The sequence below is a fragment of the Arachis ipaensis genome, chromosome B6 (assembly GCF_059453495.1).
Source record: "Arachis ipaensis isolate K30076 ecotype BB chromosome B6, ASM5945349v1, whole genome shotgun sequence".
NCBI lineage: Eukaryota > Viridiplantae > Streptophyta > Magnoliopsida > Fabales > Fabaceae > Arachis > Arachis ipaensis.
This window is the reverse complement of record NC_142441.1, coordinates 117,249,493-117,321,581: the sequence shown is the minus strand read 5'-3', so window position 1 is coordinate 117,321,581 and position 72,089 is coordinate 117,249,493. Positions and strand designations below refer to the sequence as shown.

At 37.3% G+C, this 72,089-nt stretch overlaps 5 protein-coding genes across 8 annotated transcripts in view; 1 reads left to right on the top strand and 4 right to left on the bottom strand.

Annotated features, from left to right (window-relative positions):
* The window catches only part of LOC107604745 (uncharacterized), a 13,014-nt gene extending 9,683 nt beyond the window's left edge, over positions 1-3,331 (bottom strand). Inside the window, exons 1-2 of one of the 2 annotated variants that reach the window (XM_016306410.3) lie at positions 3,070-3,331; positions 1,565-1,663 (exon numbers count right to left, since the gene is read on the bottom strand). In XM_016306410.3, coding sequence (XP_016161896.1) covers positions 1,565-1,663; positions 3,070-3,253 — 283 coding nt within the window. In that variant the 5' untranslated portion in view covers positions 3,254-3,331. The remainder of the gene's footprint in view (positions 1-1,564; positions 1,664-3,069) is intronic. The other variant, XM_021104643.2, reaches the window with a different exon arrangement.
* A 40,062-nt stretch (positions 3,332-43,393) lies between these two features.
* Positions 43,394-45,941, bottom strand: LOC148562434 (uncharacterized). The gene is made up of 4 exons (XM_088490888.1): positions 45,918-45,941; positions 45,632-45,682; positions 43,710-45,464; positions 43,394-43,624 (listed from the first exon to the last, which is right to left on the bottom strand). The coding sequence occupies exons 1-4, from the start codon at positions 45,939-45,941 to the stop codon at positions 43,394-43,396; spliced, it is 2,061 nt and encodes a 686-aa protein (XP_088347014.1).
* An 865-nt stretch (positions 45,942-46,806) lies between these two features.
* LOC107604744 (uncharacterized) lies at positions 46,807-51,554 on the top strand. Of its 3 annotated transcripts, XM_088491774.1 has the most exons (7): positions 46,807-46,862; positions 47,344-47,577; positions 48,225-48,395; positions 48,826-49,062; positions 49,883-49,972; positions 50,271-50,387; positions 51,295-51,554. In XM_088491774.1, exons 2-7 carry the CDS (start codon positions 47,398-47,400, stop codon positions 51,337-51,339), a joined length of 840 nt encoding a protein of 279 aa, XP_088347900.1. In that variant the 5' UTR covers positions 46,807-46,862; positions 47,344-47,397; the 3' UTR covers positions 51,340-51,554. The 3 variants fall into 3 exon arrangements, with proteins under 3 accessions (XP_088347900.1, XP_088347899.1, XP_020960303.1); XM_088491773.1 differs by lacking the exon at positions 51,295-51,554 and having other exon boundaries at positions 50,271-50,775; XM_021104644.2 differs by lacking the exons at positions 46,807-46,862; positions 51,295-51,554 and having other exon boundaries at positions 47,349-47,577; positions 50,271-50,775.
* A 10,825-nt stretch (positions 51,555-62,379) lies between these two features.
* LOC107647164 (cardiomyopathy-associated protein) lies at positions 62,380-68,391 on the bottom strand. The gene is made up of 4 exons (XM_021105574.2): positions 68,048-68,391; positions 67,862-67,917; positions 64,813-67,737; positions 62,380-63,689 (listed from the first exon to the last, which is right to left on the bottom strand). Exons 3-4 carry the CDS (start codon positions 67,696-67,698, stop codon positions 62,763-62,765), a joined length of 3,813 nt encoding a protein of 1,270 aa, XP_020961233.2. The 5' UTR covers positions 67,699-67,737; positions 67,862-67,917; positions 68,048-68,391; the 3' UTR covers positions 62,380-62,762.
* Positions 68,392-71,983: 3,592 nt separating this feature from the next.
* Positions 71,984-72,089, bottom strand: part of LOC110263789 (uncharacterized) — a 2,628-nt gene continuing 2,522 nt past the window's right edge. The window contains exon 1 of the mRNA XM_021105575.2: positions 71,984-72,089. This exon is cut by the window's right edge and continues 2,522 nt beyond it. Coding sequence (XP_020961234.2) covers positions 71,984-72,089 — 106 coding nt within the window.

The following is a 72,089-nucleotide window of genomic DNA, read 5'->3' as shown; positions in this document are numbered from 1 at the left end:
CTGTCCACCATATTGATTGTAAAGGAAGAGCAAAGAACACCTTTGGAAATACTTTCCTCCAAAAAACTGTGAAACTATTATAACATCCTAACTTCTTTATTCCTGCCAAAAGGTCCAAAATCTTCTTGAAATATATCATTAGAAAAAGTTTCAAGGAAAAAAGGACACACCCAGTTTTACCTTCTAACATGCTATTAGATTTACATAAGAATTTAACCACCCTATATTAGAAAATAAATGAGCCTGTATACTTATGTTGGAACCAACAACAACAATAAAGCCTTATCCCACTAGGTGGGGATACTTAAGTTGGAAAGATCTTTGAGCCTGATGGTGACTTCTGCAACCTGAAAAATGCATGAATAACTTTCAGATATATTTCATTCAATCTCCTTTCTAGCCTTGTACTTCTAAGCTACTCCTACTTTGGCTAGACACTTTCTTACTTTACAGGGTTACACACAAGAAAGAGGTAACATAAGTTTAAATAATATTCACCTGTTTTACGTCAAGCTAAACCAATTGTACCAACATATATAATCATTTCCAGAGAATTATCATTAGTGGTCCAAGTCTTATTTATTTCACTTTACACTTAGGGACAGTTTAGACAAACAACTTAATTAAGCTCTTTTGGAAAAGGAGCTTAAAACATACAGACTTATATTAAAAGTAACTTATAAATAAATTATTTTGTGTTTGGTTTTTCAGTCATAAAAGTGCTTATTTTAAAAGGAAAGTGATAAAAAAAAACTTTTTATTATAGAAAAAGTCATTTTTTTTAACTTTTCCATAAGCACTTTAAATGACTTTTTAGAAAGTCACAAGTTAGTTTTGAAAATTGTACCAGGTATTAATGTTGTAACTTTTCATAAGTTATAAAAAGTTACTTATGAACCTATCCAAACTAGCCCTTAGTCATGAACTGAACAGCTTCAGCTGCTACAATGTCCCTTCACTTATTGACATATACAAGATACCTATACAATTGCATACTATAGGTGCAACAGTCACTTTTATCTTCCAATCATAGACCACAAAACACACACACATTACAACCCCAAATACCAGCTTCAGGATAACAAATTCAATCTTACGGGAAAAATTTCTGCAGCTGCTTCTATAAAGAAGAAGCAAATAAAGCCAACCTTCTGCTTTTGATCTAAATCCATAACATAACAAGATCTATCATATGTACCAGTTACTTCAACAAGGTGGCAAAGAAACTACAGTGTCTGGCTAATAACCTGCAAAACTATAACTTGCATAACAAGAAATGAGACCACTAAGTAAGTAGCCCATGTCAACTCATGCACTAAACTAAACAAACATAGACACAGATCACATTTCTTTAGATTCATTTATCTAAACCTAAGGAAACCATACTGCAGAGTTACAGACATTGAATTCCATGTAATGAACACTTGTTGCCAAAAATGAGATATAGGTGCTACAAGCAACTTGATAGCACAAAAATAACCGAAATGGAAAATAGCATTACAATAAGGAAAAAGGTGGGAGGGGGAGGGGGAGTGGGGCAGAATAATTGATTGATGAAGGATACTTTCAATGCTTTGCTGCGAATTGTTGAGTTTCAACAACTTCTCTGCTAATATCTGTCCATCAAAATCGTCGGTGCTCATTTTGACAAGTTTCACATGCCCTGGAGTTTTTACATGCAGTGCACAGTATGCATCAATCAAAAAGGATGCAAATCAATCATGAAGAAACTCAATCAACTTCTTACTTCTATATATATAAAAAAGAGAAAAAGGACAATAAGTATCGCTATAAGTATGGGAATGCAGCAAAGCCTGCTATTCGCTAGTATAATATAATTCAAATAACAACTGCTTTCCCCAAATCTAGTACGAGAATAACTGTTTTCCATCAGTTCCTTAAGAAAAGATCTATAGATTATAGTATAAGAGATATATAGCCCACAGAAATGTTTAACTAAGGAGTTGAGAGTGTTTAGAGTTGCCATGATCATTTCTTTAGCATCTCTCCCATTCTGATCTAAATCCCATACATGTTCCTAGTAACCATGTGACATAGTTCATAAGAAAGTTGACTTGACCAAATGTCCCTACATCAAACACTTATTAGACAAAGCATTTCTTGCATTGCACAGATGGTCTCTTATTTTATGTCCCACCTATAACTGAAGAAAATGCCTCGTAAAAGTCATAGCTTACCTAACATCAGTGCAAAAATATATACTGGAAACAAAGGGGGCATCTGAACAAGCACACTACAAGAAGATTAATACATCAACCTCCCGTTTAAAGAAACTAATAGGAAAAAAGAAATTAGTGTATCTAACCATTTGGAGCACGCTTCAGAAAATGAACTATTAAACTGACAAAATATAAATAGAAAAAGAAAAAAAAAAAGACACTCTTAAACTCTCTCACAAATAAGATTGTGCCATCAGCCAACTACAAGATTCTCCAAACTTCCTCCAACATTATTTCATCAGAACTAATAAGTCAAAAAGCATCCCTTTACAAAACCCTATAATAAACCACTACTACAAACTACCCTACGGAACAGTAGAAAACAAAATAATCACCACGACCAAAAGCAAATAAAGCAACTTTGAACTATTAATTTGAGGGAAACAAAACTATGTCCTATATTCTCATTTGCGTTTTGATACTATAAGACAATAAAATTACCACTAGCTAATCATACATACATACATACATACATACATACATACATACATACATACAGCATTACGAACACTGTGCAACTAGAAATTCCAGACTGCTCAGAATTTGAAAGCGAAATGAACTCGTTCTAAGTCACCGTTTTATAAAAAGTTCAATATTCGAAATCTAAATATTAAAAAAATGAAAAAACAATATTATAAAAATAAAAAAATGGAAATCGTTGGGGGCAAAAAAAGAAAATAAAAGAAAACCAGGAGATTTAGTTGGGGAAGAAGCAGGGTATGATATTATCCAAATCTCGTTCGGTTTCGAGGAGAAAACCTAACATTTCTTTTCGTTTTTGCAAGGGAAAACAGTGAAGTGGCGGAAGCAAGGACGGGTTAATACTTACAAGGTGAGGAATGGGAGAAGCAGAAAGACCGCCGTAAATCGCCGCCGCCGCTGCCGCTGCGGAGAGAGGAGTTTCCGTCGTTTTGTGTTGATGCTGTGTTGAAGTGGTTTTGCTGTTGGCAGAAAATAGTGAGGGTGAGGATGAGAAAGAAAAAATTATCTGAGTTCAGTGTCGGGCTCCTCATTTACTATAGAATTTTCTCTTTTTTCCTCAAAATTTTATGAATTAAACTATTTTCTGTGAAAAAACACTTTGAAGTAATAATAAAAAGAATATCTAAATCTGTAATATAAATAGTCACCCAAAAAAAAAATCTGTAACATAAATTAATTATTTACAAGTTATTGATCAATTAAAAACGCAAAACAAAAACTTTCTCAGGTTTAAAACGCCGAAATTTTTCTTAATCACTAGGGGAAAAATTCACCTTAAACACTATTTCCTAAATAAAAAATATTGCACTCTTTATTAATTAAATAAATTATAATTTTTTATTTATTATATTTTATATTGATTTAAATTTTTATATCAATTAAATGAGAAAATTTAAAATTTTCTATTAATAATAAATTTATTATATATCTTAATACTCTATTTGATTTGTTTGTATATCATACCAAAATATAAATACGATAGAATGTGTCTTTTATTTAGTTTGTGAGATACAAAAAATAAAAAACACACTTACACACAGATATATACAATATACATGTATTTTATGTCTCAATAAAATGATGGAAATCTTAATCATTTTTTTGGACTATTTTATCTTTATTAAAATTTTTAAATTTCAGACTTTTTCTTCTACTTTTGACAAATCTTAACAAGTTAGAAAACTTTTTATAGAACTCCATTATTCTTCTTCTATTCTTGAAAACTCCACTAGAAATTTGAAATTATTCTATTCCTCTCTTTTTTTTTTAGAAAATTGATTTAATAGCTGATGGTTTTTATGGCGATGGTCTTTTTGGAAGTCTTGTGTTTATATCTTGTGGGACCTGTGATCGTTCATTCGTTTGTATTGACTTGCTTTTCTCATTTTTAGTAAATTCTCATTTGAGATTTTCTCTATTATTATATCAAGTTCTCAACTTTTGTCTTTTTTTACTCTGTTACCATAAATTTTAACATTTTATTTTTAAAAACCTATGGTGTGTAAATAGAGAAACAACTAATATCGTTAGGCTGTGAATTAAATAAGGGAATAGAGATATTGTGAATGCTGAATTTTATTTTGGGGATTAAAGTAGAATGATGAGCAAATTAGGTTAACTTTATTTATACTATAGAAGTTAACCCATGTAACTCGTGGCGAGTGGGAGAGTTGGTCATCTCTTTGTGGAATTATAGAGAAATAGAGAGGCACCTCCGAAGTACTTCGACGATAATTCAACACAGGCGCTTTTCGATCGATGGGCAATGCTCTGTGAACACCTTTTGATTAACTGAACCTGCAAACATACTCGCAACAATTAAGACGAAGACGAAGAAGAAGACAACAAAAAAGACCACAGAATGGCAAAGAAGGAGGAGGCCAACTAGGAAGAAAGGAGATTTTTAGGGGATAGCGGTGAAGGGAGAAACCCTCAAGTTAATTTAGAATTTTGGTCCATTTTTTCCCTTAAAATTATTGAATTTTCAATTTAAATTATGAGGGTAAAATGGTCATTTTTAATTATGTAGTGTCTTATTTTTTATAACCAAACATAATATTAGATACTACACTAATGTCATGTCTATTAATTCCAAATATCATACTCAAACAACAATATTTTATGTCTATGTTTCAAGTGTCTATGTCTCAATATCTATGTCTTAGTACATATACAAACTAAACAAAGCCTAAGGGCACATATTAGCTATATCCTTATAATAATACACACACCATCCTCCTTCCTATTTTTGTTATAAATGTGTCGGACATAATTACACACTTCACATTGAGTCACCAAATTAAATAAACAAAAACGTCCACTTATAAATGAAAACAGCGAATTTCTTATGATTAATATTAAGATATTAACGTAATGAACTTTTATCATACTAAAATTATTTCTCACAGTAGAAAAAGAAAATTCATAAAGCTCGTAGTTGTAAATTAAACCTGAGCAATAATACATAAATAAAAATATTGAAAACACTTGAAAAAATTAATTCATTGTAAAAAAAAAAACACACACACACACATTTAAACATTAGCATCATATATTATGAAAATTTTTTTCTACAAAACATTCAAAGTAAAAATAGCTTACAAATATTTTTTAAATCTAAAATCATGGTGAATGGTGGTGTAGAATTCTCTGTACTAAAGAATGAACCCAATTAACACTACAAGAGGACACGGGATATGGAGGCCCTTTTTTCATGATTTGCGACGATTTTAAACCGCCATCAAATCAAACATTGGCGGCTTAGAGAACTGCCCTGGTTATTGGCGCGGGAATAAGGTTTTGCAATAGTTTTCATCAACTGTTGGTATAACCGCCGTTGAATCAGTATTTTGCGGCAACTAATTAAAAAACCACCGCAAAATACGAGTGTCATAGTTTAGCGCATGTTTACCGGCGGTTACAGACCTCCGCTATTTAACATGGTTTTTTCAAGTTTATGGCTATTTTGCGGCAGTTTTAAAACCGCCGCAATATCGAACTGTGGGTTTCAAGTATGTTTACTGGTGGTCACAAGCCGCCGCAATCTTGGACAGATTTTTCAAAATTTAAGACCATTTTCGGTAGTTTAAAACCGCCGTTAAATTTAGAAAAAAATTTTAAAAAATATTATAGATTTTTTTTTTGCTTTTTGGATTTTTTTAATATTTTAAGTCTTAATATTTTTAACCCTAGAATCTAAACTTGTGGCAAAAACAAAAAAATTATCTGCAAAACAAAATAATATATTTATAAAAATATCAATAAAATAAATCTCTTGCAAAGAGTTGCATAGTCAAATTCAAAAAAATGTTTGCTTCAAACCAAAATAATTCCAATCCTAATATACTATTTTTCACTATATCATTCTGCAAAACCATCCCTGTAGTGGTGTCTCGTGGCAACTCATCACCCTGCCGTTGAAAGAGATATCTCAAAACACTCTCCATCGCTTGCCTCTTTTTCTTCTCTGTTGTTGCTTCATCCTCCATCGCCTTTCTTTTCAACTTCTCAGCTTCCATCTCTACATGTAGTTCAAGCAATTTTCTCTAGGTCTCATCTACTTAGACTCCGTTGCCCGACAGATGCGAATTTGGACTGAAGAGTTGACTAGGAGTCGGTCTGAAACCCACACCATGCACTATACCGGGTTTCTCTTTTTCGAGAACTTGAACAATGGAATCATTTTGAGACAACACTCTAGAAGACTCATCTTGTTGCTTAATCTCCTCAAGTCTTTTCTACAGACATAAATCAGCAAATACAATAATTTTGTTGATTGGTCTATCTCATGTCAAGAACACGCCAAACAGAATAATTAACTGCATGACTTTCATCATAGTAAAATAACATTCAACCATTACAAGTCTATAAGTATATTAATGAGTCAACAACTTATACTCTCATACAAATAAAGGGATCTATTTTAAAAAATAATGGGTAAAACACAATAAATTAAACAATTAACCTATATGGGATCATAATTTTATTGATCAATTATAATAAGTAGTACTTACACCAATTGCTCTTGCTTCATCATTGATATAGGAGACGTTTTTTTTCCACTGTGATCCATAACTCTCCTTTACCGACTCTACTCCCTTGCTGTTTCGACTGTAACAACAAAGTTTATGCCATTACCATACTCCACACAATTAAGAAGAATGTATACATAGAGATAATCCAAAGAGTGAATAAAAAAGTACAGTACCACTTCTTCCCTCCGCCTTGCCAAGCTTTTTGAATCGCCAATGTGGGGTATATAGTTGTTTTGATCGATTCATCTCGTTTTTCCTACACTTCTCCTATTGGTCCATTAGAGATATAGGGCAATTAGAAACTGATTTAAAAAGACTCAATACAAGATAAATAGTATTGTTGTGTTACAAATGATATACTAGATTACCTGCGTCTCAGGTTTACTGCCATAGTCAAGGAACCATCTCTAATGCTCTTGATCAATTCCCGGCGGGCAGTCTTAATATTTTGTTTAGTCGTTGATGTTAGGTTGTAATAATCATCATAGAACCTCAGTCTTGTATCCTTCCAGAACTTTCCCATACTTTTCAAAATATTTTCTTGATAGTTCCTTCACTATCTTCATCAAAGTGGAAAATTTGATATATAGATAATACAATTTGCTAATAATTGTCAAAGGAAGTAGATTTAATTCAACATGGATATAAACTTTTACCTTTACACATTCATTATAAGCCTTGTCTTTTGTGGTAATCTTATGCCAACTTTTCTCACGATAGAAAATTTTCCATAGTTAGTTCCTAGCATACCAAGAACGCCACTCAACAGTTCAGCTTCGTCTCCAACTGGTTGCATTTGTTGTTGACCTTGAGCATGATCATTTTACCATTAGGCCGTTCTATAGCCTCCCTCACACTTAATTTTGCCAACTTGATTGTGCCATCGGAATCTATAAAGAATATAATAACTTTATATATGTATCCGTTGTGGACAACATGCAAGAAAATTAATATATAACATAGAGTCTAAATCACGTTGAACAAGAAAAATTATGTATATGTTACCGATGATCTTAACCGTCCAAGATTATGTAGTCTTGCGTCCTTTATGACTTTGAGCTCTAGAAGCAACAAAGAAGTCGTCAACTTCTTGATCAAGAGAATCTTCCTCATTTGCATTAGTGTCCAAGTTTTCGTGGCTTGGCTCTGAGTTTCGGCCACCATTTGTACTCGTCTGTGGAGCAGGCCTTGGTTCACTGCGGGGTAGACGGAACGGAAGTAAAGTTGCGGGGACACCATCACCAAAGTCACAGGCTGTAACACCCTACAACACAAAGTCTTATACTTAAGCCATAAAGCTGAGGTGGAAAGGTATTACGACCTCTAAAAGTAAATAATATATATATGTAATAATAGTTGAAAGAAATTTTAACTAGAAGCCTGTGAAGAAGAGTTAACCAAAGCATTAAACAGAAAGTCGCATCACTCGCGTAAACGATAACTGGTGCACGAATTGTAAATCACACTTTTCACAACTCGTACCACTAACCAGCAAGTGCACTGGGTTGTCCAAGTAATACCTTACGTGAGTAAGGGTCGATCCAACGGAGATTGTCGGCTTGAAGCAAACTATGGTTATTTTGTAATTCTTAGTCAGGAAATTAATAATAAAAATGACTGGGTTTATGAAAAGCAATTAACATAAAATAAATAATACTTGTTATGCAGTAATGGAGAACAGATTGAGGATTTAGAGATGCTCGGTCTTCCGAATCTCTGCTTTCCTACTGTCTTCTTCTTCACGCACGCAAGGCTCCTTCCATGGCAAGCTGTATGTTGGAGGATCACCGTTGTCAATGGCTACCATCCGTCCTCTCAGTGAAAATGGTCCAAATGCGCTGTCACCACACGGCTAATCATCTGTCGGTTCTCACTCATGTTGGAATAGGATCCATTGATCCTTTTGCGTCTGTCACTACGCCCAGCACTCGTGAGTTTGAAGCTCGTCACAGTCATCCCATCCCAGATCCTACTCGGAATACCACAGACAAGGTTTAGACTTTCCGGATCTCAGGAATGGCCGCCAATAATTTTAGCCTATACCACGAAGACTTTGATCTCACGGATTCGAATGCTCTGTTGTCAGGAGATGCAATCAAACACGTGAACCAGGAATCAAAGAGATACACACTCAATCTACGGTAGAACGAAAGTGGTTGTCAGGCACGCGTTCATAGGTTGAGAATGGTGATAAGTGTCACGGATCATCACATTCATCATGGTTAAGTACAAGCGAGTATCTTAGAATAGAAACAAGTATGATTAAATAGAAAGCAGAAGTAATTGCATTAATCCATCGAGACACAGCAGAGCTCCTCACCCCCAACCATGGAGTTTAGAGACTCATGCCGTAGAGGATACAAAATTCAGATGTGAAATGTCATGAGGTACATAGTAAGTCTCTAAAAGCAGTTTTTATACTAAATTGGTGACCTAGGTTTACAAAAAATGAGTAAACTAAGATAGATAGTGCAGAAATCCACTTCCGGGGTCCACTTGGTGTGTGCTTGGGTTGAGCATTGAGCTTTACACGTGTAGATGCTTCTCTTCAAGTTAAACGCCAGGTTGCAACTTGTTTGTGGCGTTTAACTCTGGTTTGTAACCTGTTTCTGGCATTTAACTTCATAATAGGGCAGGAAGTTGGCGTTTAAACGCTAGTTTGGGTCGTCAAAACTCGGGCAAAGTATAGACTATTAAATATTGCTGGAAAGCCCTAGATGTCTACTTTCCAACGCAATTGAGAGCGTGCTAATTGGGTTTCTGTAGCTCCAGAAAATCCATTTCGAGTGCAGGGAGGTCAGAATCCAACAGCATTTGCAGTCCTTTTTCAGCCTCTGAATCAGATTTTTGCTCAGGTCCCTCAATTTCAGCCAGAAAATACCTGAAATCACAGAAAAATACACAAACTCATAGTAAAGTCCAGAAATGTGATTTTTATTTAAAAACTAATAAAAATATAATAAAAATTAACTAAAACACTAAAAACTACCTAAAAACAATGCCAAAAAGCGTATAAATTATCCGCTCATCACAACACCAGACTTAAATTATTGCTTGTCCCCAAGCAACTGAAAATAGGATAAAAAGAAGAGAATATACTATAAATTCCAAAATATCAATGAAACTTAGCTCCAATTAGATGAGCGAGACTAGTAGCTTTTTGCCTCTGAACCGTTTTGGCATCTCACTTTATCCTTTGAAGTTCAGAATGATTGGTATCTATAGGAACCCAGAATTTAGATAGTGTTATTGATTCTCCTAGTTCAGTATGTTGATTCTTGAACACAGCTACTTTATGAGTCTTGGCCATGGCCCTAAGGTAGCGTTTGTTTTGAGGTACTGAGACAGAGACTGAGAGACTGAGACTCAGTATCGTGTTTGTTAGTTCAGAGACTGGTACTAAAATTTCTGTCTCTGTCTCTAAAATTTCAGTATTTCAGTACCTCCAAAAAGTAGGGACACAGGGGACTGAAACTTTTAGAGATAGAGACTGAAATTTTAGTAACATTTTATACCTAAAATACTTTCATTTCAATTAATTATTTCCAATTTTACCCTTTGTGCAAATTAAATTAGAGTTTCATTCTTGTTTCAATTCCTGTCTCCCATTTTGCACCAAACAGAATACTGAGATTTATTTCAATTCCTGTATCTTAGTCTCTGTCTCTTAGTCTCAGTCTTTCCGTCTCTGTCTCTCCACCAAACGCTACCTAAGCACTTTGTTTTCCAGTATTACCACCGGATACATAAATGCCACAGACACATAACTGGGTGAACCTTTTCAGATTGTGACTTAGCTTTACTAAAGTCCCCAATTAGAGGTGTCCAGAGTTCTTAAGCACACTCTTTTTTTGCTTTGGACCACGACTTTAACCGCTCAGTCTCAAGCTTTTAACTTGACACCTTCACGCCATAAGCACATGGTTAGGGACAGCTTGGTTTAGCCGCTTAGGCCAGGATTTTATTCCTTTTGGGCTCTCCTATCCACTGATGCTTAAAGCCTTGGATCCTTTTTACCCTTGCCTTTTGGTTTAAAGGGTTACTGGCTTTTTGCTCTTGCCTTTTAGTTTAAAGAGCTTCTGCTTTTTCTGCTTGCTTTTTTTTTTCTTTCTCTCTTTTTTTTTTTTGCCATTTTTTTTCACAAGCTTTTGTTCTTCACTGCTTTTTCTTGCTTCAAGAATCAATTTTATGATTTTTCAAATTATTAATAACATTTCTCCTTTTCATCATTCTTTCAAGAGCCAACAAATTTAACATTCAAAAACAACAAATTCAAAAATATGCACTGTTCAAGCATTCATTCAGAAAACAAAAAGTATTGTCACCATATCAATATAATTAAACTAATTTCAAGGATGAATTCAAAATCATGTATTTCTTGTTCTTTTGTTTTTAGAACATTTTTCATTTAAGAGAGGTGATGGATTCATAGTACACTCATAGCTTTAAGGCATAGTTACTAGACACTAATGATCATGTAGTAAAGACACAAACATAAATAAAAATAAAGCATAGAGAATGAAAACAGAAAAAATAAATAGACAAGGAGATTAAGAAACGGGTCCACCTTAGTGAGGGTGGCGTCTTCTTCCTCTTGAAAAACCAATGGTGCTCTTGAGCTCCTCTATGTCTCTTCCTTGCCTTTGTTACTCCTCCTTCATAGATCTTTGATCTTCTCTAATTTCATGGAGAATGATGGAGTGCTCTTGGTGCTCCACCCTTAGTTGTCCCATGTTGGAACTTAATTCTCCTAGGGAGGTGTTAATTTTCTCCCAATAGTTTTGTGGAGGAAAGTGCATCCCTTGAGGCATCTCAGGGATTTCATGATGAGGAATTTCCTCATGCTCTTGTTGAGGTCCATGAGTGGGCTCTCTTGTTTGCTCCATCCTTTTCTTAGTGATGAGCTTGTGAGATGAATCTCTCCATCTCCCATGACTCGGAGATGGAAGCAATTGTCTTTCCTTTCCTCTTTCTAGAGGTTTCTCCAGCCTTAGGTGCCATTAGTGGTTATGGAGAATAAAAAGCTTTAGCTTTTCCCACACCAAACTTAAAAGGTTTGCTCGTCCTCGAGTAAAAGAAGAAAGAAGAGAGGAGACGAAGAAGAAAATGGAGGAGATGGAGAGGTGTGAGTGTGTCGGCCAAGGGGGGAAAGAAATGTGTATTAGGGGTTGGGTTTGGGAGGGAAGAGTGTAAAGAGGTGATGGGGAAGAGAGATGGAGGTGATTGGTGAAGGGTGTTTGGGGAAGGGTGTTATTGGAAAGTGTGAAGAAGAGAGAGAGTGAGTTGAGGTAGGTGGGGATTCTGTGGGGTCTACAGATCCTGAGGAGTCAAGGACTTATCATCCCTGCTCCATTTAGGCATGTAAACGCCCTTAGAGTGCAATCCTGGCGTTTAACGCCAGACTGCTGCTTGTTTCTGGCGTTAAACGCTAGCTTTTCTCCCTTTCTTGGCGTTAAATGCCAACTTGATGCTCTATTCTGGCGTTAAACGCCAGTCTGATACTTCTTACTGGCGTTTAAACGCCAGTAAGCTCTTCCTCCAGGGTGAGATATTTTTTATTTTGCTTTGATTTTTGTGACTCCAAATGATCATCATCCTAAAGAAAACATAAAATAAAAATGGAAAACAGAAAATTAACATAGATAAGTAAAAATTGGGTTGCCTCCTAATAAGTGCTTCTTTATTGTCTTTAGCTGGACCTTACTGAACTTTTAATCTAGTCTCAGCCTTGAGCATTCTTGCTCAACATTGCCTTCAAGATAATTCTTGACTCTCTGTCCATTAACAATGAACTTCTTATTAGAATCAATGTCTTGAAACTCCACATAGCCATATGGTGACACACTTGTAATCACATATGGTCCCCTCCACCAGGATTTTAGTTTTCCGGGGAATAATTTGAGCCTAGAATTAAACAGTAGAACCTTTTGTCCTGGTTCAAAGACTCTGGATGACAGTTTCTTATCATGCCACCTTTATGCTTTCTCTTTGTAAATCTTAGCATTTTCGAAAGCATTGAGTCTGAATTCCTCTAGCTCATTCAGTTGGAGCAATCTTTTCTCTCCAGCTAATTTGGCATCAAAGTTTAGGAATATGGTTGCTCAGTAGGCCTTATGCTCCAGTTCCATGGGTAGATGACAGGCCTTACCATACACAAGCTGGTATGGAGAGGTCCCTATAGGAGTCTTGAATGCTGTTCTGTATGCCCACAGAGCATCATCCAAGCTTCTTGCCCAATCCCTTCTACGGATACTTACAGTCCGTTCCAGGATTCTTTTTAGTTCTCTATTAGAGACTTCAGCCTGCCCATTTGTCTGTGGATGATATGGAGTTGCTACTTTGTGGCTAGTTCCATATCGGACCATAGCAGAGTAAAGCTGTTTATTGCAGAAGTGAGTGCCCCCATCACTAATTAGTGCTCTAGGGACACCAAATTTGCTGAAGATATGTTTCTGGAGGAACTTCAGCAATGTCTTAGTATCATTAGTGGGTGTTGTAATGGCCTTTACCCATTTGGATACATAGTCAACTGCCACCAGAATATAAGTGTTTGAGTATGATGGTGGGAAAGGCCCCATGAAGTCAATACCCCATACGTCAAACAACTCAATCTCTAAAATTCCTTGGGCATAACCATGAGGTAGATTACCAGATCTCTGGCAACTATCACAGTTACGCACAAACTCTCGAGAGTCTTTATAGAAAGTAGGCCAGTAGAAGCCACATTGGAGGACTTTTGTGGCTGTTCGCTCACCTCCGAAATGTCCTCCATATTGTGATCCATGACAATGTCATAGGATCTTTTGTGCTTCTTCTCTAGGCACATACCTACAGATTATTCTGTCTGCACATCTCTTAAAGAGATATGGTTCATCCCACAAGTAGTACTTTGCATCAGTAATTAATTTTTTTTGTTTGTTGCCTGCTGTACTCCTTGGGTATGAATCTTGCATCTTTATAGTTTGCAATGTCTGTAAACCATGGTGTTTCCTGAATGGCAAACAATTGCTCATCCGGAAAGGTTTCAGAGATCTCAATAGAGGAAAAGGATGCCCCTTCTACTGGTTCTATCCGGGATAGATGATCAGCCACTTGGTTCTCTGCCCCTTTTCTGTTTCTTATTTCTATATCAAACTCTTGCAGAAGCAACACCCATCTTATGAGCCTGGGTTTTGAATCCTGCTTTGTGAGTAGATATTTAAGAGTAGCATGGTTAGTGTACACAATCACTTTTGATCCTACTAAGTATGATCTAAACTTGTCAATGGCATAAACCACTGCAAGCAATTCTTTTTCTGTGGTTGTGTAATTTTTCTGGGCATCATTTAAAACACGGCTAGCATAATAAATGACATGCAGAAGCTTGTTATGCCTCTGTCCCAATACTGCACCAATGGCATGGTCAATGGCATCACACATTAGTTCAAATAGTAATGTCCAATCTGGTGCAGAAATAACTGGTGCTGTGACCAGCTTAGCTTTTAGGGTTTCAAACGCCTGCAGACACTCTGTGTCAAACACAAATGGCGTGTCAGCAGCTAGCATATTACTCAGAGGTTTTGCAATTTTTGAAAAATCTTTTATAAACCTCCTATAGAATCCTGCATGCCACAGAAAGCTTCTGATTGCCTTAACATTGGCAGGCGGTGGTAATTTTTCAATTACTTTAACTTTAGCTTGATCCACTTCTATTCCCTTGTTTGAAATTTTATGCCCAAGGACAATCCCTTCAGTCACCATAAAGTGACATTTTTCCCAGTTTAAAACTATGTTGGTCTCTTGGCATCTTTTCAGAACAAGTGCTAAATGGTCAAGGCAGGAGTTGAATGAGTCTCCAAATACTGAAAATTCATCCATGAAGACTTCCAAAAATTTCTCTACCATATCAGAGAAGATAGAGAGCATGCACCTCTGAAAGGTTGCAGGTACATTGCACAGACCAAAAGGCATCCTTCTGTAGGCAAACACTCCAGAAGGACATGTGAATGCTGTTTTCTCTTGGTCTTGAGGATCTACTGCAATTTGGTTGTAACCTGAATAGCCATCCAAAAAGTAGTAGTATTCATGACCTGCTAGTCTTTCTAGCATCTGGTCTATGAATGGTAAAGGAAAGTGATCCTTCCTGGTGGCTGTATTGAGCCTTCTGTAATCAATACACATACGCCACCTTGTAACTATTCTTGTAGGAACCAGTTCATTTTTTTCATTATGAACCACTGTCATGCCTCCCTTTTTGGGGACAACTTGGACAGGGCTCACCCAAGGGCTATCAGAAATAGGATAAATAATCCCAGCCTCCAGTAACTTGGTGACCTCTTTCTGCACCACCTCCTTCATGGCTGGGTTTAGCCGCCTCTGTGGTTGAACCACTGGCTTAGCATCGTCCTCCAATAAGATCTTGTGCATGCATCTTGCTGGGCTGATGCTCTTAAGATCACTTATGGACCACCTAAGAGCTGCCTATGTGTGTCCTTAGCACTTGAAGTAGTGCTTTATCTTCCCGTGGATTTAAAGTAGAGCTTATGATCACCAGAAAAGTGTCACCTTCTCCCAGAAATGCATATTTCAGGGATGGTGATAGTGGTTTGAGCTCGGATTTAGGAGGTTTCTCCTCTTCCTGAGGAATTTTCAGAGGCTCTTTTATTTCCTCTGATTCATCCAAATCAGGTTGAACATCTTTAAAGATGTCTTCTAGCTCTGATTCGAGACTCTCAGCCATGTTGATCTCCTCTACCAGGGAGTCAATAATATCAACATGCATGCAGTTTTTTTGTGTCTGGATGCTTCATTTCCTCAACAGCATTCAGCCTGAACTCATCCTCATTGACTCTTAAGGTCACTTCCCCTTTTTGGACATCAATGAGGGTCCGTCCAGTTGCTAGGAAGGGTCTTCCTAGAATGAGAGTTGCACTCTTGTGCTCCTCTATCTCCAGCACTACAAAGTCAGTGGAAAAGGCAAATGGCCCAACCTTGACAATCATGTCCTCAATTATGCCTGATGGATATTTAATGGAGCCATCAGCAAGTTGAAGACATATCTGGGTTGGTTTGACCTCTTCAGTCAAGCCAAGCTTTCTGATAGTGGATGCAGGGATTAGATTGATACTTGTCCCAAGGTCACATAAAGCTGTCTTGGTACAAGTACCCTCTAATGTGCATGGTATCATAAAGCTTCTGGGATCCTTAAGCTTTTCTGGTAAGCTTGTTAAGATGACTGCACTGCATTCTTCAGTGAGAAAAACTTTTTCTGTTTCTCTCTAATCCTTCTTATGACTTAAGATCTCTTTCATGAACTTAGCATAAGAGGGTATTTGCTCAAGTGCCTCTGCAAATGGAATCTTTATTTCAAGAGTCCTGAGATAGTCTGCAAAGCGGGCAAATTGTTTATCCTGTTCCGCTTGGCGGAGTTTCTGAGGATAAGGTATTTTGGCTTTATATTCTTCATCCTTAGTTGCTGCAGGTTTATTTCCTACAGAGGCAGGTTGAGAAGCCTTCTTGAGGGAGTTATTATCAGCACTTGCAGGTGTCTGATCCCTCATTGCCGTTTGAACGCCAGAACTGGACATGGATTGGGCGTTTAACGCCAGATTCCTACTTTTTTCTGGCGTTTGAATGCCAGAATTGGACATGGATTAGACATTTAACACCAGTTTTCACCCTTTTCTGGCGTTTGAACGCCAGACTTGTTCCTCTCTAGGCTCTTACTGTCCTCAAAGGGATTTTGGGTAGCAGGTTGCTCATCCTCTGTCAGCTGTTCTTTTCTTGGCTTTCTACTGCTTTGAGTTGAGGTATTTAACGTTTTCCCACTTCTTAATTGAACTGCTTGGCACTCCTCTGTTATTTGTTTTGATAATTGCTATTTTGTCTGATTCAATTGTGATTCCATATCCTTGTTAGCAATTTTAGTTTCTTGTAGCATCTCCTTAAATTTTGCTAACTACCTTGTTATAGAAGATAGCTACTGATTGAGTTCAGCAACTTGTTCCTGAGGACTAAAGTCAGTTGATACTGCCTTAGCTTCTTCTTTCATGGAGGACTCATTACTTATGTACAGATGCTGATTTATAGCAACTATATCGATAAGCTCTTGAGCCTCTTCAACAGTCTTTCTCATGTGTATAGATCCACCAGCTGAGTGGTCCAGAGATACCTGAGCTTTTTCTATAAGCCCGTAGTAGAAGATGTCTAACTGCACCCACTCTGAAAACATTTCAGAGGGGCACTTCCTTAGCATCCCTCTGTACGTCTCTCAGGCGTTATAAAAGGATTCATCATCCTCTTGTTTAAAGCCTTGGATGTCCAGCCTTAGCTGTGTCATCCTTTTTGGAGGGAAATATTGATTCAGGAATTTGTCTGATAACTGTTTTCATGTTCTTATGCTTGCTGTAGGTTGGTTATTTAACCACCTCTTAGCTTGATCTTTTACAGCAAATGAAAAAAGTAATAATCTGTAGACATCCTGATCTACTTTCTTGTCACGTACTGTGTCAGCAATTTGCAAGAACTGTGCCAGAAACTCTGTAGGTTCTTCCTGTGGAAGACCGGAATACTGGCAATTTTGCTGCACCATGACAATGAGCTGAGGATTTAGCTCAAAATTGCTTGCTCTGATGGGAGGTATACAGATGCTACTCCCATATGCAGCAGTAATGGGGTTAGCATATGACCCCAGAGTCCTTCTGGACTGTTCATTTCCACTTAGATCCATGATGGAGAAAGGAAGATGATGTGAATTGCAAGTAAAATATATTTTTATTTTTATTTTATTTAATTAAAAATAACCGAATAAAAAATGAAATAAAATAAAGTAAAATAATTAGAATATAAAATATAGATTTCGAAAATTAAAAGAAAAGGAATATAAAAAGAAATTTGAATGTTGAATTAACTAATAATAGTTGAAAGAAATTTTAACTAGAAGCCTGTGAAGAAGAGTTAAGCAAAGCATTAAACAGAAAGTCGCATCACTCGCATAAACGATAACTGGTGCACGAATTGTAAATCACACTTTTCACAACTCGTACAACTAACCAGCAAGTGCACTGGGTCGTCCAAGTAATACCTTACGTGAGTAAGGGTCGATCCCACGGAGATTGTCGACTTGAAGCAAGCTATGGTTATTTTGTAATTCTTAGTCAGGAAATTAATAATAAGAATGGCTGGGTTTATGAAAAGCAATTAACATAAAATAAATAATACTTGTTATGTAATAATGGAGAACAGATTGAGGATTTAGAGATGCTCTGTATTCTGAATCTCTGCTTTTCTACTGTCTTCTTCTTCACGCACGCAAGGCTCCTTCCATGGCAAGCTGTATGTTGGAGGATCACCGTTGTCAATGACTACCATCCGTCCTCTCAGTGAAAATGGTCAAAATGCGCTGTCACCGCACGGCTAATCATCTGTCGGTTCTCATTCATGTTGGAATATGATCCATTGATCCTTTTGCGTCTGTCACTACGCCTAGCACTCGTGAGTTTGAAGCTCGTCACAGTCATCCCATCCCAGATCCTACTCGGAATACCACAGACAAGGTTTAGACTTTCCGGATCTCAGGAATAGCCGCCAATAATTCTAGCCTATACCACGAAGACTCTAATCTCACGGATTTGAATGCTCTGTTGTCAGGAGATGCAATCAAACACGTGAATCAGGAATCAAAGAGATACACACTCAATCTAAGGTAGAACGGAAGTGGTTGTCAGGCACGCGTTCATAGGTTGAGAATGGTGATAAGTGTCACGGATCATCACATTCATCATGGTTAAGTACGAGCGAGTATCTTAGAATAGAAACAAGCGTGATTGAATAGAAAACAGAAGTAATTGCGTTAATCCATCGAGACACAGCAGAGCTCCTCACCCCCAACCATGGAGTTTAGAGACTCATACCGTAGAGGATACAAAATTCAGATGTGAAATGTCATGAGGTACATAGTAAGTCTCTAAAAGTAGTTTTTATACTAAACTGGTGACCTAGGTTTACAGAAAATGAGTAAACTAAGATAGATAGTGCAGAAATCCACTTCCGGGGCCCACTTGGTGTGTGCTTGGGCTGAGCATTGAGCTTTACACGTGTAGAGACTTCTCTTGGAGTTAAACGCCAGGTTGCAGCTTGTTTATGGCGTTTAACTCTGGTTTGTAACCTGTTTCTGGCGTTTAACTTCAGAATAGGGCGGGAAGTTGGCGTTTAAACGCTAGTTTGCGTCATCAAAACTCGAGCAAAGTATGGACTATTATATATTGTTGGAAATCCCTAGATGTCTACTTTCCAACGCAATTGAGAGCGCGCCAATTAGGTTTCTGTAGCTCCAAAAAATCCATTTTGAGTGCAGGGAGGTCAGAATCCAACAGCATCTGCAGTCCTTTTTCAGCCTCTGAATCAGATTTTTGCTCAGGTCCCTCAATTTCAGCCAGAAAATACCTGAAATCACAGAAAAACACACAAACTCATAGTAAAGTCCGGAAATGTGATTTCTATTTAAAAACTAATAAAAATATAATAAAAATTAACTAAAACATACTAAAAACTACCTAAAAACAATGCCAAAAAGCGTATAAATTATCCGCTCATCAATAACTATGAGAGAAGAATTCCAAAGATACATATAGCAAGGCTTCCGACTCGGCTCGTGAAGCTTGAACCGGACAAAGCATATACACATATACACAATTAAACCCAAAAGGGAACCAAAATAGAAAACTAACAACCTGTTTCTCCGAGTTAACCTCTAAGAGGGACAAATATAAAATACAAGGTGGAGATCTTATATACATACATAACTATAAACAAAGATATGACCCTGAGTCCCAAGAGTTCTTCGCTTCATCGGCGTCTCCAGAATACAGAGTGGTGCTTCTCAATCTATATCTGAAAAACCACAAATATTGTATGGAATGAGAATCGGGGGTTCTCAATATGGTTAAGGTGCCCACATATATAATAAATAAGGCCCGAAAAAGCCAGAGGTAATCCTAGAACGCCGACACTCAGATTATAATTCTTAAGAAACTAAAACAGAACCCATAAGCAGGGGTAGATATCTAAGGTTCTTAAAGTTTTAACTCAATCCTAACTTAATCTCTCAAATTACCATCCACTTTCTGTCTCATTCGATTCTAACCCTTATCACTAACCCAACCAGTCACGGTCTATGGCCCAAATCAAATCAAATCAACATTATTACTCGTCCACCACCAAGGTACTCAAACAGAAAGGCAATCACAAACACAAGCAAATACAAGGCAAACACATTTAAATAATAGTTACAGCAAGTATCAGAGTTATCAGTTAAACAGAATCTATCAGATAGGCAAACCAAAACATCTATGCACACCCAAACAAAGCAAACAAATGCAACATGATGCATGCCTGTCCTACTGGTCGTGAGCTCATGTGTCGGTTAAATCGCCAGAACCTGACACATCTGGTTGCTAATCCAGACATTTGTCTCTAGGTTGTGCATCTCCAAGAGGATCATAAACGAAGGAGAGTGCCTTTCCACATCGAAAGAGTGTGCCTTTCAACCTTCTCTTGGAGGATATACGAAGGAGAGTGCCTTTCCACATCAAAGGAGTGTGCCTTTCCACCTTGCAACCAGAGAAGAATATGGAGGGAAACAATACGAAGGAGAGTGCTTTTCCACTTTTTCCACACCCTCATCACGACAAGAGAGGGAACTTTTGTCCTCAACTTGCCATCCGAATACATTTTTAAGTTAACAAGCAAGTGGGATCGCACCCAAATCTTGCCCTCTCGACCATTCTGGACACACACATCTCGACCATTCTGGCCGTACACAATCATCCCCACACTCTTCCATATCCAATCTTCTCCCAATTTTAAATAGTTTTATTTATAACATTTTGAATTCATACTTAGTACAATCATTCAACCTTTTAAACTATTCAATTCTCAATTCCTGAACTTATTCAAGATTCTCAAATTAGTATACTTCAAGTCAATACCCATCAATAATTATACAACAACATTTTTACATATACCAACTCCTACTCTTTCAACCAATTCATGCCCATACCTAACCAATTCTCATTTACTCCATGACCCGTCAATACACAAATTCATGAATTTCAATCCCAAGAATTCATAATTAACATTATCTCATACTCAAATTTTAAAGTATCATCATTAAATCACCAATCATCAACTCATTTCAGGACAACTCAATATTTTCATTAAGGTTACTAACTCATAAGATACATACATGCTTCAACCTATCTTATGGTCATCTAACCTAAGTTTTCACAAGACATTATATATTACATACGAGAAACCAAAATCATACCTTAGCCGATTCCTCATAATGTCTGGAACGCCTTAACTAGTACCGTCCCACAAATTCCAAGGTTCCAAAAATACATCCCAAACAGAAAATTCAGCTACCTCAGTTCAACATCCAGCTTTCGATACCACCAATTCCATTAACAAGCCTCAATTAACATCACAACTTAATCTAATACCAATGACCATTACTAAATCAATATAACTCTCACTTGACTTCAGATCTCACAAGGATTAGAGTTATCCTCACCTTACCAACAAAGAATTGGGTCAAAACCCGGTAATACCCACGAGTTAATTCGAACCTAAACACCAAATTCAAGCAAAATCCAACATGATTATACATTGAATTCAAAATTAAGGAGGAAAGAATCTGAAACTGGAAAGTGAGTTTCTTACCAAATTGTTGGATGGATTTTGTAGAGGATTCCAAGACGAACGCGTGGTTGCTGATGGCTTGTCAATCGGAGCTCTAAATTGAAAGTTATGAAGGATTGAATTTTTGAAGCAAAAAGGGATTTAGGGTTTGAAGCAAAGCTTCTCTTCCCAGCAGCGTGAAATTGAAAATGGGAAGGGGAAGAAGCTGAAAGCTTGCATTTATATGGGAGTTGGGTATGTGGGTTTGGGCCTTGGGCCTACGAGCCCAATTTGTCCGGTTGGGCCCGTTCGGCCCAATCTTGGGCCAAATCCTTTAAAATTGATGTCAAAATTCTTATTTTAATTAGTTCTATCTCATTAAATCATAAAATTTAATTTTCTAATTTATTTTATTAGTAATTAATTTATTAACTAATTATTTACTAATTACTCGGGGTTTACATTCCACCCCCTAACAGAAATTTTCGTCCTCAAAGATTCACTCTCAAATCATATACGCTCACTCAAATTATAGTGCTTAGAGAACTAATACGAAAACCATAACTTAAGATGGTTCTTCTAAGGATTCCTAACCTAACCAAAACTTAAACTTATCTAAAATCCTTAACTTCTCCACCTTTCCTCCATAACCATTCCTAATTTATTCGCTCCATCCCTTCAGTAGAAGCTTGCACAACAGCAGTCAGAGCGTCAATCGTATTTCCACACTCGTGCCTATGAAACGCCATTTGGGTCTTGTCCACACCGAACGATTGATATTAAGGTGATCAGTCTTAATATCTAAAATCTAGTGCTTCAGATCTCCAAAGGTAATGCTCATGAACATTTATGCTATATATGTGAAGCAGACATCCTAAATAGCATAAGCACACAGCCAGAGTATGCTCAGAAGCATAATCAGTCCATTCCGCAGGCTCTACGGGAACGAACTGCTCTGATACCATAATGTAACACCCTACCATACAAAGTCTTATGCTTAAACCATAAAGCTGAGGTAGCAAGGTATTACGACCTCTAAAAGTAAAAATATATATGTAATAATAGTTGAAAGAAATTTTAACTAGAAACCTGTGAAGAAGAGTTAAGCAAAGCATTAAACAGAAAGTCGCATCACTCGCGTAAACGATAACTATGAGAGAGGAATTCCAAAGATACATATAGCAAGGCTTCCGACTCGGCTCGCGAAGCTTGAACCGGCCAAAGCATATATACATATACATAATTAAACCCAAAAGGGAACCAAAATAGAAAACTGACAACCTGTTTCTCCGAGTCAACCTCTAAGAGGGACAAATATAAAATACAAGGTGGAGATCTTATATACATACATAACTATAAACAAAGATATGACCCCGAGTCCCAAGAGTTCTTCGCTTCATCGGCGTCTCCAGAATACAGAGTGGTGCTTCTCAACCTGCATCTGAAAAACCACAAATATTGTATAGAATGAGAACCGAGGTTCTCAGTATGGTTAAGGTGCCCACATATATAATAAATAAGGCCCCGGAAAAGCCAGAGGCAATCATAGAATGCTGACACTCAGATTATTATTCTCAAGAAACTAAAATAGAACCCATAAGCAGGGGTAGATATCTAAGGTTCTTAAAGTTCTAACTCAATCTTAACTTAATCCCACAAATTACAATCCACTTACTATCTCATTCGATTCTAACCGTTGCCACTAACCCAACCAGTCACAGCCTATGGCCGAAATCAAATCAAATCAACATTATCACCCGTCCACCACCAAGGTACTCAAACAGAAAGACAATCACAAACACAAGCAAATACAAGGCAAACACATTTAAAGAACAATTACAACAAGTATCACAGTTATCAGTTAAACAAAATTTATCAGATAGGTAAACCAAAACAATTATGCACACCCAAACAAAGCAAACAAATGCAACATGATGCATGCTTGTCCTACTGGCTGTGAGCTCACATGTCAGTAAAACCACCAGAACCCGACACATTTGGTAGCTAACCCAGACATTTGTCTCTAGATTGCGCATCTCCAAGAGGATCATAAATGAAGGAGAGTACCTTTCCACATCGAAGGAGTGTGCTTTTCCACCTTCTCCTGGAGGATATACTAAGGAGAGTGCCTTTCCACAGCGAAAGAGTGTGCCTTTCCACCTTGCAACCAGAGAAGAATGTAGGGGGAAACAATACGAAGGAGAGTGCCTTTCCACTTTTCCCACACCCTCATCACGACAAGAGAGGGAACTTCTGTTCTCAACTTGCCATCCGATACATTTTCAAGTTAACAAGCAAGCGGGATCGCACCCAAATCTTGTCTTCTCGACCATTCCGGCCACACACACACCTTGACCATTCCGGCCACACACAGTCATCCCCACACTCTTCCATATCCAATCTTCTCTCAATTTTAAATAGTTTTATTTATAACATTTTGAATTCATACTTAATACAATCATTCAACCTTTTAAACTATTCAATTCTCAATTCCTTAACTTATTCAAGATTCTCAAATTAGTATACTTCAAGTCAATACCCATCAATAATTATACAACAACATTTTTACATATACCAACTCCTACTCATTCAACCAATTCATGCTCATACCTGACCAATTCTCATTTACTCCATGACCCGTCAATACGCAAATTCATGAATTTCAACCCCAAGAATTCATAATTAGCATAATCTCATACTCAAACTTTAAAGTATCATCATTAAATCACCAATCATCAACTCATTTCAAGACAACTCAATATTTTCATTAAGGTTACTAACTCATAACATACATACATACTTCAACCTATCTTATGGTCATCTAACCTAAGTTTTCACAAGATATTATATATTTCATACGAGAAACCAAAATCATTCCTCGGCCGATTTTTCATAATGTCTGGAACGCCTCAACTAGCACCGTTCCACAAATTCTAAAGTTCCAAAATTACATCCCAAACAAAAAATTCAGCTACCTCAGCTCAACATCCAGCTTTCTGATACTTCCAATTCCATCAACAAGCCTCAATTAACATCACAACTCAATCTAATACCAATGAACATTAATAAATCAATATAACTCTCACTTGAATTCAGATCTCACAAGGGTTAGAGTTATCCTCACCTTACCAATGGAGAATTGGGTCAAAATTCGGTAATACCTGCGAGTTAATTCGAACCTAAACACCAAATTCAAACAAAATCCAATATAATTACACATTGAATTCGAAATTAGGGAGGAAAGAATCTGAAACTGGAAAGTGAATTTCTTACCAAATTGTTGAATAGATTTTGTAGAAGATTCTGAGACGAACGCGTGGCTGCTGACGGCTCGTCAATCAGAGCTCTAAATTGAAAGTTATGAAGGATTGGATTTTTGAAGTAAAAAGGGATTTAGGGTTTGAAGCAAAGCTTCTCTTCCCAGCAGCATGAAATTGAAAATGGGATGGGGAAGAAGTTGAAATCTTGCATTTATATGGGAGTTGGGTATGTGGGTTTGGGCCTTGGGCCCAATACGGGTCGGGTTTGTCCGGTTGGACCGTTTGGCCCAATCTTGGGCCAAATCCTTTAAATTGGTGTCAAAATTCTTATTTTAATTAGTTCTATCTCACTAAATCATAAAATTTAATTTTTTAATTTATTTGATTTATAATTAATTTTTTAACTAATTATTCACTAATTACTCGGGGTTTACACAGGCGCTCCCGTTTGAGGTTGCTGACATGCTAGTCCTAATTTTGATTTTTTTTTTTCGTGTAACAACCTGTCCTAGCCATCTTAAATTTCTAATACTAGGATGCAGAAAAAAACATCACATTCTTTCCAACAACACATGATGCTGATAAGTTATGTTTATACAAATTAACCAAAAAAATACAATTATACAATGCAAAGAGTTAACCAACACAACACATAGTTATAACCATGTATACTTTTTATGTTATTTTAAAGGAAACTAAACTTAAACCAAGAGGAAAAAGAAACATATCAACCAAAGTAAGCATATGACCATGTATAAATTGATTCATGATTAGACTATTTTTTGAAATCTTGCAGAGTCCATTTTGGTAGTTAGTTTTTCGTTGTCATACATTTTTTTTATAGTGGGCAGTGGGCACCTCAAATTTTTCTCCCACTATCCTTAATCTACTCCACAATTCATTTGGGTTTGAATCCTAATTAAGATTATTTAAAAAAAATGAAAGAAAGACAAGTAATCACAAATTGGTCAAATACTCAAATAAAATATTAGATAGGCGAGGTTGCTTCCAGATACAAAGGAGATGATTAATTGGAGTAGTATTTCGTCAAAATTATTTGTGTGTTGGTGAAGTCGTAGGAGTAAGATTTCATAAAAAATGGGACATAATTAATTGGAAAGTTCGGAATAGAATTGGTTATCATAATAGGAATTTTGTTTACAGGGTCATTTATTGCTCTAGTTGGCACTTAAATATTTGTAATTTAGATAGTAAGTCATATGAAATTATGAAGATGGAGCGTTCAAAGTTTTCTAAATACTAGTTAAATAAGCAAAATTCCAACCTAATCAAACATATTGCTATCTAATACAACAACGCTCAAAATTCAGGGTCATTCTTAGCTCACCATTTTGGATTGTCCTTCATATAATCTATAGTTAAGAATACATAGACTCTGTGTATAACACCCTAATATTCAAATCTTTATGATCGAGTCATAAGTCAATGATAATAAGGTGGTACAATTCTCAAGGTGGATTCTTAATACATAAATATAAATATAATTGAAAGGAGTATTAAATCGAGAAGCCTGAAAAAAGTGAAAATAAAATTGCAAAGTCATAACACTCACGTATCGATAATTAGAAGACAAATCGTGAATCAGAAATGGCATAAAGATAAAGCCATAAAGATGAGTAAGAATAAGACAAAGTATAGATATATAACATAAGTAAATAGCCACTAGTCGCGGTCCGCGAAGATTAGGCCAGCTAGGGTACAGAATTTAAAACTAGTTTGACAACAGTATTTCCTATCTCTATCAAGATACATCACTGCCTCTATAGGCAAGTTGCATAATTAAGCATTTATGTACATTATATTGAAGGTTTTTCAAAATAAGCAAGAGAGATTCTAAAACTACAAAACATAATCAAATAAACTTCACCGCCTTCCAGACGAATCCAGCTCACTGCTAAGCACCAGGACCTGCATCTGAAAAATAGAGAATATATACAAACTGAGAACTCCCGACCCATGGGTTTCCAGTACGGTAAAAGTGTCAAATAAATACAATGCACTATAATATAAATTCACTAAGCATCTTAAAATTGTCACTTCGACATCTCCATCCTAAGTTCTCACTAATCCATAACTTGGCAACTATCATAGGGGATTCTACATTCTTACCCAATATCCTTCATACTTTCACTACCTTCCAACCGAATAATCTAAGACCCAAACCATCTCTCAAGTAATTCAACTTTATACAAACACAAATAATACAGACAAGTAAGGCAAGTAAGACAATTAACAAATAATCATGAAACATGTACAGTTAGGCAAACCCAACAATTAAGCAAACCCAAATAATTCAAATAGATGCATATGATGTATGTCTATCCTACTGGCCGAGAGCTCACGTGTCGGTTACTTTGCCAGAACCCGACACAACCGGTAGCTAACTCGGATATTCTCTCTCTAATATGCCTCCACACTCTTGGGATATAATACCCGTCATACTCTCGGGATATAGTTCCCGCCACATTCATGGGACAGATGAGACTCATCAGCCATTAGGACAGGCATGCATCATATGCATTATATGTGATTTGTCTGGATTGCCTAATTGACTGCATCATTACTTGCTAATTGCCTAATTGTCTTATTTGCTTCCTACTTGTGCATCTCTTTGCTTGATATAATTGTGCTTGCATATTGAATCACTGTTGGCGGTTGGAAGGTTTGTAGGATTTGGAAAGGGGATATCTAGTTAGTCTGAAGATCCTTAAGTTAGTCGCCTGTTTTCATTTCTTATGGTTTAGTACATTTATACGCTTTGATTATAATTTGGAAGTTGTAAGATTGCCTTCGGCTTTCCCAAGACATTACATGTTAGATATTTAGGCACTGTTACCATGCTGAGAACCTTCGGTTCTCACCCATGTGGATTTTGTGGTTTTCAAATGCAGGACGTGAGGCTCCTTGCTGAAGCATGCTGGAGACTCCCTTTTGGCGGAGATCCTTAGCTTTTAGGATTTTATTTTGATCATTGTATACTTGTTTAGATACTTATATTCTCCACTGTTCATATATATTTTGTATTAACTCCTCTTAGATGGTATTTTGGAGAAGCAGGCTTTATATATTGTCTTTTGGGTTGTCATTTGGTAATTCCCTTATATATTATATATATATATATGTTCGGACCGGTTATCTTCGCAGGCTGAGTCTTGAGTCTTGATATATGTATTTTGGCACTCTTTTGTATATCTCTTAGCGTCATCTTACTCTCTATCTGTTCGTTTACGTTATCGATCGGAGTGTTGCGCTTTTCAATTTAAACGGTTTTGATTTACCCCTTTTTCTTCAAAGGCTCCTAGTTATAAATATTTTTACACTACTATACGTACTAAATTTTACTTTTATATGTCGTAATACCTCGCCATCGCTGTTTTATGACTTAAGCATAAGACTCTGTGTGGTAGGTGTTACATATGTCCTTCTCTCTCCACCTCTGTCTCTGCGACCTACTCCTTTAAGGTTCCATTTTATTTTTATTTTTATTTTTATTTTAATTTATTTTCTTTTCTATGAAAATTTTATGTGAATTTGAGTGTTCTTCGTGTGCCAGAGTATGCCTTCTGAGAACTGTGCAAATGTGCAATTTCCATTGGCAATGTATTTATTTATGAGTTTAATAGTTTTACTTGAATATTGTTTTAATTTCAAAATAATTTTATAATAAATCAGTAAAAAGTTTTATAATGAATTAGGAGTCTTTGATTATGCTTGAATGATTGAATTTGATTGTTGTAATTTGGTTGGTAGAAACTATTTTAATTTCTAATTGAATAAAGTTCTTACTTTTTCTTATTTGAAGTTTAACCTCTGTTGTAAGGGCAATGATTCTGAAGAGCCAAAATTCAATACATGGTGTTTTGTGCGAGAGAATTCACATTGTATTAGGAGTAGAAGCAATAAACAACATAAGAGATAGTAGCTTATAACAAACTACTACCTTGCCTCAAAATATATGAGAATTGCTTAACTATGTTATTACTCTATACATTGCTTCTCAAACATAATCTTAGATATATCTTTTGCTAATTAAAATTGATTTTTGCTTTAGCTTTGAAACTCTGATCTTAAAAGTTGGTGCTAAGAGTGGTTTAGTTAGGATATTAACTACTTAAGGGAGTGGAGTTGAGTAACATTAATCTTTTTCTTTTTCTATATTACAGAATGAAGATCAAGCACAAAGTGCTTGGTTTATTGTACAGAAAAAGAATTGCAACTAAAAATACTAAGCTTAAATTGGTTAACCTTACTATAGAAGAATTAATGAACCAGTTGATTTGCAATTACTATCCCATTATCATTTTTTTTCCAACACAATTGTTTCAGATTTTCAACTTCATATACTTTAGAAGTTTTTAAGTCCCCAATGCTTAATTAAGCTATTACCTTTTCTAATTTATTGTGTTTTTCTATCTCTTTATCCACTTGATTTTGGTTTTATCCAGTTTAGGGTGTATATGCTATTTGTTGACAATCTCAAATACAACATTGACATTCTGTGACAACGGACGTGTTTAAAGGCTCCATGAATATTTTGAAGAATCATGAAAGTTATGGTAAAGTATTTTTTTTACTCCTGGGTTTTACTATTTTGGGTCTTGGGACATCAAAGCTTACTCAGATTTATGTTGTATAATTAGGATTCAACGTCACCAATGAGGCATGTGTGTGAATTTGGGAATTACAAGGGTTGGATCAGGCACTTATCACCAGAAATGGCATGCAGTCAATGCAATTTTAGCAAACAACATATGGAATGGTTGGCACATTAAAATGTGGCATCCTATGAACATGGAGGACACGGAAAAATGATTGATTTGTAAACAATTGTATAGATATACATTAATGCTAGTTTAGGATATTATGATTTTTCGCATATGTTGTTGTAAAGAACTGTGTAGATATACATAAGGTTGTACAATGAGAATCTCTTTTATTAATTACCTGCCCCGATACTTTAGTTAAAAACTTGAAAATGAACCTATATTTTGTTTTGATTTGTTTGTCTTTTGTGTTCCAAGAAATTTTGTAAAATATAATATTCTTCTATGACTAAATATTGGATCTCCTTTTAATATCTGTAAGCATAGTTTATTTAGTGGATCAAGTTGAAAGTAATTTTTACCTACGAAAATAACTTTGATTTGTTTGGTCTTCTGGATCATAATGCTTAAGCTATGACATTTTGCTTCAAAGTAGCAATCATCTTGTGTTTCTAATACGACGAATTTAGTTTAAGATGCAGTTAACGTAAAAACATGAATAACAAGAAAGCATATTTGTTTAAGTTAATGGATGAAACAATAGCTCTGTTTGGATTATTCAAGTCATGGAGTGCCATAAAAGCATTTGGAAAACATTTAAACAAAAAAACCAACACGAATAACACTCTATTTATCTATTTTCCCTCAAATAACCTCAATTTTTGACTTCAATTCCTTTAACAATCATCAAAACTCATTTTGGGAGTTCTTTACTGCTTTCATTCTTATTCTAATTGAATACAAATTTGAAAAAAAATTACAAACACAGCAATGGTTCTAATGCACCATGCATTAGCTTAAGAGCATATATAACAATCTTTGGCATTTACATTGACATTTAATAGGCTACATTCTGGCAATTTCCTCCCTACCATATTGTAGCATGTAGTCTTTCTTTATTTCCTCCAGAATTGCATCGTTAGTGCTGTAAGAAAATAGAACAAATAGAAAAAGAAGTCCATTACTACATTTCCAAAACTAGAATTCTGATTGAGTATGTATATAAAAGTAAGCCAATCATAATACCCTAAGATCAAATGATAGCAGATACATTTGGAAAGGTTACATGATCAAATGATCTTAATGGCGGATATTTATAGAAAATTAAAGTCCAAAACTAGCATCAGTAATTAAAACAGGTTCAATTGCCATTGTATTATTTGCATCTAATATAAAAAAAGTCAAAAACTAAGATTATAATAAAGAAACACATCTCGGTCTAAAGAAAATAACCAAAACCAACCGGAGTAAAAAAAGCACAAAAAAATTGCTCTTATATGTATGTATGCAAATTGTAAAAGTAAAAAGGGTAGCATCTCCGGCAAAGACCTAATAATGCTTATTATCTTTTTTAAAAAAGAAGTAGATTATACTTTGTAGCATACTGATGAAGGGAAAATTGTGTGTGTGGTTTAGAATTTCACAAATGAATTCTCGTTGTAAAGTATAGTTCTAAACCAACAAACAATTCCTTCAATCAAACATTTGGTTGTCACAAGTAACAAACCCCTATAAAAATATCCAAAGTATTCAAACCTCAGGTCATTCTCCCTAGGAATTGCAATAAAGTGTTCTTGTTATTGGCTATGAAGTATGTTTTGGGGTTTTTGAGATAAGAAACAAGAAATGTAAATGGCAAAAGAAATGAACTAACAACTATGAAAGCTCTTGGCAAGGTATGAGAACTAGAAGTCCTATCCTAGTTATCCTTATCAATTGTGATGAGAATTGTCCATTGCTCCCACTTAGTTAACCTCTAACTATGAAGGAAAGTCAAGTGGATGAATTAACTTGATTCCACAAGTCCTAGCCAAATCATGATGAAAGACTAGCTTTAGTGGCATTCAAGTCAATTAGCAACTTCTAATTATCAATCAACAAAAGAATTAGATAACTCAAGAGTCACTAATTACTCTACCTAGACCAAGAGGAACAAAATCTAACTCATAACTAAAAGAAGCATTTCATCAAACACATAAAAGGCAATAGAGGTAAACAACATGAATTGTAAGAATTAAAGAGAGATCTAACAACAATGGCAAGATATCAATAATAGAAAACCAAATCAAACATGAAAAGACATGGAATTCATAAATTACATTGAAAGGTAAATGAAAATCTACATAAGAATTCATAAAGCAAAAGGAAAATTGATCCAAGAGAAGAAGTAGATATAGATCTAAAAGAAGAAACTAACCTAAACCTAATCCTAATTCTAGAGAGAAGGCAGAGCTTCTCTCTCTAGAGTTCTACCTCTAACTAAAACTAACTAAAACTATCTAATGGTGTCTAATCTGTGATCCCCTTTGACTTCTGCATGTAAATAGGCTTAGAAAGTGAGTTGGATTTGGGCCTGGGAAGCCCAGAAATCACCCCCAGCGTTTCGCCTTTAAGTGAGTCACGTGCGAGCATCGACACGTACGCATGGGTCACGCGTACGCGTCGCTTGGCAATTTCCTATCCACGCGTACACGTCATGTACGCGTACGCGTCACCATGCAACTTCACTTTCCACGCGTGCACGTCTGCTGCGCGTACGCGTCGATCTCAGCATCCCAAATCCTTGTTTCTTCATGAGTTCTCCACTTGCATGCTTTTCCTCTCCACCCCTTTGATCCATTCCTAGCCTTTACAATCTAAATTCACTAACAAACATATCAAGGCATCTAGTGGAATAAAAGGTGAATCAAAATTAGCAATTAAGGGTCTAAAAAGCATGTTTTCACACTTAAGCACAAATTAGGAGACAATCATGAAACCATGCTATTTCCTTGGATAAATGTCAGAAAAGATGATAAAATCCCCTAAATTAAGCACAAGATAAACCCAAGAATGAGGTTTATCAACCTCCCCACACTTAAACCATAACATGTCCTCATGCTAATTCAAGAAGGAAAGAAAGGGTATCAACATTTATTCAATGTAAATAACTATATACATCCTATCTAAATGCAACTATCTATATGAATGCAACTACTTGGTCAAAATAAATCAATTTCCAAGAAAACCAATATAAGCATAAGGGCTAAGGGTATTAACAACCAAGCCAAACCACAATTGAATTGAGTTATTAAAGATTATACAACTTGCAAGAAAAGATGATCATAGGTGAAAACATGTAATTGAGCATCAAACCCTCACTAGATGTGTATCCGCTCTAGTCGCTCAAGTGTATAGGGTTGATTACTCAATTCTCCCCTAATCATGCTTTCCAAGATTTTTTTTTCATCTAACAATCAACATTTATTCAATGCATGCATACAAATATCATGAGGTCTTTTCTTAGGTTGTAATGGGGCTAGGGTCAAGGTAAGGATGCATATGGTCAAGTGAGCTTGAGATTTGAATCTTTGATTAACTTAAACTTTCCACCTAACCTATATAACAACCTATACAATTAAAAGCTAACCTAACTACCCATTTTTTTTCACTTTTTCACACACTCATGCATTCTCTTTTTTATTACAACTCATATGCATTGATTTTTATTGAGCTTCACTTTGGGAAATTTTGTCCCCTTTTTATTGCTTTGCTTTTTCTTTCTTCTTATTTTTCTATTTTTTTCCTTTTTCTTATATATTTTTTTCTTTTTATTTTCTCATTTTATTTTTTTTCTTTTTTTTTGCAATAACGTATATAGCAAAGTATCAATGCATATGGCTTTACATTTAATTAACACATGAGTATGTACCCAATTCTCAATATTTTCAACAAAAATACAACACACACCTTTTCCCAACCAATGTCCCAAGTTTTTCCACACTTGAATGATACACACTCTTACTAGCCTAAGCTAATCAAAGATCCAAATAAGGACATTTATTGTTTTTCGCTTTAAGGCTTGTAATGTGCTAAAATTATGAACAAGTGGGTTAATCATAGGCTCAAAGTTAGCTAACAATGGAAGATAAAGGTAAGGCTATTTGGGTAAGTGAGCTATTTGAAATGATGGCCTCAATCATATAAATGCATGAATACACAAAATAATGGACATAAAGAATCAAACAAATCAAAGATTACAATCATAGGAAGAGAATAATGCACACAAGAAGGAAGATAGGTGGTTATATAATGTAACCACACCATTAGGCTCAAAACTCACAAGGTTGTGTGTTCTTAGCTCAAAACATGTTCCACAATATATATAATTCAAGCAAGTGCAATGAAATTTTTTCTTAAATCAATTGGGATGTTAATGCCCTATAGATAATTTTCTCAAAAAATTTCATTATTTTGACTAAGCTTATTACATATATACATGCAAAGATAAGAAAATGCAACAAAAATCCTAAAAGACCTAAAAATAAAATGCAAAAGTGTTGGGATTAGAAACTTGTCACCCAAAAGCGCCGACTGGTCGGACGACCTCCCCACACTTAAAAATTTGCACCGTCCTCGGTGCATTCAAAGATGGGCAAGGGGGTACGGTGACTCTCCAAATTGCCACTTTCAGCTGGTGGATCAACCGGTTGCTGCGTGTTCTTTCTTCCGCTTCTATTTTTGCTTATAGTGACTCATCCTGAAAGTAGGAGGCAGGATAGTAAGAAAAGTAAGTGCAAAAGCAAAGAAGCACACATTGTTGGAATGAGGTAATAATCACTAGAATTGAGTGAGTGGATTAGTGTGATATTAAGGAAAGTAGGTGTGTGAATTCTAAATTAGGTGCCTTTTAGAACACACACTAGCATAAGAGGCTAAGTCACAAGAGAAACATGCACGTCACTCATCCTAATGTGCTTGAAATGCTCTAAACTTGTAGGTTAAGACACTCAGACAAGTAATAAAAAAGCATGGAAGCATTCAAGCCAAAAACATATGGATGCATATGTTCAAGAGGCACAATGCATTAAGGTAAATGCACAATATCCATCAAGAAATTGCCTAATCAAAGAACGGATTCAAATCACATGATGGTCAATCATGCAATTCAAAAGATTTAAAAAGCTTGAAGGCAATGTCATATATACTTGGTGTTCACAAAAGTTAAGCATGAAAGATTCAAAACCAAGTGACAAACTATAACCTCAACAAGAGAGCCCAACAATGACAATTAACAACAATGATGTTAAACTAACATCTTACCAGTAATCAGCATCAATTAACAGTAAACAAGATTAATAATCCAACACTTAGCAAAGAAAAAGGAGAAAATGAAATGAAAATTAAACTAACTAACTAACTAACTACAAGAAATGGTGTTAGATGGTGTTTAGTAGTGTTGGACGATGAATGAAGGGTGGAAAGGAAGGAGGAGAGGAAAGAAGAAGGAAAGAAATTGAGTGAAGATGAGAAAAGAAGATGGAAGAAGGAGGGCGATCCACGCGTACGCGTTAGGTGACGCGTGCGCGTGGGATAGTGAAATGGGGCTCGACGCATATGCGTGCATCACGCGTACGTGTGGATGGCAAACCAGAGAGGCGACGCGTACGCGTGGGTTGATTTTGTGCCTCAGGCACAATGTTCGCGCGATGCAGGCGCAACTCTTAGGTTTTTGGCTGGGAGGTGAAAATTTACAATCCACGCGTACGCGTGGGTGACGCGTGCGCGTGGATGGTTGAAAATGCTTGGGGCACGCGTAAGCATGGGTTGGTGCTCTGTTTTTCAAAATTTTCCAAGTTCTTGCACCAAACCAAGCATTCCAAACCTCCAAACAGCTACCAACACACCATAAAACTTTATTTAACCTACTAAAATACCAAATAAACTGAACAAACCAAACAAAACATGAAATTATACTAATTTTACCAATATTTACAAAAGAAAAAAAGGAAAAATTTTACCATGGTGGGGTGTCTCCCACCTAGCACTTTTGTTTATTGTCCTTAAGTTGGACTTATGGATGGGGATCTTGCTATGGTGGCTTATGCTTGAATTCATCCTTGAATCCCCACCAATGCTTGCATTTCCAATGTCCACCGGGATCCCAAATTAGGTGCATGAAGCCTTCAAGTGCGCTCGAGCAAGTAACACGACCCCAAGAGTGTTGATTGTCGATTTGAATTACGGGGTCCCAACCCTTGTTCTTGCACCCATCTTCTTGTTGACTACCATCGTTAGATCCGGGTGACAAGGCTTGTGAATTCTTATTTAGGCACCCAAACATCTCTCTAGACCCATACAATTTATCATTCCTCCAACCATGGGGCCTAAGCCTTGAGTGTTCAACCCTAATGACCCTCGATTTACAGTGCCAACCACTAACCATCCCCCTTTTGCTCTTAAAGCCACAAATATTTCTAAGTTGACCATCCGTCGTAAGCAAACCATATTCAAGTGGAATAATGAAGGTTAGAGATAAGAGGTTTACCCACTTGAATGAGAAAATGGATGGTGATGGCTTAGGGAGAGGTGTCTCCAATATCCTTACAAGCTCTACTCCCTTGTGGTCTTCCTTGTCAACCTCCACCTCTTCATAAACTTCTTCAGTTTCAATCCTTTGTTCAACAATTTCATCTAACTCTTCTCCATCACTCAAATCATAAACGGGAGGTTGAGAGAGATCTACCTCCACATCGCTTTCTATCTCATCGGGAGAAGGTTCTTCCAACTCAAAGGATTCACCACCAAGGAGGTTTGATGCATGATCTTCATCTCCAAGGAAACTCAATCCTTGCTTCATTCCTTCCAATTCTTCATTCAAGAATTGTTTTAGAGGTTGTGCACTCTCCTCCTCAACATCAAATTCAATCTTCTTGGAGGAATTCTCTATGATTTTAGCTTCCCATGGAAGTTCTGGATCTCCTAGGTCTTTAACCACTTCTTCCTTTTCTTCAATGATCATAGGCTCCTCCAATTATTCCAAAATAAAGCAACACCCCTCATTCTCCACCGGAGTTTCCAATCTCTCCTTCATGCCATGCTCGTCAATCGATTCTCCACATGTGACCATGGGAGTGCTTTGAGTCTTCAAGCATTGGGAGGCTAATCGGCTTACTACCTCGATCAAGGTAGCCACAAATTCTAGTGTCTCCCTTTGCATCTTTCTTTGCCCTTGAAGTAATAAAGTGAGAGAATCATCCATTGAGGCTTGGGGTGGATAGGAGGGTTCATCATTTTGGAGAAAAGGTTCATGGTAGGAAGGTGGTTCATTATGATAAGGATGTGGTGGTGTATATTGAGGTGGTTCTTGGGAGTATTGATATTAGAATGGTGGTTCCATGTATGGATCATATGGTTTAAAAGTTGGTTGGTATGGTGGATATGGGTCAAGGTCATATGGAGGTGTTTGGTGAAAAGAGGCTTGTGAGTGTGGTAGATGGCTATGTTGAGGATATGGCTCATAGGCATATGGTGGCAGTTCTTGATAGTCACAAGGAGATTCACCATAGCCATTGGATTGATATGCATCATGAAATGGATCTTGTTCATAGTCCAACGGTGGGGGTTGTTGCCAAGAGGATTGATCATATACATAAGGTTCCTCCCACCTTTGGTTGTCCCATCCTTGATACACATATTCATTGTAGCTTCCATTTCCTACAACATAGTTAGAACCAAACTCATAGTCAAAGTGAGAATTTATAATGAAAAGAGAAAATAGAAACAAAAGCTAATAAGAAAGAATGAAACAAAGTCCTAAAGCTAGCAAAAACTAACAAGCAATCCAAAAATCAAGCTACTCACAATATTCACATATACACAGTAACCAATAACACAACACCATTGCAACTCCCCAGCAACGGCGCCATTTTGATGAAGGAAAAATTGTGTGTGGTTTAGAATTTCACAAATGAATTCTCGTTGTAAAGTATAGTTCTAAACCAACAAACAATTCCTTCAATCAAACATTTGGTTGTCACAAGTAACAAACCCCTATAAAAATATCCGAAGTATTCAAACCTCGGGTCGTTCTCCCTAGGAATTATAATAAAGTGTTCTTGTTATTGGCTATGAAGTATGTTTTGGGGTTTTTGAGATAAGAAACAAGAAATGTAAATGGCAAAAGAAATGAACTAACAACTATGAAAGCTCTTGGCAATGCATGAGAACTAGAAGTCCTATCCTAATTATCCTTATCAATTATGATGAGAATTGTCCATTGCTCCCACTTAGTTAACCTCTAACTATGAAGGAAAGTCAAGTGGATGAATTAACTTGAGTCCACAAGTCCTAGCCAAATCATGATGAAAGACTAGCTTTAGTGGCATTCAAGTCAATTAGCAACTTCTAATTATCAATCAACAAAAGAATTAGATAACTCAAGATTCACTAATTACTCTACCTAGACTAAGAGGAACAAAATCTAACTCATAACTAAAAGAAGCATTTCATCAAACACATAAAAGGCAATAGAGGTAAACAACATGAATTGCAAGAATTAAAGAGAGATCTAACTACAATGGCAAGAGATCAATAATAGAAAACCAAATCAAACATGAAAAGACATGGAATTCATAAATTGCATTGAAAGGTAAATGAAAATCTACATAAGAATTCATAAAGCAAAAGGAAAATTGATGCAAGAGAAGAAGTAGATATAGATCTAAAAGAAGAAACTAACCTAAACCTAATCCTAATTCTAAAGAGAAGGCAGAGCTTCTCTCTCTAGAATTCTACCTCTAACTAAAACTAACTAAAACTTTCTAATGGTGTCTAATCTGTGATCCCCTTTTACTTCTGCATGTAAATAGGCTCAGAAAGTGAGTTGGATCTGGGCCTGGGAAGCCCAGAAATCACCCCCAACGTTTTGCCTTTAAGTGAGTCACATGCGAGCATCGACACATACGCATGGGTCAAGCGTACGCGTCGCTTGGCAATGTCCTATCCACGCGTACACGTCATGTACGTGTACGCGTCAGCAACTTTACTTTCCACGCGTGCGCGTCTGCTGCGCGTACGCGTCGATCTCAGCATCCCAAATCCTTGTTTTTTCATGAGTTCTTCACTTGCATGCTTTTCCTCTCCACCCCTTTGATCCATTCCTAGCCTTTCCAATCTGAATTCACTAACAAACATATCAAGGCATCTAGTAGAATCAAAGGTGAATCAAAATTAGCAATTAAGGGCCTAAAAAGCATGTTTTTACACTTAAGCACAAATTAGGAGACAATCATGAAACCATGCTATTTCCTTGGATAAATGTCAGAAAATGTGATAAAATCTCCTAAATTAAGTACAAGATAAACCCTAAAAATGGGGTTTATCACATACTCAATAAGTAGACCTTTGGAGCCAAGATTCCAAAAATTACATGAATAAAAGGTACTTGATCATGCAATAGCAAAAACGTGAATTCATAATAAAAAAATTACATGAAGTTGAAAAGATACATCTTGACTATTATTGTATCAATTTTATCTAACTTACCAATTATTGGCTTGCTATAAATCAATCTTCAGCTTCATTGCTACCATGCGAAGCATCCTCATCATATGCTAAAATATAAGTAAAACAGTATCATTACCAACTATTAAGCAATTAGAACATTATCATAACTCATTGACATATATACTTACAATCTCGTCAAGATCAATGTTCACATGATAAAGCATGTCATCTTCAAAAAATGTCAAATTCAGGGCCTTCTAACTAACATTGATCAATGTCCCGATGAATATGACAAGTTGTTCAATTGTTCCATGCCACATTCACCATGGGATGATTAATGCCACATCCAAAAGTTGGCCAGCATTAACAGTTGCCAGCATTACTTGGAAAAAGAATCACCATCATAAAAGTACTATTTTTCACTTACTAATAAAAGTACTATTTTTCACTTACTATTTTTCGATGTTCAAACTCATTGTATAATAATACATCACACGAATTTTCACACACACATCCATGCCTTCTTACCTTATGCAATGCAACAATAAAAATAATAATTACCCTATATCCCATTCCTAACGAGGGTTTGTTATATGGATGAAATAGTGACATTACATCCTATCATAAACTATGTCTGAATTTTGAAGAAAATTGCTTAATATTTCTTTTAACTTTGAACATACTTTAATTACCAACAACCAGATTAGAAAGGAAGAGACCCATCTTAAAAATTATGAAACACAAATCAAAATTCAACAAAAAATATTATGAGTTGTGATAGATTTCTAGCAAATAAAAAAAAGATTCACCAAGTTCAAATATTCAATGCATTTTCTGATCTCATTATCCACAATTAAAAAAATGAGCAAAACATAGAACCAATTTACAAATATGACGTAAATATGACTTTGTTGATTTTACAAATATGAGCAAGTTAGAGATATAACACACATATAATCACATAAAAATAAGCAATAGTTATAATAGAAAAGTTAAAGTTCTTACTTGTAGCTAGCGAGGACTTCGGGGAGAAGCAAGAAGAGATAGAAGGTCTTCTCAACACCTTTGGCAGGCTTGGAGAGCAACGAGTATGAAATTGGGCCAATGAGGACATGGACAATTTCAACACCAAGCTGAGCAAAAGAAAATAGATACTCAATCACAATGTTAATAATTTGATGTGCATAAACACGTGAAAAGGCTAAGAATTGTGTTTTGAAAATAATGATCCACCCAAGTGGCAAGACAAGGTTCGATACAAGAATCAATAACAATTTCCAATTCAAATATTGAATAGAGTAAAAAAATAAAAAATATTTACGAGTTGTTACCTCAGATGCAAACCATGTTGGAGCGAGGTATAGGCACTCCAATTGCAGACATGGAAGTGAGACAAGGCGAGACCACTCAACAACGATGGCGAGATACAGCAAAGAACAGAGTATCTGCGATAGCTCATGGTGAAGAGCAGAGAACAAGCGAGGAAGCAGGGCAAGGAATAGAGAATCATTAGTGACGCAGAGAGATCTGAAAGTGTGGTGCAGCGGCGGTAGAAAGAGGCAAGAACCCAGAGTCAAATGTCTCTCCTCTTTGAAATAATGTTTAAAAGGGAAGGGTAACATTTTGAAAAACTAAAAATATAAAGAGGCAAAGTCTAATTATCAAATTTTCCAAAAACAAAAAAGTGGGGTTCCATTCATAAATATTTTAGGATGGTTAATGTTACTCCCACACAAAAGTGGGAGTAACAAATATGTGGCCTCAAGGAATAAGAGTAAATACCCTTTCCGACCCCTAACCTTTTTGAAAATCAACTAGCCACACCCTAACCTTTAAAAATTGACAAATAAGCCCCTGTCTATTTGCTCCGTTAGACACATCGACCCTTCCGTGGCTCCCTCGCTTGAAACTCGACAGAAAATGCTGACTTGTAACGGTGAGCAGGTGACTTGGCATGTACACATCAGTTGAATTTGTTAGGACAATTTGGCACCTGCCTAGTCATCAAAACGTCGTCGTTTGAAGGAAATGAGAGATGCACATTTTAGTGACCTTCTCCCCCTTCTCCCCCTCTTCGAACCCTAACTCAAATAGCAACCATGAGTGACGCAGAGCTATCCTCAGCCGCTCAGACCCATCATGGTTGGAGGAAGGGTAGGATGGGTTTGAGTAATGCTAGTGGAGGGAAGAAGGTGAAGTTTCATCACCCTAAATGTGTGGAAGTTATGCAATCATGCAAGGATCTGCAATTGCAAGAACCCAGACAGGATCTTCCTCGGTTGTTGTCACTATCGTGTAAGTGTTCCTCTAGGCTTGATTATTGTAGTCAATTCGCCTTTGTGCTTGAACAAATGATCTTCATGATAACAGCAATTACAGACAGAACGACCTTACTGCAACTACTTTATGTGGCTGAATGAGCTGATTTCTTGTCATTTTGCACATGAGGAAGACATTGATGTAGATGGAAGAATATTGATGCTAGAGAACATGTTTGAGCAATTGGAGCACAAAGTGGATTTGGCAGTTGAAGGAAATTCAAAGAAATGGAATATTGGGTTTAGGGTCTATGTCATGGTAGCCATGTTGATTGTATTAGCAGCAGTGAAATACGTTGTAGTCTAGGACATAGATTGTATGTTGTTGCAGTATGGGATGTATGGTTATTGTTAATATATGAAAAGTTTGCTTTTGGGTATGTAGTTACTATGTTCTATATGGATAGATTGTGATTTTATTGTATTAATGATAATATAATTTTGTGTAATAGTTACGGATCTATAAAATCTTGGACAGTGTGATTTATATCCAAAATCAAAGGAATTTCATTCATAATGCTATACACATAGGCATAGCTTAGTCTACTGTTGTATCAGCTGGAAACAAAAAAATATTTTGTTGAGCTAAATGTTTACTCCCTAAACAAAAGGTCACTAGTAGTCTGTTACATACTTTAAGTCATTAAACAACAGGTCCCACCCTTTAATACATTGTGGATCCATAACAAAAAAAAAAAAAAAAAGACACCAATCCTATGTTGTTGTAACCATGTGTATGATTTGGTCATTTCATCGCTGGTGGCCTTAAGCAATATCTCCTCTTGGATACAGAAAGTTTTTTCAGTCCAGGTGTGGGGACAAATTTAAAGGTTAGTGCAGTTCCTAAACCAGTCTCAGCAGTATTGTTCTATTGTTCCGGGCCTTGTGGGGTTCTGTTGCTACTCACATCCATTGTTTGCCCTGTTTCGGATTGTGCTCCATGGTTGATAGGGTTTGGGTTACTTGGCACTGAAGGTCCAGCATTGGCATCAATTCTCTAATGAAAAACACCAAAAACCATATTCATAATTGGAATAGAGGGCTAAAAATTTGTTATAGTGCAATAGTTGTTTGACAAATAAAAAAGACCTCTGGTTGTAGTGGTGCAGACTGTGAAAGTGGGATCTCCACTCTTGGTTCTTCGAGTTGTGTGGGGGTGGTCCTCACTTTGGAAAATTTTTTCTTCTGTATTTTTGCCTTAGCCTGATAGGGACAATTAAAAAAGAAGTGTGTTTCAAGTGGGACTTCAGTCCATATCAGTTTTCTACCCAACAAAAAAACTAAATCTAAAACAGCAAAAAGGGGTACCACTGGGTCTAGAGGTGTCACAGCCACATTGTTGATTCCACTTGGTTCAACTCCATCCAAATGCTTTGCAACACAAAAAAATTATAAGACCCATTTAAATTTAGTCAGCTAAAAAATTTAGGCATATAAAGATTGAGTTACCAAAATTTACAACATGACATGTTCTAGGGTTACATTTGTAGGGTTTGATTGCTGTCCACTTGGTTGTTGCTTTGGCTTCTTTCTCTTTAGTTTCCAATTAGGGTTTGCTGGTGCACCTTTACATAGTGTCCCTTCTGTCCACATTTGCTGTATGTCACTTAGAAGGTCTTCTTTACCTTGTGTCCTTGTCCTCTCATCTGAGCTTCTGCCATCACATCAATACTCCTCTTCTTAGTTGGTCCTCCAGGGGGTCTTTTAATGTTTGGTGCCTTAGGTTGGAGCCTATTATTTTCTTCTCAGAACTCCTCATAATTAACTGGTTTGATTGAATTCCCATAAGTAGCTCTGATGGCATCCATTGTGAGCCACTTATGTGCAAAATCCTCTGGCTTTAGATTCTGTCGCCTCAGTCTTGCTATGGCAGCAACAGCATATTTACAAGGTAACCCTGACAGTTATCCAGTGAACAGCATGTGATATTGCATCAGATTCAACCCAAAATAAATTATACACTCTAGGACAAGTTTATTTGTTACCTGTTAATTGCCAGACATTGTAGGCACAAGTTTGTCTCTGCAAGTTGACAGCAACCCTAGTTTGGTGTCTTTGCACTTCAAACAACACTCTAGCATCATCCCCATCCCATTCTACAGTCCATTTGTTGCTCTTTGGTGTAACATACTCATCCAACCTTAATTGTTGAACTGGAGCCAGCTTCCCAGTACACTTGCCTAATCTGTGTTTATGCCCTGCCATCTTGTGCATAATGTAGCTCCTAAGCTCTTCACACATACTTAAAATCGGTTTGCCCTTGTAGTCGACAATTTTTGCATTCCACACTTCGCACATGTTGTTACTGATGTTGTCTGTCTTAGGGCCGTGATTAAAATATGCCTTGCTCTATGCAGCTGCTTCGAACTTGTTTAGATACTTATAGGCTGCATTGTTCACCTTCTTGATAAGCTCCATTGACTTTCTAAAGTCCTTCATCGTTGTGCTTCGAGCAGCCTTCCAGACCAACCCTTTAGTATGCTTGTCTTTAAAATGCTTGATGAAATTTTTCCATATGTGGAGCACACAATTTCTATGGTGTTCTTGCAGCATAACTTCATGCAGTTCATTAGCCAATCCCTTTAAAAAGATACACACATTGAAAATTTAGATAAAACCAGCCAAGCTAACATAATCAAACAGTTGAGAAGAGGAAACTTAATACCTTTTGTTGATCAGACATGAAGTTCCATCCATGCTCAGCGACTGGCCCGATATCATCTTGCAATATGTTCAAAACCCATCTCCAAGAGTCAGTGTTCTCATATTCAACCATAGCAAAGGATATAACAAAAAAGTGGTTGTTTGCGTCCTGTGCAACAGCAGATAGTAGGTGTTCACCAAAGTAGCCTTTTAGGAAACAATCATCCAACCCAATCAGAGGCCGACAACCCGGCTTAAATCCCTTTTTACATGCATCAAGAGATATGTATAACCTATTAAAAAGTGGACGCCCTTCTAGTTGTCGGATTACATCAACCATTCCAGTAGACCCCGGATTGCTTCTATGAATTTCATTCATATAGTCATGAAGCTTGCCATACTGTTCTCGCTCCTTACCAACTGTCTCCTCTCTAGCAGCCTTCAAAGCTCGAGTAATCATTTTGTAATTTACATGGACATTATAGTAGTCCTGCTTCATATGCTCCAACACCTCCTTTGGTGTCATAAGTGGTTGGATTAGCAGCCTCTTAACCAGTTTGCTTGTGACCCAAGCTCTTGTTGTCATATTACTGCTCAAATTTCTTCTACAATTGTGCTCTCCATAGAGTGTCTTAATCTGATAGTAAAGACTCTGGCTGTTATAGGAACAGAGCACAAGCCAGGAAAAATCCTCCTCAGCACATTTAGCTCTAAGTCTCTTAGGCTCATTCTTCAAATATTGCAGCTCCTTACCCTCAAACACAAAATAGTCTTTCAATGCTTGCTTAAACTGCTCCATAGTAGTAAATTGCTGGCCTATCTGGAACTCAACCTCACCATACTCAGCTTCCTCATTGAAATCAGGATATCTTGGTCTATCCTCATTCTCTTCACTAGAAATGGGACAGTTAAATGCCTCAGATTCATATTCATAGGGCTTGTCAATGTCTGAGTCCATCTCTTCATTACCAGGCTTTAAACTGGGCCTATCCCTTGCCTCTGGAGTTAGATCCACCCCACCTGGCTCATTACCTGCTTCAGTGTTAAGCCCACTTCTTGGCACATTACATCCTCCTTCTTGAGACAAGATATGTTTTCTGACTCTTCCAACATATCTTTTTGCCCTCTTCTTCTTAGTTCTAGGAGACAATTCCTTGTCATCAATACCACCAGGTGGCACATTACTCTTCTTCTTAGGAGTATCTAGCTTTCCAACACTCCTCTTCTTAGCAGACTTGTGTTCCACACTCATTCCACGCTTTTTACTCTTGCTTACAGGCTTCTTCTTAGCCTTACCTTCTTCACCATTACTGCTACTACTGGATTCGAAACCAGGTAGAGGGGATTTGTAGGGCTCATCTTCAGTGGTTTCATATCCATCGTCAGAAGAGGAAGAATCAACTTCAACAGCTTCATCCACTGTTCTGCCTCCAGCAACATAATCTGGCTTGCTAACATTATGTTCAAAATAGATCACAAGCAAATCAGACTCTACATCCTCCATCTTTTTGTCACACATCTGATTAATCTCCTTATTCCCCTTAAGAACATGCAATCTAAATTCCAAGTCAGGGACAGTACCATCATACCAATAAACATCTTTGTAGCTAGTATACCCTAAACCCGTAAACATTTTTACTAAGTCCTTGAAGTTAACATAGTCTATATCTAACGGAGGAAATGTCTCCACCTTTCCATCAAAGTAGTGCAACACTCCATTCGAATCCCTTTCGAACCAACCCCCATGGTGAAAAATAGGGACAATTTCATATGACATCTGCCAGAAAAAAAATGTGCAACACTTTTGATTAACTAACTACTATAATCATTCACACCAATCAAAACCAATGACAGTGACTAAGGGTATCAAAAAAAGATTACAAAAACCCAAGTTTATAAATTACGACCAACTTAGAAAGTAGCGAACGAACTAAAAATACTAACCTTAGTAGCGCCGTCAACGGCTCTGTCAACAACGCCTTCGCCACCTTCTCGCTGGAACTCTTAGTCAGCTTGAGTTAGAGGGAAACGTTTCGCTTTCTTAGGGTTGGGATGTAATTTTGTGTTCGGAGTGGGGGTGATTTCCCTACTGAAGCTACATGTAAGGGAAGAAGGGGAGAAGGTCACTAAAACGCGCGTCTCTCCTTTCCTTCAAATGACGACGTTTTGATGACTGGGTAGGGGCCAAATTGTCCTAACAAATTCAGCTGATGTGTACATGCCAGGTCACCTGCTCACCGTTACAGATCGGCATTTTCCGTCGAGTTTCAAGCGAAGGAGCCACGAATGGGTCGATGTGTCTAACGGAGCAAATAAACAGGGGCCGATTTGTCAATTTTTAAAGGTTAGGGTGCGGCTAGTCGATTTTCAAAAAGAATAGGATTCGAAAAAGGTATTTACTCTAAGGAATAATACCAAAAAGTTCACAAAAAAGAAGAAGAATAATACGAAAATCAAATTAAAAAGAGTAAAGTGACAATTAGGTCCCTGAAGATTTCGACTTCGGACTAATTAATTCCTAAAAAAAAAAAGTACCAATTTGGTCCTCCAAGATAGCAAAATGTGGACACATGATGTCCTTTTATCAATTTATCAACTAAAACTTAATGGTGATGCTTATATGTACTATTAATTACTCTTACGTGTCTATCTATAAAAGATAGTTACATAGATAACAATTTTTGGAGCGAAACTTTACTTATTTTGATAAAATTTGTGATAAATAGAGAGCAGTTGTAAAAAGGTATATGTCTATATGGAAACTCAAAAGATAATAAATGTTTCATTGTTCAAAACTATATCGTTTTCATGCTCATGTGACAGTAACAAGACATACACTACTGTAAATAACAAAAATAATTCCATTTTGTTTCATACTTTTCATTAAGAGAAAGACATATATGTCCACTATTTATTATCTTAAAAGACCTAATTAATCTTTTTTTTCTTCAAGAACTAACTAGTCCAAAGTTAACATATTCAAAGATCTAATTGTCACTCTGCTGTTAATTTTATATTCAATTTTTTCGGCCGTTTTCTTGGGGGACTAATTGATCAAAGTAAAAATTCCCCGGAACTTATTTTTCATTTCACTCGATTTTATTCGATTTTCCACTGCACTAACGAAAAGTCTAAAAGCGTTGGTTCTCAGTTTTCACCTAGGGGTAGCAAAGGGGCGGGTTTTTGATCTACTCGACTCCGCCCCGCCCTACAAAAAACCCGCATCAAACCCGCCCCGCCCTACCCGCGGGTTGTAAAATGTTAAATCCTAACCCGCCCCTGCAGGTACCCGCCCCGCCCTTACCCGCCCCTATAATTATTAAATCCAACAAATTAAATTAAATTTTAAAAATTATATAACCACCATTTACATACATAATATAAATTAAAATAAAAATTTATATATAATATAATATTATTAATCATTTACTAATTATGTTATATATGTTACATATATTATATATTAAAAATATATATATTTACATATACTGGGGCGGGTTCAACTTAAACCCGACCCCGCTCCGCCCCGCCTAAAAATCCGTTCCATTAAAATCCACCTCGGTGCAGGGTCGGGTAATTACTCGCCCGAGCGGATAGAGATGAGTGGGTACCCGCGAGTTCGGGTAGTGTTGCCACCCCTATTTTCACCTTCTTAGCCAGCAACTGAAGCAGAAATCGCAGCTCAAAACCCCAAAAGAAAGAAAAAAAAAATGGAGGAGGAGAGCACGCTGCATCTCGAACTGCACAAGTTATCTTGCGTCAACTCCGATGAAACCATGGACACCATTCTCCGAAGCATCTGGAAGACCCGCAAAACTGGTCTCCGTGGCGCCGATAAGTCAAAATTGCGGTCACTCCTTCACCTCTCTTCTCCCTCACAACTCGACCCTGTAATGTTTACAATTCCAACTCTCTCCTTCTTCAATTTGTTTATTTATATGCATTTTTTCTTTCAAAGGTTTAATCTTCCTCCCTCTTTATTTGCTTCCGTGGGGTTGTTTCCAGTGGTTTTTGTTTCGAATGGGACCTAAAGAAAGTGAAGAGGTTTCGAAGAGTGTTTGCGGTCCAATCACCTTGAATGTAGAAAATTAGTTGGCTCAGCTCAAAACAGATTAGTTATAACGAAATTGATTATGGATGGTCGTGGTTTATATGTAAAAGAAGATTTTTTCTTGGTGAAAAAATTCACCACTCTTTTGTTATTTTGATGTGTGTATTGGACACTGGTTGAGCTGTTTCTTTGATTTTGCACTTGCTTCTTAGGCACTTGGAACCATTTTGTTTTGCAGTTTGGGAACTAGTTTATGAGGCAATAACTGAACTATGTTTGTTTTGTTTTGCTTACTTCTATTTGGTTCTCTTTATTTCTCAAGCAAAAGGAAGCAACTCAAGTAGTGTAAAGGTGTTATTCAAATTGTGTGTTTTTTCTTCTGAAGTTGATATGTTTTGCTACTCAATGTTGTCATGAGTTGTTGAAATATGAGTGATTATGTTGCAGTTTGTGTAGTATGTTCTGATGGTGAGTTGGTCATGATAGGTCTTGGCATGCCTTCGCTCGCTTATCCGAAAATGCGCATATCAAAACTTTGCCAGCAATGAGCTTGTGAAATTGTTTCCTCCTGATCTTCCACTAGACTTGCAAAGCATTCTCCTATTGTCCCTCCAAAAGAACCAAGAACAGTGGAAGGAAGATATAGCCCGAGAACAGGTGAGCCAACACTTTCGTGCTTACTAAATACTAACACTCAAATGAGTGGATGTTCAACACAGCTTCATCCTAACCTCAGTTTTTAGGGTGTGCAAACTGAGGTCATCCACAAAAATCATGTTTTAAAAACTTGTTTGAACTTGATTGTGTCTGAAACCGTGGTTTTGACTTTTGAATGGAAGAGAAATTGTGTTTCTCATTGTTCAAACCATGGATTGGGAATTATAATCCACATTGCTATCAGTAATTCTTTTAAAATGCTCTTAAGAGAATTACAGGCATGCATTTTTGCTTTGGTGTAGGATAGATAAACTCTACAATGCAGCTCCTACTAGTTAATAAACAGCAACATAGGAGGAAAGACACTCATATACATACATACTATATATATATATATATATATATATATCTTTTTCTTTCACATTTTCAGGATTTCTCTCCGAGGACAAGTGTTTCCTATCAAGTAAGAGCAAATGTCCCTCCATCTTTTGCTTCACTGCGGTCTTCTGAGATGCAGATGTCACCATCTCTGTGGCCACGCCAAGATGATTCTCTTGCCCAACTGAACCACAATGATTTTGGGATTTCAGCAGCACTCGTTCCCAATTTAGATCTCTCTGGCCTGCCTGCATGCTTCCAATGTGACACCGCACCTGCTGAAAACTTGGTACTTGAGAGGCATTGGTTTCGTCTAACGGTTTTAATTCTAAATATCCAATGTAGATCTCTTTCCACTATCACTTTTCGCTTGGGAATTAATTCTAAATTTCCAAACTACCCACTCTTAGAATATATACAGGCTGTTGGGAAAAATGGAAAAAAAATGAAAATGGGCTTTGGTTGGCTTGCTTGATGCTTAGTTATAATAACTGATGTGTTCTGCCTTGTGTATATTTATTTTTAGTATTTATTTATTGGTTTTTTTTTTGGGGGGGGGGGGGGGTTGATAAAACTGCACTGTACAGATTTTAGATATAATTATGAATGTTTCTAGTGATGTATTTTGAGGATACTAGTAGATATCATATTTCATTGTTTATTTTCCATCATCTTTTTGGTTTTTCTTTTTTAGAAAGATGAAAAAATAAATACTTTTTTCAAAAGCCAATCCAAATTGACCTTAAAGTTATTTCATATTTGGATACATTTTTTAAAAAAAATTTTCAAGTAATAATTTTTGTCTGTTAAAAAAATATCTTTTTTAAAAAGATAAAAAAATAAATATTTTTTTTCGAAAATCAATCCAAACTGATCCAAAAGCTATTTCATATTTAGATAGGTTTTTTAAAGCAAGGTATTGTTAGCTTTTAGAAAAAACAAATAATTTGTTTTTTTAATAAAAGTATTTTTTTAAAAAATGAATCCAAATAAGTTTAAAATTGAATAAAAAGTACTTTATTTTTGAGAAAAAAATGGTAATTTTTTAACTCAAAAAAGCAATTCAAACGAACACTAAATATGCTTTTCTTGTTATTTGAAAATCATAGGGAAACCTTCCTTGCGTCAAATCAATGACTTGGACCATGGAGAACCGTGGCTCTTCTCCTGCAGATAGAGTGGCTATAATTAACCTCAAGGTAATGGCACTAGCTTGTATGTCTGTGAATGTTAATCACCAAATATCCATAAGCTAAAATAAAGGCATCTATAGTGAGCATATTACCTCTGTCTCCACATTTTCACAAATATATTGGTTGTATCCTGTAGAAAGGTTATAATCAAATTTAATTCAGACTAAAAGCATCTTTTAGAAGCATAAATCAAAATTCATTACCATTCTTATACACTTTGAAGGTCCACAATTTGCATGCAATGTCATTATAATATTGTTATTATGCAAAGAATATTCATTTCTAACATGCTTTTGTTATAAAGCTGCATGATTATAGCAAGTCCCCGTTAGGCGAAACAGAGGTGAAGTTTCAGCTCACAAAGGACACACTTGAGGCTATGCTGAGATCAATGACATACATCAGTGAACAACTAAGTGCAGTAAGATTTTCTTTTATGTTCATTGAGATTTCGGCCATGTATTGTATTGCATAATCAACCAGGAAGCAATAAGTTTATCAAGCATGTATTGTTGAAAATGAGTGAGAATAGTTATTCATCTTTCATAATAAGAAACTTGTTTGTTCTGGATTGGAGACTTTTAGATGATGTGTGATCGGTTGTAGGTTGATAAGGGAAAGGAGAAGTAGAATAGTAGATGAATCAAGTGTGTTGTGTGTGAAGAGAGAGATCAAGTGAGCATAGTGATTAATTGTGATAATGAGAGGAACAAATTTAAGCCCTTGGATCTTGTATTATTTGTCTAGACTAAAACCTAAAGTTGTGTACTTAATAAAAGAAAATGAAAAATAATGTTGTGTAACTCTTTAGGTGAATATGTGATTTTTTAATAACTTTAATCGTAGTCATTCATATATGGTTATATGATCTAAATTGACTCTTTCATCTTACATTTATCTTACATATAAAAGCACTGTTCTCACTAGATAGATCCCCTATATAAGGAGTGGATCAATTTAGAGATCTAACCTGTCTGATGTTACATGAAAGAACAATATTAAAATATAAATTCATCTAATTTTTAATGTGATGATGTTCCTATTTCTTTTTCTCCCCCTGAAACACAATCAAACAACTTGAAGTTGATTTGTTAAACTATATGCTGAGAAATGAATGATGCGCTCCATTGCAATGAAACCTCTATTTGTTGTCCACCATTGCTCTACTTTCTGGTAGGTAGATTAAATGGTGTACACTGTCCATAATTTCAAAGTTAAGAGAAAATCATAGGAACTTACATGGTCTTGTCTAATGTCATTATTTTCTGTGTTTTCCAGACATGATTCTTGTACTTCATTTATTTGTGTCATCCACAATGTGTTTGCAGGTTAGGACATCTTCCGGACCAGCCAACAAGAAGCACAAGCAGTAGTTTCTTTTTTTTTTTTAGTGATTAGTACTGTAGGTCATAAGTCACATTATACCTAACAATAGTAAGGATAATATATACTAATGTATCATCCTTTTAGATAGAGCAACAATTAAGAAGGTGAAAAAAGTAGTAGCTAATGATCTATATATGTTGTAATGGCGCATTTGACTCAAGAATATAATGTTAGGGGTAAACAAATAAGAGTAAAGTACCAACTCGGTCCCTGTCCATTTTCCCAAATGACAACGCGATCCTTAACCAAAAATACGATCCATTTCGGTCCCTAACCTTGTGCTCCGTCTGTCAACGCGGTCCTTCTGTCACTTTCACGGCTTAAACTTGACGGAAATTGCTGACGTGTGTAGGCAAGTGGATGACATGGATGACTTGGGTGGTTACGTGGAAGATGGAAGCCCACGTGGCTAGGTGAAATGGACAGGGGCCTATCTGTCCTCGTCCACAACACACAAACGCCGTTGTTTTGAGGTTTCCAGGCGTCTTTATTAGACGAGTCTGGTCGTCTCTCTCCCTTGTTTCGTGTATAGAACTCAGATCACCATGAGCAATAGCAGAGCATGGGAGTGGAAGAGATACGTCAAATGATGCGGATAGGAGTATTTCTGTGAGCTCCGTTGGCAGTGTTGGAGCGAGGAAGAAGAAAAGATTCGTTGCACCAAAATGCAATTGTGGGATTCATGCAATTCTATTCATGTCGTCAACATAGTCAAACCTTAATAGGCTATTCTTTGGATGCCCATATTTCAAGGTATGAAATAATTAGTTATGTTCTTATTCTTGTTAAGATCTGTAGCACGCATCTCTTCATTGCAATTCTAATTTTGCCATTTTTTACTGTGCAGACTGCAGAATCTCATTGCAAATATTTTCTATGGCTGGATGAATATGTTTCACTGTTTGAAGAGGAGCAAATAAATGATCATAGTCTTCATGGTCGGAATCCAAAGCAAAATCATTTGTTGGATGCAGCTGTTTCGATGGAGGAGAAAGTAACTAAGCTAGAGGACAGAATTTCTGGCTTAGAGTTGCAGATGAAAAATTCTAGGCATGTTAAGTGTATTAGGGGTTTTCGTTATCCATTGATGGCTCTTGTGTTTGTCTTTAGAGTTGTATTTGCAAATTATCTCCGATAAATTGGATAGCAGATAGTAGGTCTATGATGTTTTTGTTTTGGAAGTGCCTGTTGTTGAAATAGTTGTATCACCTAATAGTGTAAATTTGATTTTATTAAATGGAATAGTTGTGTTGGTTGTTTGGAAAAGATTGACTATGTCAAAAAAATAGAATGTGTTATACTCTAATTCTTGCAATCCATGAAAACCAATCTAGTAATAACTAACAATAATATGTAACATTAACAACTTCGTATAGTTACCAAATGTCAACATTTTGTGCACAAAGTGACTCCAAAAGTGGGCAACATATAGTCCTATACCAACATTAGAGACACAAAGATAAATAGAATATTATAGGTTCTTAATTCACACAGGCTATCAAAACAGTAACCAAAAGACTGTTGTGGCTGTATGTAAACTAGTTTATCAAAAAGACCACATCTACTTGTTATAATATAAACCTAGAACTACACTTCTAGTTCTTCCTCATCGTTTGATGCATCTCTTCCACTCCCACTTTCTTTGCTATTGCTCATGGTGGTCTGGGTTCCATACACGAAACAAGGGAGAGAGACGATCAGACTCGTCTAATAAAGACACCTGGAAACCTCAAAACGACAGCGTTTGTGTGTTGTGGACGAGGACAGATAGGCCCCTGTCCATTTCACCTAGCCACGTGGGCTTCCATCTTCCACGTAACCACCCAAGCTATCCATGTCATCCACTTGCCTACACACATTAGCAATTTTCGTCAAGTTTTCGCCGTGAAAATGACAGAAGGACCGCGTTGGCAGACGGAGTACAGGGTCAGGACCAAAATGGATCGTGTTTTTGGTTAAGGATCGCGTTGTCATTCGGAAAAATGGACAGGAACTGAATTGGTACTTTACTCAACAAATAAACTGATTTTGCTTAAGTATTTATGATTCGTTGATTGATGTGATCAAGAAAACTTGCTGGTAATTATAAGCAGTTTCTGTCTCATTAATCAAATATTAGTCTCTAAGTAAGATCTTTGACATTATATTTTTTTGATCTATTAAAAATAAGTCTAATTGTTGTAGTTGTTTGATTTAGAGGTATTGCTAATTTGACAACTAAACCATATCCGATAAGGCAATAACTACAACTAGGTGTATTTTTGCGAGATATTTTTTGTATTTAAACAATAACCCAATATTTTTTTTTGAGTCCCGCTACATTTGAGTCTAAACCATATCCTATTTCTTTTTTATTTGAATTTTTTTGATCTCCTCCTTCATTTTCTTCTTCCTCCTCCATTATTATTATTGTCATCACTAACAACACCAACATTTTGCTAACATCTTTATTGATTCTGATTGTGATGATTGAATGAATCGAAAATATTATCAAAAAGAAACTATTGTATAATATCAAATGAACCGAAAATGATCCATTATATAAATTCGAATTCAAAAACACCTGTGTCTCGAATAAACCGAAAATATTATCAAACGAAACAATTGTATAGTACCAAATGAACTGAAAATTAGCTAAAAAAAACTATTATATAATACCAAATAAACCGAAAATTGTCCATTATATAAATTCGAATTCGATGATAACGATAACGACGATATATATTAGAAGACAATGACGATATCGATTATGATTATGATGATGGAGGAGAAGGATGAAAAAGAAGGAGTAGACGAAATTCCAATAGGAGTAGGAGGAGGAAGAGGAAGAGGTGTTGTTGATGACGACGGTAACGAAATTAAAAAGTAATAAAAAAGGAGGATAAGAAGAAGACGTAGCATCCGGAGTGAAGAAGAAGAAGAAGAAGAAGAGGGGGGGGGGGGAGAAAATAGGAAAAAGAAACGCGTAACTCAATTCACTTGGATGTAAAATTGCTTGGATGGGGAGAATTACTCATTCTTTTCCGAGTAAAGTATTAATTTGGTCCTCAATGTTTAGGCCAAATCCTAGTTTAGTCCTTAACTTTTCAAATGTCCTATTTTTATTCCAAAAAATTTCAAACAGGTTCAATATTGTTTTACTGTTAAATTTGATACTAATAGTTAACGGAATGAATGATATGGACGTTAATAATGGGGCAAAAAACCATATTAAGCCACATGCAGAAATGTGTAACCAAAATACGCCAAACAGAAATTTGTTTCAGCAATAAGCCAAGGGGCATATTTATATAAATCGAACCACCTAGGTTCGAACTCTATTAGCAAGTAATTCGAACCATCTAAGTTCGAACTACTACTGGCAGAATGTATATAATTCGAACCGGTTAGGTTCGAACCAGGAGAGCATGTAATTCGAACCGGTTGAGTTCGAATTATGTGGAGAGTAGGTTAGTGTAATAATTCGAACCAGGTTGGTTCGAATTATGGGGAGAGAGGTTGATTCATGTAATTCGAACCAGGCTGGTTCGAATTACATGTATCATGGTTCGAACCAGGTTAGTTCGAATTAGTAGGACTCAGAGCTCTATATAAACGCTGTAAACGTGATTTGCTCTCATTAGAGGGTGTAAGATGGCTAGTGAGGAGGAGAGTTTTGCTGTTTTGGTACACCACAGAGGATCCATCAAGAGGAAAACTCGGTCCGGAGTGAAGTTCACAGATAAGAATCCTCTCTATATTGTGGTGAATCGAACGACAAGCTATGATGACCTGGTTAGATCTGTGCTGATGAAACTTGGCCTGGAAGGTGCGAAGCGGATTAAGAAGTTTTTCTATCGCATTCCAGTCACGATCCTGCACGATACGGTGAAGTATGATTGTCTCACGATTGGTAGTGATGAGGACCTCCAAGTCATGTTTCTTTGTCGGAGGCAGTTTCCGGAGGTCCGCACACCAGAGTTGCTGGCAAAGCTGGTTGATGTGGTATCCAGCTCAGGGGGTTCGAACCGGAATACCACCAATGTAGCCACGGCAGCTGGCTCCAGTTCCATGGCTGATGTGGCTTCTTCCTCCGTCCCAGTTTACGAGCCAGCGGCCCAACTTGTCGCCTCCCCGTCATTTGCTGTTGATTTGAATGACGGCGTCCGCGACGAGGTAGGATCCTTTGATGTTCTGCCAAACCCTTTACACGGCGTTCCACCGGTTGGCGTCGGAGACGGAGAATTGGGTGATCCTGATGAGGACGACGTTGAGCCCGAAACGATTGAGGATGATAGCGGGGACGAGGTTGTAGCGGCTGGGCCTGCATTGGCTGGCGGTGGTTCTAGCTCTGGCACACAGCAGTATCCACCATATTTTTCTTCGCTGGACCTGGACACCATGACGCATGAGGGTGCGTTAGGGCACGCTGTTGGATTCGGAGCTAGAGATGCGGAAGGGAATGCTGGTCTCACAGAGTTCCAGGTTGGTCAGCAATTCCAGGATAAAGATGAGGCCCTGTTAAGTGTGAAGACTTACAGCATCCGGCGAGGGGTACAGTACAAGGTGGTGGAGTCCGATCACCGCCGGTATGTGGGCAAGTGTTCCGAGTTCAGGAATGGGTGCACATGGTTGATTCGACTGAGTCTCCGGAAGCGCAAGGGCATTTGGGAGGTCAAACGGTACAATGGCCCTCACACTTGCCTGGCCACATCCATATCAAGTGATCACAGAAGTTTGGATCATTCTGTGATTTCGGCGTTCATTATGCCAATGGTTAGGGCTGACGCATCGGTTAGCATCAAGGTGCTCCTGAACGCCACGGCAGCGCATTTTGGTTTTAGGCCGACTTACAGGAAGGTATGGATGGCGAAGCAGAAGGCCGTTGGCCTCATCTACGGTGACTGGGATGAGTCATACAGCGAGATACCTAGGTGGGTGTTGGGTGTCCAGCTGACGATGCCTGGTACTGTTGCGGTCCTCAGGACGAGCCCGGTTCGAGTTGGAGGACAGGTGGACGAGTCTCAAGCTTATTTCCACAGACTTTTCTGGACTTTCCCTCCATGCATCGAGGCATTCCGGCATTGCAAGCCGCTAGTCAGCATTGACGGCACACATCTATATGGTAAGTATGGGGGAACGTTGCTCATTGCGATTGCACAGGACGGGAACTCCAACATTCTACCTGTCGCATTCGCACTAGTAGAGGGTGAGAATGCGGAGTCCTGGACATTCTTTCTCTCGCACCTTCGGCAGCACGTGACCCCGCAGCCCGGTCTGCTGGTTATATCGGATAGGCACAACGGCATCAAGTCTGCGCTTGAGGCCCCGGACGGAGGTTGGTTACCGCCATCTGCGTACCGTGCATTCTGCATACGACACGTAGCGGCTAATTTCGCCCTTACCTTCAAGGGCAAAGACGCTAGGAGGCTTCTCGTGAATGCAGCGTACGCTAAGACTGAGGTTGAGTTTGATTACTGGTTTGATATACTGCGGTCTGAAGACCCGGCGATGTGTGAGTGGGTGAACCGTATTGATTACTCCTTGTGGACGCAGCATCGCGATGAGGGGAGGAGATTCGGTCACATGACGACGAATATCTCCGAGTGTGTGAACTCAATCCTCAAGGGTGTAAGAAATCTTCCTGTAGCATCCCTGGTGAAGGCAACATATGGTAGGCTGGCCGAACTCTTTGTTCGCAAGGGGCGAGAGGCTGAGGCCCAGGTGGGCACCGGACAGCAGTTCAGTCAGCATTTGGTGAAGTGTATTGAGGCCAACTTGAAGACGGCCAGGTGCTTTACGGTGACGTTGTATGACCGTGATAACTCCGAGTTCACCGTAGCGGAGACCACTCCGACTGGTACTTTCTCATTGGGTACTTACCGAGTATCGCTTGCCTCCCGGACATGTGACTGTGGGTACTTTCAGGCGCTTCATTTCCCATGTCAGCACGCACTTGCATGCTGTGCCTACGCACGTGTCAGCTGGAGCTCCTATGTTCATAGCGTCTATCAGATGACCTCGGTGTTCAATGTCTATCGGATGGGATTCACACCTCCAATCCCGGAAGGCTTCTGGCCACCTTACGATGGGCCCACCGTGATTCCGGACCCAAACAGAAGGCGTGCGAGAGAGGGGAGGCCTAGATCCACAAGGATACGGACAAATATGGATGAGGCAAATCCGAACAGGCCAAAACGGTGTGGCCTTTGTCGCCAACCCGGACACACTAGACGTAGCTGCCCACAGGTAGTAGGATCGTCTCAGACAGGGCGAAATTAGCTTCCATGATGTTATTGTTAGTGTTATTTACATTTAAGTTGTCTTTTTAGATGCATTGCTTGACCACGTATGTAACTTGTTGAGATTAATGCATTGTACTTTGGCTGTTGCGAGTAGTAATGAATATGTTGTCTTTCATTACAAGTACTGCTACAGGACTCGTTGATCCTCATTTTAATAACTAAACGACATCATTATACCTTGTCATGTTTCATTTAATACAAATAGTCAACGTCCCCGAACACAAGTTACGAACAACATACATAAACAGAGCACTACATAATAAGAAAAGTACGCCTAACTATCATACATGACTGAAATAGAGGAAACAAAATACATGAAATGTGACTCATCTAAACAGATGCGAACCAGTACCACAGCGACATGCTACCCGTGCCCTCTGACCTCGACGGACAAGCGGCTCCTCATCCTCTATCTCATCCTCATCCTCCTGCGGAGCAGGCTGTACTGGTGGCGCAACACGCAACGGTGCTGCCGACGGTCCTGCGACAGACTCTGAAGCAGCGGTGAAGGCGGATGTAGGGGTACCTCCAAGACGAAACTGCTGACCAGCGGATGAGGATGGAGGCTCGTTCAGATCAACATCTAAGGGGGGCTGGATCCCTGAGGTCTGGCCCCCTCTGCGGGGGGTCACGTCACCCTGCATGATGGCGGTGATCTCATCTAGGAAGCGTGGACTCCCGAAGTCCCCAACAAGCGAGTCTGACCCAACAAAGTCTGCCCACTGTGATCCCGATATGCGCCAAGGTGTACCACTCTGCTCAGCCTGATCATCCGCTGGCACACCAATGAAGTAATCTCCAAGAGGGCCCGATCCAGGTCCAGCTTCACCAGTGTCAGCCCCGTCACCGAGCCCTGTGCCATACCACTCACCTCCATGACCGCCATCGTGTGTGCTAGTACCTCCATCGTGTGTGCCTCCTCCAACGTGGCCAGGCTGGTCGTCATCGTCGTCCCCATGGTCAGCACCCCTCCTCGCCCTATGATCCGGCCACCTCCACTGACGCTGGCTCCTCCGTGTCCCTACACCCATCCTCCTCTCAACCCTGCGCCTGTCAGGCACGTCATCCGGAGGATCCATGTCAGGCACTCGCCCCGGACCCCGCTGTGAGGCCTCAACTGGTATAGGAACTGATCTCGGATCCCCCAGCTGAGTGTCCGCGGCCAAGAACCTCTTCCCATGCTGACTCCACCACTGAAGGAACTCATGAGACGGTCCGGGGTCGGCAACAACGTCGAACCTCAATACACTGTCCTGACGAGCCTCCCAGTATGCATGCCACTTCGGCATGGAAGAGGGGAACCATCGATCGCCGCCTCTCCCGTCCTTGGACATCAGAAAGTCGATGTTCAAGGCGGGACGCGGAGGGGCCTGTACCCCTCCAAACTAAGGAAGAACACGATCTATCTGATGCCACTCTATGACAGCAAAGTAGATCAGCGCGGTCACAGAGCGCCACACCGCCATGTGCCGAGGCTCCAAAACCTCCGGATGCAACACCTGAAGTACGTCGGGGCTACTGTACGGCATCCATATAAACTGCAGAACGAACCCACCCTTATCAGGGCAACTGTACGACCCAAGTGTAAAATATTTAACTTAAAAAGCATCACTTATTAATTAGCATACTAACCTCCCTGGACTGTAACCGGTCTATCCTAAGCCTCCACATCTGCACTCTCGGACCCTTCTCGTTACCGGAAGGGTTGTAACCTGCCCATCTGCACCATACACATGAGTTACATATACTAATATCTGTGTTTACATTATGCAATAGAGTATTAACATACACGCAGATCTGTAAGTCATATTGAAAAAGAATAGGCCCAGTATAGTACCTCGACGCCAACGGCCAGCTGAAAGTCTCATATCCTGCAGGCCTAAACTGAGGAAACCGCCAAAAGATCCAAGACTGCAGTAGCTGAAGCGGGCCCGCTAACTTCACAACATGTCTGTTTGCCACTCTGCACATGCACCGGTACAACCAGGCCAGTGCTGCCGAACCCCAGCTGTACGTACCCAGCTCCTCCAGCCTCGCTACATACGGAAGCCATCTAATGTGAATCCGGTTGCCAGACTTGTCCGCAAACAGCTGCGTGCCCAGCAACATCATGATGTACGCACGGACATATCGGCGAACAGTGTCATCATCTGCATCCTCAGGGCACTCACCAAAGGTCTCCTGAAACCAGCTGCAGTTCACTGCGTACTTCTGAACCTGACTGGTAGGAGGTATAACTCCTAGCAACTCCTGGAACCAGACCCAGGGTGGACGGCCGCCATCGATGTATATATGGAACTCTGACAGGCACCCGCTCACGTAACGGCCATCCACTGGCAAACCCAGCTGGTATGCCACGTCCTGGAGTGTGATCGTGCACTCTCCGAACGGCATATGAAACGTGTGCGTCTCGGGACGCCATCTCTCCACGAATGCACTGACGAGCGCCTCGTCTAGCCGGAACCACCGGTCGTTCAGCCTTGCAAGATGGTATAGCCCTGCCATCTGCAAGTATGGAACGTATCTGTCATCAAGACGCATGCTCTGCTGCCGCCTCATGCTCCTAATGCATCGCTCGGGCTGCGCATGAAAAGAACCGCATACTGAGATATATAACTACACAGGTTTTACAGTAAACCGGTTCACATAAACCGGTTTACAGTAAACCGGTTTACATAAACGGGTTTACATAAAACGGTTTACATAAACCGGTTTACATTAACCATTTTGCTAAATTAAACAGCATAACATTACATGAAAGATAACTAACTGGAAAACAAACCCTAAACCACACAACTAAACCGCTAGCATATACCACAATTAACGAGATCCATTAACAAGAAACAAATTCAATAAACCGGCTTACTTAAACCACCTAGCATGAAACAACTACCCTAAACCACATAAAAAAACCGCTTACAAAAATCGCTAACAAAAACCGCTAACATAAACCACCAACATAAACCACTACCAAAAACCACTGACTTAAACCACTAACAAAAACCACTACCCTAAACCACCACCCTAAACCACTAACATAAACCACTAACTTATACCTCTAGCTTAAACCACTATCATAAACCACCTACATAATCCCCTCACCTAAACCACCTACATAAACCACTAACATAAAGTACCGTCTAACCAAGATGCAAAACCACTAAGGCACAACTAACGCTTGAATCAAAAATATTTCCGTACTAACCTCGTCGTTGATGACCCCGGCTATATGAGCGACTCCGTCCAACCGATATAACCGTGCCGGATCGTCCCCCATCAGCAGAGTAGTCCGTTCAAGTCTTCCTCGGAGAGAATCTGGGTCGTTTTCTCTGAGATTTTGTGGGGTAGGGGGAGGGATAATGGTTCGAATGAGGGTGATTCGAACTCCTTATATAGTCGAATCACACCTAATTCGAACCAGCCTGGTTCGAATTATGAAGGAGTGCACTAGGAGTAATTCGAACCAGCATGGTTCGAATTATGTATGAGAGAAGTTCGAACCTATGTGGTTCGAATTATTCAAAAACGGTGAAGACTAAATCGAACCATGTTGGTTCGAATTATGAAGGAGTGCAATTCGAACCAGCTTGGTTCGAATTATATTAAAATACAGTTTGGCTCATTGCTGAAACGAAATTGGATTTGGCGCATTTTGGTTACAGGATTCTTGCTTTGGCTCAATATGGTTTTTTGCCCTTAATAATGTTATTAGTTAAGTTATATTTTATTTTATGTGTTAGAAAAACATAACCAAAATCTTCTTGTAACATTTTTTCTCCTCAATTTCTTTTTTATACAAAATTTCAAATCCTAACAATTCAACATCAAAGAAAAAAATTTTATACTAATGATTGTCAATAGATTGATTTTACTTACATACGGAAATCAAATGATATTAGTTCTTCAATATGCGAATTGTTTGTGTCAAATTTAATGGTGGGACAACATTTAACCCGCTTAAAATTTTGTAATTGAAATATGACGTTCGAAACGTTAAGGATCAAATTAGGATTTGGCTAAAACATTGGCGACCAAAATAATTATTTACCCTTTTTTTTCCCTTATGCTCGTTTCCCTTCTTAAGCACAGCACTGTTTCAATATAATCTTAGACTACAGTCAATTGAATGGCATGAATAAGTGAAGAAATTCCATCTTCAGCCAGTACGGAGAGAACATACCGTGTAAAATATTAATAAAAATAAATTGATTCTTTAAACTCTTCAGATTATTGAAGCAAACTAATGAAAATTTTTAAAATTGCATGATACCAAGTTTCTGAGAAAAAGCTTGACTGCCCTTACATTCATAATAGACCATATATACCAATGCGGGAAATAAAATGACCCCAACTATCAAAGAGACAAAAAGAGGGGCGGGGGAGATCCAGAATGAGAGTGTAGTAATTCCGAATTGCTGACCAACAAAACACCACATGAGAGCCAACATTCCAGATATCTAAAAGGCTCATAAATCATAATCATAAATCTTGGGACTTTGAAAAAGAAATGCAGTACACTGTTGGGACATGAGACAGGTCAATCAATTCAAGAGATTCTCACCATTTCACTGATTAGTAAAATGGTGAAAACATAAACAAACACAAATGAACTCTGTGGTGCACCATAAAATTAACAGATCAATGACAAAAAAGAACAAACCTGAAAAGAGATTAAGAAATGAGGGTGAAAACAGAAAACAACTAGTTGCTATATACACAAAAAAGTAAAAAATAAAAAAACAATAAAAAAACTCCAAATAAACATTTCTACAATCACATTGTAATGTAATGTACAATACACCAATTTTCTTTTCTTAGGGACGGGACCACACAACTTGCAACTGTTGGAAAAATAATCTCTCTCAATCTATAAACCAAACTGGCCACACTCAGAAGAGGGTAAAATTGAACCAAAAAACTCCACACTTCAAGAAATAAAACCAAAAATAAATCATTCTTGAAGAAACCAAATCCATCAAAACTATAGAAACCTCACCTGACTAACTACAATTGACCAATACATGTCAGTGCCAAGGCTAGGATACCAAACCATCATCAGTGAAGAAAGAAATAAAACACCACCATATATAAGAAACTTCAACCTCTTTTCTTTTCAATTCTCAGTTTCAGTCTGAATCACTTGAGCTGGAGCTGGAGCTGGAGCTGGAACTGGAACTAGATTTCCTAGTGTGAGATTTCGTCTCTTTACTGGAGCTGCTCACAGGTGCATTTTCCAATTTGTCTTCTGGAGTTCTCACCTCTTTACTGGAACTACTTACAGGTGCATTTTCCAATTCGTCTCCTGGAGTTCTGTTCCCTTCCTCCGTACTGGCCGCTACATCAGCAAATTCATCCACCTGTGTTGAGCCAGCTCCATCTGCTTCCACTTTGACTGATCCCTCATTCAAATCCGAAGGTTTTGTCAGCTCCTGTCGATTACCTTCCTGGATTTGCATCAAAGCAGTGTTAATATCTTCCAAAGATCTAGCTTCAACAACATGAAGGTCTGATTTAGCTTCCAAGTTATCTTTAGATTCTTCACTTTCAAGCTGATCCTTAATCATACTTGGAACGATGACCTCCTTGACATCCACTCCTTCTTGAAGCTGCTTAAAGGCCAGGTAAATATCTTCAAGTGATCTTGCTTCAAGAGCTGGGATCTCCTGATCAACATAGGCTGTGATCTCGGGCATGTGGTTAGTATGAAGTGACTCACCGTCTTTGTTGACGTGAAAATCCCCAACGGTGTCCAACTCCATCAGGAATCCTTCATCAATTTCCTTTATATCATTGATACTTTCTTCGGTAGCTTGAGACGTGTAGCTCTCAGCCGAAGTATCTGGATGTTCTTGTGCCTCACTGAGGTATTCATTATCAACAGCCTCATGGCCAATGACTACCAAATCCACTTCGCCAGTAGGTGAATTGAACTCAGTAGTCTCAGATATTTCAGAAGTCGCTGATGAGACATTTAGAGGAGTTTGGTCTGTGGCATCATGCAATTCTTCAACTTCGTCATTGTTGGAAGTGTCAACACCATATGCAGATTCTATCTGGAAAACATAAGAATTTTGCGAAATGTTGGAGACTTTATTATTAATTTAAGAGCTAATTAAGATCATCGGATCAATAAGCCCATTTTTCATAGAACAAATTTAAAGTCACCAATAATGTTGATGGGTACTTGAAAACAACAGGATAAGAACATGTTCATTGATAATGTCCATGTAAAAGAGTCAACGACTACAAAATTTGGATAATCAGTGCTAGAATAGGGAAATTCCATCCACCTATGCAAGTTAAACTGTAATCCACATGTATATGACTAATAAGTAATAAGCATCATATTTATTACAAAAACTACTAGAGACAGTTTTTCCTCTGGTTTAGCAGGAGTTAGTTAAACACTTGTGGATAATCAGTTACAGATAACATAACAATGATCTGTTTAATGCCAGCTTATCTAAACAGGATTAACATTTTCTGGTTATATAACAACTAGCACTGTTGGTAGAAGATCGGAATTGAGCTTTTCACAGGAGCATAATTGAAAGAAAAAAAAAGAAAAGAGATGAATGATCAGGAAATGCTGCATGAAAGTCACATAAATATGGGTTGGTTGGAGAGAACCAATAAAAATTGGAAAAAGTTCCCTGTCTGGGAATCACATAAGAGACGGACAATTTAAGATAAGTTAACTTACTTAAGGCAAAGAATCTACAGGGAGTAGATTCTAAATATCAAATTGATACGATTTCTGTATCTTCTTTTTTCTTTTTGTTTTTTACACCTTCATGGAGAATCTTAAAGAAGAGATAGAGGAAAAAAAAATGTCCTAATTTAGATGGATAAAGAAATAGGCCTGCATGGAACTACACAGCTCCTATTGGAAGTAAAATGGTTACTGATACAGTCTTGTAACTTCAATGGCAAGTTCATAAATAGCAAGTAGGGTCCCAAATGGATTTACATGAATACTGGAACTATCATTACAAATCTATTGTTTTCTCTGTTAAAAATGAAAGAACAACAAAATAATACCTTCCAAGAAAGAGTTTTAGATGAATATATTTTTCCTTTGTGTGTTTGGCATTCAAAAACAGTGGGACCCTTACAGCAAAAGAAGTTGAATGGACTGAATATTAGATAGGAAGGAAACACTATAATATAAATTACCTCACTTTCATCATGACCACTGGAAGATGGTCCAGCTACTAATTTATCTGAGCTTGACTGAACACTTTCCATTTTAGAGGGAGATTTCACATCAATTTCATGTTGACTATCTGATGTAAACGAAGCCATTTTCTGGTCAAAATCTTGGCGAAGATCAATGTTGCCTTGCTCCATGGATCTTGACAATAAGGCTTCATCTTCAGAACGAACACTAGGATGAACTGCAGGAGCTTGCGCAGATTCTCGTGAATGCTGTAAATCTAGTACTGCAGAATCAGGCATATTAGCATTTTCAAATCTTGGGACTTCGTCAGGTTCTGGACCTCCTCCCACGAATTTATCATCTAATATATTCAACTTTTCAGAAGCCATTTGATAGTTTGAATCAGGAGAATCAAAATCCTGAAACTCAGGTGTAGTAGGTGCACTCTGATGAACAGAATTTGGCGAAATTGCAGAAATCCTATCTGCAGGAACATGGTGCTCATTTTTTACTCCAGTATGTGGTTCAGAAGGGGCTGCTTCAGTTTCTACACGACCAGAAGAATTACCTTCTAGTCTCTCATCATGTGCTTTACATTCCATATCTGACAAATTAGCCGTCATTTCAACCGAAACAGGAGGCATTGCCCTCTCAAGAGTCTCCATGGCTGAATCAGAAGATATTGAAGGAAAAGAATCAAGCTTTTCAGCAGCAGGTGGACTAGAATCATACACAGGTTCTACATGTTGATTGTCTTCCACCTCACTACTTGCATTATGGAAATGAGATTCATCCCCTGAAGATTGAGCTGAAATTCTAGATTCCTCCCCAGAAGTTTGAGTTGAAAGTCTAGATTCTCTAGATTCTGCAAGATGACCTTCTTGATGCTGAATATTTGCTTCTTTTTCCATTTTTTCATCAGGTATATTGTCAATCACTTCTGATACTGAAGAATGGCTTGATCTGCTGCTGCTACTGCTGTCATCATCATTTGGTTCACCTCTGAACTGTGTCTCCGCAGCATTTAATTGCCTGGGGGTTTCAACCTCACTCGTGTCATGATAGAATTCCATCTCAGAAGGATTCTCCATCCCACCCAACAATATTTCAGCTTCATCATGGTGAAGGGTGCTATTCTCAGTTTCAACATAATCAGTTGCTCCAGAGGGTTGGCTTCCATGTTCAGCACCATCAGAAGCATGATCAGCATCAGTTATTATTACAGCTTCTCGAGACAGGTCTTGCTCACTGAGTTTCCTCTCATCCTGATCAATGGAACTAACTGATTCAGTATCTGGAACAGAACTCAACTTTGAATCACTCATTTCGCTTGATTGCCTCTGGAATGATGAATAGCTTGTTCCCTCTGAATCCATCCTTTCAGATATAAAGATAGGTTTCCAATTAATATCATGCCTTTCATGCTTGGACATCCCAAATGCTGATGGACCCAAGCTGAAACTTTCATGCCTCCGAAAAAATGCAGAATCCTTTTGATTGAACATTGAGAACTCCTGTTGAAAACTGTCTCCCTTAAGATCAGGTTTTTCTTCATTTGGGTCATAAGGAATATCAAATGGGTTTCTTCTAGGCTGCAAAACAGATGGAGCAGATCCCGGAATGGGAGGTAATCCCATGGCAGCATAGGACTCATCAGGGAGATCAAACGGGTTATGTCTTGATGTAGCTATGGGTGGAACAATATACGGAAGATCAGCAACATCTAAATCTATTAGATTCTTCTCGGTCATCATTCTCCGTGCTCTTCTCCTTGCAATGAGATTTTCCAACCGTTGATTCCTCTCTAGCTCCAAAGTTCCCAAGTCCATGAGATTCTTTTGGTCATCCTCGGTCCACTTAATAGCAGATTTACTTTCATCCTCTTTGCCACCGTCTGTTTCTTCTCCCTCTTCGTCAAGACCATCCTCCCCTTCACCATTTTCAGCATCTCCGTCTGACTCAATGCTCTCCTCATCACTTTGCTGAGACTTATCAGACACAGCACCAGAAGTGACATGGGACAAAAGAGTAGGTTGTGGGGCATCTGGATCTAATAGGGGGTGGAGTTCATCGAGCATTGGAATGATATCAGCCATAGAAGCATCAGGTGAAGAGCTCTCGGCCTGATCTGAACCCGACTCCACAGATTCCTCATCATCATCATGGTTATCTTCCTCCTGTTTCCAAGATGAACTGGCTGAAGGGTCTGCATGATCTCCTGGAGTTTCCTCATTCTTACTCTCAGAAGTATCATCATCATCATCATCATCATCATTTACATTTTCAACCATTACATATTGCTTCTCAATAGCTTCCTCGTCACTTGAAACACCCTCAGACCTCATGTTCTCTGCGGTGTCCCTCATCTTTACAAACTCAAAACTGCGAAATTCCTTATCCACTTCCTCGTCCAATTTCTTATCAGGCCGATCACTTTGGAAGTTCTCTTGCTCTGGCAGTGCATCTGAAAGAAAGCCATGATCCTCTTTCTCACCCAACAAACTGGCTTCATCAATGCCACTGTCATCTACATCACTTCTAATCTCCGAATACCCTTTCACAAAATACCTGTCATCTCTGTGAGAAACCACAGTATAACCTTCCGAGAAACCAGTTTGGAAGGACGAGATGCCATGAGTGACCTTCTCTTCTTCTGCTTCAATTTCAGGCACATTTGGCTGCCCGAAACTGAGGAGGGTACCAAGCAGTACAGCAGTGCAGACCAAGACAGGGGATGCAGACACCAAAATAGAGAACAGAAATGGAACAAATCTATACAGAAAAAACAAGAACCCCAAAAAGCCAACAAGGAATGGGTGGTTGCAAACTGATCTGTAACACCCTCTGATTGAAATGACAACAATTTTCCTAAATCTGATTCCAATTTCCAAAGCTGATCCCATCTCACTCTCTTTCACTGTCTCTGTTCTCCTTCCCTACACCTAAAAGAGAAAAACAAACGAGTACCCCAAAGAAGATCCATGAACAAAGTTGCGACAAAAAATATATATCTAAATAAAAAAGAAAGTTTGGAACTTTAACATAATTCAAGCTAAAAATACTTACCTTAGAAAATGAATACAAAATCAAATCCCTATGAATCAGACTGATCGAAGCAATCCCTGAAAAACAAAAAAGTTAAATAGAATGAAAGATGATCGCAGCATGATCAATCAGAGAATTAAAAAAAATAAATAAAAAGTTGAAGCAAATTTCATAAATGGACGGTGAAATCGATGAAAGAATAAATACCGAATCCTAAGAACGCCGGAGAGTTGGCGGTGTCGGGTTTGCCGGAGCACGACGGAGGAATGGGGAATGGCGGTGGCGTTTTCTCCAACCTTTTGGTGCACACACTTATGACTATATTTGATCAGAGAGAGAGAGAGAGAGAGAGTGTGTGTGTTTGTGTGTTGGTGGTTTTGTTTCAGAAAGAGAGTGTGATGTGAAGAGAGAAGAGGAACGAATTGAAAGAAGAAGAAGAAGAAGAAGAAGAAGAAGAAGAAGAAAGAGCTATAAAGGAGACCATACACAAACACAACTATTTACTCCGTCGTCCATGATTCATCATTCATGAAGAGTGAATAGAAGATTACAAGTGTTTTAGGCTATAGGAATTAGGATAAAAATATTTACTGTAACAAATTATTAAATTAACTCCTAGGTATGCTCTATAATTTCTATTTTCTACTTTTAATTTTGAAATGTTTTAATTTTCGTACCCTTTTAAAGAATTTTCACAAACAATTAATGTGTATTTTCATATGAACAAAAGTAATTCATTTTTAAATTTATTATTTAAAAATTATTTAAACCCATAAATATAATTAAATAATTATATCAAACTTATTGTACTAAACTTAAACTCAAAAAATAAGCTCGTAATATGTAATTAACTATCTAGTGTAAGTAGATATGATTTATTTTAATTCTAGGATAATTAAAATAAAATAAATTTAATATTTTTTATCATATTGTATAAATTAATATTTTTTTTTAATTTTTGTTTTAAACCAAACCAAACTGTTGTTGTTGGTAACTTGGTATCCAAGGACCAATTGTGTATGCTATGCTAAATTGCTAATGCGACGTGATACAAGGGTGAATATAACATATTATTTGGGTCGTTTTTTATGCAAACAACAACACAATTACAGATAGTTACAAATAAATTGATTTTCATATCTTGAAATGTAAAAGAATTTTACATGAACAATCAATAATATATTATTCTATTAATAAAAGTAATAAATTTTAAAATTTATGACTCATTTTTTTAAACAAAATTTAATCAGATAAATATGTAAAACTCTTTTATTAAAAGTAAACTCATTTACAAATGGTAAACAATTTAAGTTTTTACTTTTTATCAATGTAGTCCTCCCTGTGTTTGCTTTATGTAAAGAAAGCTTTTTGTTATGTAGTGCCTTTTTTCTTGTTTGATATTTGTCAATGAAATATGTGGAGGCATCCCATGTTAGTATGTTACTAATCCTGAGTTTTTTTTTTTCTTTTCTTTTCCTTTATTATTATTAAAGACAGAATTCATATGAGATAAATTATAAAAAGTAAAGTATAAAGTAAACAATATTAAGAATCATCGAAAAAGGAAGTAATTTTCTAATAAAATAACAAAATGCATAAAATAAAAGCATCTTAAAGTAATAGCATTGGTCCTAAAACTAAAAAAAAAACCTAAGAAATTAAAATAAAAGATAATTAAAAAAATCTTATCAGCATTTTTATTATAGCCCTCAAAATGTCATCTTTTTCAAGAAAAAAATAAAAAATTAAAAAAATAATTAAAAGAAAAAGAGCGTACCACAAGATCACCAATTTCTTTGGAAAACAAAACTCAAGCCCCGCATAAGTACATAGAAACCGGTTAAGGTCCAGTTTGAATAAACAGTTTAATTAAGTTGTTTATAAAAAAAAAGTTTAAACAATCAATGCTTATATTAAAAGTAACTTATAAATAAATTATTTTGTATTTGAATTTTTAGTTTTAAAAATACTTATTTTAAGAGAATAATGATAAAAAGTTTTTTATTATAAAAGAAGTCATTTTTTTTAACTTCTCCATAAACACTAAAATAGCTTTCTAAAAAGTCGCAATTTGATTTTAAAAATTGTATTAGACATTAATACTATACCTTTTTATAAGTTGAAAGTTAAAAAAAAATAACTTATGCACTTATCCAAACGGACCCTAAGGGTAGCCAATATTGGAATTAAACAACATGGTTACGCAAGAAAACTCCAATAAAATGAAGCGAAAAAGGAAAAGAAAAAAAAAACAGCCACATAAATTGTCAACAACGTCTAAAATCAGTCCAGCCATTTTGTGCGTATTAGATGCGCCCTCTTTTATAAATTATTAAATTTTATTAAATAAAAATTAAAAGATGTTATGAAAGAAAAATACTATGAACTTTATAAATATAGAATATATATATATATATATATATATATATATATATATATATATAAATACATTTTAATACAGAATATTTTAAAAATAGCAAGTATAATCTTTTACTTTAAAATAAATATAAAGCATATAAATACATATAAAAATATTTTTTATTTATTAAAATTAATTATTATACAGTAATATTTTTAATTATATAATATAAAAAATTAAATTATTTTATATTATTTGAAAGTAATTAAATTATTTTATATTATTTAAAAATAATTAAATTATTCATTAAAAAATACTTATTAATAGTTAATTTTATTAAAAATATATTATTATATAACATAATTTTTTAATCAAATATAACATACATTTTATTCAAAATAGTATATATAATATTATTTTAACAAAATTAATTATTATATAATTTAAAAAAAAGTGTAATAGCTCCATGTATTACATATAATTTAAAAAAATATTTTGACAAAATTAATTATTTGTCAAATAATATAAAATAAATTTTAATTATTATATATTTTTATGTTATAGTGTAAAATATCATTTTAATATATTTTTTAATATTATAAATTTTTTTAGCATAATAATTAATTCTCATGAATAAAAAATACTTATATTTTTTGAAACAAAAAACTTCCTGTGATAATCTTTTAGGGCAAAAAACCCATATATACCAAGGAGAGATCAAAATTATCGAAATCAGCCAAACCAGAAATTCATACCTGAATCAACCAGGACGAATTATTATATAATTCGAATCAATAAGATTCGAATTATACTCTCAAGTAATTCGAATTGATATAATTCGAATTATCTCCATGCAACAAATGAACGTAATTCGAATCAATATGATTCGAATTATAGTCATCCAAAAAATCATGTAATTCGAATCAATACGTTTCGAATTTACATAACCTATTTCGAATTTAGTTAACTCGAATTACTAGGAGAAGTTTATGATAGAGAGGTTCGAATCAAGTTGATTCGAATTAGGGTTAAAACCGATTTCCATAGTAATTCGAATCAAGTTGATTCGAATTACAACTGTTTCGGCTATAAAAGGAGTTCGAACCAAGTTCATTCGAATCAGTTTGTCTTTCTCTAACCCCACCAAATCCCAGAGAAAACGACCAACCTTTCTTACGAGTAAGAGGAGATCGCCTTTTTTTGTCGATGGGGGACGATCCGGGAAGGCTTTATCGTTTGGATGGAGTTGCGCATATCGCCGGTGTCATCAACGACGAGGTTAGTGGTTTATAGTTTAGCGTTTTATGATAACGGTATTTGTTAATGGTTTTTGATAATGGTTTATGTTACTGTTAGTGGTTTAGGATAGTGGTTTAGGAGAGTGGTGCAGGCTAGTGGTTTATTGTTAATGGTTTTTTATAGCGGTTTATTTTAGTGTTAGCGGTTTAAGCAAGCGGTTTAGGCTATTGGTTTTTGTTAGTGGTATTTGAAATTGGTTTTTTTAAGCGGTTTGTGCTAATTGTTTTGGATAGTGGTTTTAGTGATGGTTAGCGGTTTAGGGGGTTTTTTGAGTTGGTGGTGTATGGTAGTGGGTTTTTTTAATGGTTTTTTATAGCGGTTTATTTTAGTGTTAGCGGTTTAAGCAAGCGGTTTAGGCCAGTGGTTTTTGTTAGTGGTATTTGAAATTGGTTTTCTTAAGGGGTTTGTGCAAATTGTTTTCTTAAGGGGTTAGTGCAAATTGCTAACTTACGTAGAAGACAAGTGCTAATAGATTAAGAAATCTCCTATTGATTTCCAGCAGTCCCGCTGGGGCCTGCGCCTTGTGGACAACTACGCCTGGTGTGACCTGGCTGCCTGCAGAGGCCACATCTCTTTGGCCGGTTCGGATCT

What these genes read in the sequence shown, in the direction of transcription:
- LOC107647164 (XM_021105574.2), bottom strand. Translation starts at nt 67,698, where the DNA reads ATGGGATCAGCTTTGGAAATTGGAATCAGATTTAGGAAAATTGTTGTC. An exon ending in GTGGTCATGATGAAAGTGAG is followed by an intron (nt 63,690 to 64,812) that starts GTAATTTATATT and finishes TATGTTTTCCAG; the next exon opens with ATAGAATCTGCATATGGTGT.
- LOC107604744 (XM_088491773.1), top strand. Translation starts at nt 47,398, where the DNA reads ATGGAGGAGGAGAGCACGCTGCATCTCGAACTGCACAAGTTATCTTGC. An exon ending in AAGATATAGCCCGAGAACAG is followed by an intron (nt 48,396 to 48,825) that starts GTGAGCCAACAC and finishes TCACATTTTCAG; the next exon opens with GATTTCTCTCCGAGGACAAG. An exon ending in CCGCACCTGCTGAAAACTTG is followed by an intron (nt 49,063 to 49,882) that starts GTACTTGAGAGG and finishes TGAAAATCATAG; the next exon opens with GGAAACCTTCCTTGCGTCAA.
- LOC148562434 (XM_088490888.1), bottom strand. Translation starts at nt 45,941, where the DNA reads ATGCCGATCTGTAACGGTGAGCAG. An exon ending in CGATCTGTAACGGTGAGCAG is followed by an intron (nt 45,683 to 45,917) that starts GTGACCTGGCAT and finishes TAAGAGTTCCAG; the next exon opens with CGAGAAGGTGGCGAAGGCGT. An exon ending in TCATGTCTGATCAACAAAAG is followed by an intron (nt 43,625 to 43,709) that starts GTATTAAGTTTC and finishes ATCTTTTTAAAG; the next exon opens with GGATTGGCTAATGAACTGCA.